Source organism: Rutidosis leptorrhynchoides, chromosome 1, assembly GCF_046630445.1.
Source record: "Rutidosis leptorrhynchoides isolate AG116_Rl617_1_P2 chromosome 1, CSIRO_AGI_Rlap_v1, whole genome shotgun sequence".
Lineage (NCBI taxonomy): Eukaryota > Viridiplantae > Streptophyta > Magnoliopsida > Asterales > Asteraceae > Rutidosis > Rutidosis leptorrhynchoides.
This window is the reverse complement of record NC_092333.1, coordinates 19,186,470-19,240,607: the sequence shown is the minus strand read 5'-3', so window position 1 is coordinate 19,240,607 and position 54,138 is coordinate 19,186,470. Positions and strand designations below refer to the sequence as shown.

At 34.0% G+C, this 54,138-nt stretch overlaps 1 protein-coding gene and 1 long non-coding RNA gene across 2 annotated transcripts; both read right to left on the bottom strand.

The window, feature by feature from the left end:
• Positions 1–25,933: 25,933 nt before the first annotated feature.
• Positions 25,934–27,658, bottom strand: LOC139857311 (uncharacterized). Its single transcript, XR_011762475.1, has 3 exons — positions 27,529–27,658; positions 26,241–26,284; positions 25,934–26,014 (listed from the first exon to the last, which is right to left on the bottom strand). It is a non-coding gene; the product is annotated as an uncharacterized lncRNA (long non-coding RNA).
• Positions 27,659–27,759: 101 nt separating this feature from the next.
• LOC139845329 (nucleosome assembly protein 1;4-like) lies at positions 27,760–29,506 on the bottom strand. The gene is made up of 7 exons (XM_071835616.1): positions 29,437–29,506; positions 29,295–29,338; positions 29,093–29,188; positions 28,754–28,864; positions 28,227–28,326; positions 28,054–28,115; positions 27,760–27,951 (listed from the first exon to the last, which is right to left on the bottom strand). Exons 1-7 carry the CDS (start codon positions 29,504–29,506, stop codon positions 27,760–27,762), a joined length of 675 nt encoding a protein of 224 aa, XP_071691717.1.
• Positions 29,507–54,138: the final 24,632 nt, after the last annotated feature.

Genomic DNA, 54,138 nt, shown 5'->3' with positions numbered 1-54,138 from the left:
TATTACACGCAAACCAACGTGTACGCTTCTCAAATAGCATACGTCCGTTAAAAGGCTAGTGCTCTAGCTCGGACGGGGATATCAAGCCCTATGGATCCATATACTACTACTCGCGCCCACCAGTTCTTATAACTGGCAGTTAACAGTTACCAAAGCTAAGGGATTTTCGGTTCAAACTCAGTGTAGAATTTAGTATGTACTTGTATCCATTGCGTTTAAAATAAAGTGCATGTATTTTCAGCCCAAAAATATAGATTGCAAAAGCAATTAAAAAGGGAGCATATGAAACTCACGCATATAAATATTGTAAATCAGTTAATAAAGCATTTGCATGTATTCTCAGCCCAAAAATGTAAAGGGTAAAAGGGATCATATGAAACTCACGCATATAAATATTGTAAATCAGTTTATAAAGCATTTGCATGTATTCTCAGCCCAAAAATGTAGAGAGTAAAAGGGATCTTATGAAACTCACCTTAGCAGCATATAAAGTTGTTCACCAAAATGTGACCAAAACTCGGATTACCAATTAATCGTAGATCTCAACGTATCAGTATTGAGATTCAATATTGTAGGAAAGTACGTAGACGTAACGGAGATGATAAACACTAGGTTTGATTCATAAATATACCCCCGAACATTACCCATAACCTCCTTGGTAATAACCCATAATTTCCTTAGCTCTATCCCGCTTGAAAACCATTTTGAAAATAACCCACTCATGACCTCGTCGTAGTATTTTATGTATAATACATAATTAATAATACTAATAATAATAAGATTAATAATAATATTAATCTTAATAATATAAATAATAATAATAAAATAAATTAAATAAATATTACGGAGTAATAATACTAGAGAAAGAGATATATATTCAATTAAGCCAAAAACTGCGCAATTTATAGAACTTTTTCTGAAAAAGTACCCCATGCGATCGCATGGGATTTGTGCTTCAAGGCCATGCGATCGCATGGAACCCTGGGACAGCTCACAAATTTTTAACTTCTTGTTTGTCGACATAATTTTATATTATATATAATATATTTAATTTATATAATTAATTATATATTATATTAAATTCACATGCATAGTTGACTTGTAATTTTTGTTCTGATAAGTCGTATGTCATCACTCGACTTATGTCCCGGTTCCAGTTTTTCGAACGCCCTTTCGTACGCTGAGAAAACTAGTACTTTTCGTTTCGTGACTCGTACCTTTGTCAAAATATAAACTTAAATTATCCCTAAATTATATCACTCAAAGTGTATCTTAAACTTTCGAGTGTTTTGGTCATTTACTTTTATAAATTATCGTCTCGTTATTTGTCAAAATACATTTTAAAATAGTGTTACTGTAGCAAAGTTACTGTAGCAAAGTTACTGTAGCAAGTCATTTTTTACTGTAGCAATTTACTGTAGCAAAGTCAATTTCACTGTAGCAAATAGTGATTTTCGCAAACACTGTAGCATTTTGGGTACTGTAGCAATTTGAAAATACTGTAGTAAATTAGTGTTTTACTAGTTCATCTTAAACGCTTTAGTTAACTTATCTGAATATCAATTGAATCAATAAACGAATGTTACTATCGTTTACTAAATAACTTTAAATCATATATATTCAATTAGATATATAAACCAATAAGTTTAATGTACGGTATCATGCAATTAAAACATTGTTACCTTTTCAAGTTATAGTATATATGTATCTATTTACATATAATTGTTCGCGAATCGTCGAAAACAATTGAAGGGTTTTTAAATATATAAAAGTAGTTCAAAAATTTTGAGATTCAGTTTTACAGACTTTGCTTATCGTGTCGGAAATGTTAATCATACAAAGATTAAGTTTAAATTTGGTCAGAAATTTCCGGGTCATCACAATAATGTACCTATTTGCATACACTTACTCACATACCGCATACATGCTAGCAACATAATTAGCAAACCATCACAAGTATCAAGCTAATAACTTCCAATATCGCAAGCTAGCATAACCAATAGCATATACTCAAACAATATAACATGCTACACTACAACACATACACAAACCATATGGTTAACCATAAACGCTATGGTGCTACCGGCTCGTGGTTCACACCATACGTAATGCTATGACGCTACCGGCTCCTTGGTTCACGCCACTACGCATTTGAGTCATAATCTTTTATAGTGCTACCGGCTCCTTGGTTCACACTTTGGCGCTACCGGCTCGTGGTTCACACCTCATTTTATAGTGCTACCGGCTCGTGGTTCACACTTTGATGCTACCGGCTCGTGGTTCACATCCCATTTTATAGTGCTACCGGCTCGTGGTTCACACTTTGATGCTACCGGCTCGTGGTTCACATCATGACACTCGTCACATACATGTTATGGTACTCGGCTCGTTGGTTCATACCATAGCATTCACAAATAAATACACTATATACATACATGCATAATTATTCCACTCACCTAGAAATGCCCGCACAAGTAGTGTATTATGATCTCCGTCCTCATATCCGAGTAAGCAACCACCTATATCACACATAGGCACAATATTGAAACAACCCAACCCGTATTACATACGATAAATTTTTTTTTTTTAAATGATAAGCCATTAGCGCCAAATTAAACGTTTAAATATAACCCATTAAACAACATCACAAGTTAAATGTTTACAAAAAGGCACAAAGGCCATTAACCAAATGTATTACAAGTTCGACCCACTAAAATGAAAAGTTTTAATCCAAACTACACCCGAGCATGGTTTGGGGCTAAACTACCCAAAACGCTAGGTCGACTTCAAAAGCTTCAACAACCATCCAACTGTAGTGACCCGAACTTTTCCATGTTTATATATATTAATTGAGATTGATATTTACATGATTAAATGTTTCCAACATGTTAAGCAATCAAACTTGTTAAGACTTGATTAATTGAAATATGTTTCATATAGACAATTGACCACCCAAGTTGATCGGTGATTCACGAACGTTAAAACTTGTAAAAACTATATGATGACATATATATGGATATATATATATATATATAGTTAACATGATACTATGATAAGAAAACATATCATAAAGTATATTAACAATGAACTACATATGTAAAAACAAGACTACTAACTTAATGATTTTTAAACGAGACATATATGTAACGATTATCGTTGTAAAGACATTTAATGTATATATATCATATTAAGAGATATTCATACATGATAATATCATGATAATATAATAATTTAAAATCTCATTTGATATTATAAACATTGGGTTAACAACATTTAACAAGATCGTTAACCTAAAGGTTTCAAAACAACACTTACATGTAACGACTAACGATGACTTAACGACTCAGTTAAAATGTATATACATGTAGTGTTTTAATATGTATTTATAAACTTTTGAAAGACTTCAATACACTTATCAAAATACTTCTACTTAACAAAAATGCTTACAATTACATCCTCGTTCAGTTTCATCAACAATTCTACTCGTATGCACCCGTATTCGTACTCGTACAATACACAGCTTTTAGATGTATGTACTATTGGTATATACACTTCAATGATCAGCTCTTAGCAGCCCATGTGAGTCACCTAACACATGTGGGAACCATCATTTGGCAACTAGCATGAAATATCTCATAAAATTACAAAAATATGAGTAAACATTCATGACTTATTTACATGAAAACAAAATTACATATCCTTTATATCTAATCCATACACCAACGACCAAAAACACCTACAAACACTTTCATTCTTCAATTTTCTTCATCTAATTGATCTCTCTCAAGTTCTATCTTCAAGTTCTAAGTGTTCTTCATAAATTCCAAAAGTTCTAGTTTCATAAAATCAAGAATACTTTCAAGTTTGCTAGCTCACTTCCAATCTTGTAAGGTGATCATCCAACCTCAAGAAATCTTTGTTTCTTACAGTAGGTTATCATTCTAATACAAGGTAATAATCATATTCAAACTTTGGTTCAATTTCTATAACTATAACAATCTTATTTCAAGTGATGATCTTACTTGAACTTGTTTTGTTTGTCAAGAAGAAAGATGGTACATTCAGGTTGTGTATCGACTACCGAGAGTTGAACAAACTTACCATCAAGAACCGCTACCCACTACCGAGAATCGACGACTTATTTGATCAACTACAAGGCTCGTCTGTTTATTCAAAGATTGACTTACGTTCCGGGTATCATCAAATGCGGGTGAAAGAAGATGATATTCCAAAGACTGCTTTCAGAACACGTTACGGTCATTACGAGTTTATGGTCATGCCGTTTGGTTTAACTAATGCACCAGCTGTGTTCATGGACCTTATGAACCGAGTGTGTGGACCATACCTTGACAAGTTTGTCATTGTTTTCATTGATGACATACTTATTTACTCAAAGAATGACCAAGAACACGGTGAACATTTGAGAAAGGTGTTAGAAGTATTGAGGAAGGAAGAATTGTACGCTAAGTTTTCAAAGTGTGCATTTTGGTTGGAAGAAGTTCAATTCCTCGGTCACATAGTGAACAAAGAAGGTATTAAGGTGGATCCGGCAAAGATAGAAACTGTTGAAAAGTGGGAAACCCCGAAAACTCCGAAACACATACGCCAGTTTTTAGGACTAGCTGGTTACTACAGAAGGTTCATCCAAGACTTTTCCAGAATAGCAAAACCCTTGACTGCATTAACGCATAAAGGGAAGAAATTTGAATGGAATGATGAACAAGAGAAAGCGTTTCAGTTATTGAAGAAAAAGCTAACTACGGCACCTATATTGTCATTGCCTGAAGGGAATGATGATTTTGTGATTTATTGTGATGCATCAAAGCAAGGTCTCGGTTGTGTATTAATGCAACGAACGAAGGTGATTGCTTATGCGTCTAGACAATTGAAGATTCACGAACAAAATTATACGACGCATGATTTGGAATTAGGCGCGGTTGTTTTTGCATTAAAGACTTGGAGGCACTACTTATATGGGGTCAAAAGTATTATATATACCGACCACAAAAGTCTTCAACACATATTTAATCAGAAACAACTGAATATGAGGCAGCGTAGGTGGATTGAATTATTGAATGATTACGACTTTGAGATTCGTTACCACCCGGGGAAGGCAAATGTGGTAGCCGATGCCTTGAGCAGGAAGGACAGAGAACCCATTCGAGTAAAATCTATGAATATAATGATTCATAATAACATTACTACTCAAATAAAGGAGGCGCAACAAGGAGTTTTAAAAGAGGGAAATTTAAAGGATGAAATACCCAAAGGATCGGAGAAGCATCTTAATATTCGGGAAGACGGAACCCGGTATAGGGCTGAAAGAATTTGGGTACCAAAATTTGGAGATATGAGAGAAATGGTACTTAGAGAAGCTCATAAAACCAGATACTCAATACATCCTGGAACGGGGAAGATGTACAAGGATCTCAAGAAACATTTTTGGTGGCCGGGTATGAAAGCCGATGTTGCTAAATACGTAGGAGAATGTTTGACGTGTTCTAAGGTCAAAGCTGAGCATCAGAAACCATCAGGTCTACTTCAACAACCCGAAATCCCGGAATGGAAATGGGAAAACATTACCATGGATTTCATCACTAAATTGCCAAGGACTGCAAGTGGTTTTGATACTATTTGGGTAATAGTTGATCGTCTCACCAAATCAGCACACTTCCTACCAATAAGAGAAGATGACAAGATGGAGAAGTTAGCACGACTGTATTTGAAGGAAGTCGTCTCCAGACATGGAATACCAATCTCTATTATCTCTGATAGGGATGGCAGATTTATTTCAAGATTCTGGCAGACATTACAGCAAGCATTAGGAACTCGTCTAGACATGAGTACTGCCTATCATCCACAAACTGATGGGCAGAGCGAAAGGACGATACAAACGCTTGAAGACATGCTACGAGCATGTGTTATTGATTTCGGAAACAGTTGGGATCGACATCTACCGTTAGCAGAATTTTCCTACAACAACAGCTACCATTCAAGCATTGAGATGGCGCCGTTTGAAGCACTTTATGGTAGAAAGTGCAGGTCTCCGATTTGTTGGAGTGAAGTGGGGGATAGACAGATTACAGGTCCGGAGATTATACAAGAAACTACCGAGAAGATCATCCAAATTCAACAACGGTTGAAAACCGCCCAAAGTCGACAAAAGAGCTACGCTGACATTAAAAGAAAAGATATAGAATTTGAAATTGGAGAGATGGTCATGCTTAAAGTTGCACCTTGGAAAGGCGTTGTTCGATTTGGTAAACGAGGGAAATTAAATCCAAGGTATATTGGACCATTCAAGATTATTGATCGTGTCGGACCAGTAGCTTACCGACTAGAGTTACCTCAACAACTCGTGGCTGTACATAACACTTTCCACGTCTCGAATTTAAAGAAATGTTTTGCTAAAGAAGATCTCACTATTCCGTTAGATGAAATCCAAATCAACGAAAAACTTCAATTCATCGAAGAACCCGTCGAAATAATGGATCGTGAGGTTAAAAGACTTAAGCAAAACAAGATACCAATTGTTAAGGTTCGATGGAATGCTCGTAGAGGACCCGAGTTCACCTGGGAGCGTGAAGATCAGATGAAGAAGAAATACCCGCATCTATTTCCAGAAGATTCGTCAACACCTTCAACAGCTTAAAATTTCGGGACGAAATTTATTTAACGGGTAGGTACTGTAGTGACCCGAACTTTTCCATGTTTATATATATTAATTGAGATTGATATTTACATGATTAAATGTTTCCAACATGTTAAGCAATCAAACTTGTTAAGACTTGATTAATTGAAATATGTTTCATATAGACAATTGACCACCCAAGTTGATCGGTGATTCACGAACGTTAAAACTTGTAAAAACTATATGATGACATATATATGGATATATATATATATATAGTTAACATGATACTATGATAAGAAAACATATCATAAAGTATATTAACAATGAACTACATATGTAAAAACAAGACTACTAACTTAATGATTTTTAAACGAGACATATATGTAACGATTATCGTTGTAAAGACATTTAATGTATATATATATCATATTAAGAGATATTCATACATGATAATATCATGATAATATAATAATTTAAAATCTCATTTGATATTATAAACATTGGGTTAACAACATTTAACAAGATCGTTAACCTAAAGGTTTCAAAACAACACTTACATGTAACGACTAACGATGACTTAACGACTCAGTTAAAATGTATATACATGTAGTGTTTTAATATGTATTTATACACTTTTGAAAGACTTCAATACACTTATCAAAATACTTCTACTTAACAAAAATGCTTACAATTACATCCTCGTTCAGTTTCATCAACAATTCTACTCGTATGCACCCGTATTCGTACTCGTACAATACACAGCTTTTAGATGTATGTACTATTGGTATATACACTTCAATGATCAGCTCTTAGCAGCCCATGTGAGTCACCTAACACATGTGGGAACCATCATTTGGCAACTAGCATGAAATATCTCATAAAATTACAAAAATATGAGTAAACATTCATGACTTATTTACATGAAAACAAAATTACATATCCTTTATATCTAATCCATACACCAACGACCAAAAACACCTACAAACACTTTCATTCTTCAATTTTCTTCATCTAATTGATCTCTCTCAAGTTCTATCTTCAAGTTCTAAGTGTTCTTCATAAATTCCAAAAGTTCTAGTTTCATAAAATCAAGAATACTTTCAAGTTTGCTAGCTCACTTCCAATCTTGTAAGGTGATCATCCAACCTCAAGAAATCTTTGTTTCTTACAGTAGGTTATCATTCTAATACAAGGTAATAATCATATTCAAACTTTGGTTCAATTTCTATAACTATAACAATCTTATTTCAAGTGATGATCTTACTTGAACTTGTTTTCGTGTCATGATTCTGCTTCAAGAACTTCGAGCCATCCAAGGATCCATTGAAGCTAGATCCAATTTTCTCTTTTCCAGTAGGTTTATCCAAGGAAATTAAGGTAGTAATGATGTTCATAACATCATTCGATTCATACATATAAAGCTATCTTATTCGAAGGTTTAAACTTGTAATCACTAGAACATAGTTTAGTTAATTCTAAACTTGTTCGCAAACAAAAGTTAATCCTTCTAACTTGACTTTTAAAATCAACTAAACACATGTTCTATATCTATATGATATGCTAACTTAATGATTTAAAACCTGGAAACACGAAAAACACCGTAAAACCGGATTTACGCCGTCGTAGTAACACCGCGGGCTGTTTTGGGTTAGTTAATTAAAAACTATGATAAACTTTGATTTAAAATTTGTTATTCTGAGAAAATGATTTTTATTATGAACATGAAACTATATCCAAAAATTATGGTTAAACTCAAAGTGGAAGTATGTTTTCTAAAATGGTCATCTAGACGTCGTTCTTTCGACTGAAATGACTACCTTTACAAAAACGACTTGTAACTTATTTTTCCGACTATAAACCTATACTTTTTCTGTTTAGATTCATAAAATAGAGTTCAATATGAAATCATAGCAATTTGATTCACTCAAAACGGATTTAAAATGAAGAAGTTATGGGTAAAACAAGATTGGATAATTTTTCTCATTTTAGCTACGTGAAAATTGGTAACAAATCTATTCCAACCATAACTTAATCAACTTGTATTGTATATTATGTAATCTTGAGATACCATAGACACGTATACAATGTTTCGACCTATCATGTCGACACATCTATATATATTTCGGAACAACCATAGACACTCTATATGTGAATGTTGGAGTTAGCTATACAGGGTTGAGGTTGATTCCAAAATATATATAGTTTGAGTTGTGATCAATACTGAGATACGTATACACTGGGTCGTGGATTGATTCAAGATAATATTTATCGATTTATTTCTGTACATCTAACTGTGGACAACTAGTTATAGGTTACTAACGAGGACAGCTGACTTAATAAACTTAAAACATCAAAATATATTAAAAGTGTTGTAAATATATTTTGAACATACTTTAATATATATGTATATATTGTTATAGGTTCGTGAATCAACAGTGGCCAAGTCTTACTTCCCGACGAAGTAAAAATCTGTGAAAGTGAGTTATAGTCCCACTTTAAAATCTAATATTTTTGGGATGAGAATACATGCAGGTTTTATAAATGATTTACAAAATAGACACAAGTACGTGAAACTACATTCTATGGTTGAATTATCGAAATCGAATATGCCCCTTTTTATTAAGTCTGGTAATCTAAGAATTAGGGAACAGACACCCTAATTGACGCGAATCCTAAAGATAGATCTATTGGGCCTAACAAACCCCATCCAAAGTACCGGATGCTTTAGTACTTCGAAATTTATATCATATCCGAAGGGTGTCCCGGAATGATGGGGATATTCTTACATATGCATCTTGTTATTGTCGGTTACCAGGTGTTCACCATATGAATGATTTTTATCTCTATGTATGGGATGTGTATTGAAATATGAAATCCTGTGGTCTATTGTTACGATTTGATATATAGGTTAAACCTATAACTCACCAACATTTTTGTTGACGTTTAAAGCATGTTTATTCTCAAGTGAATATTAAGAGCTTCCGCTGTTGCATACTAAAATAAGGACAAGATTTGGAGTCCATGTTTGTATGATATTGTGTAAAAACTGCATTCAAGAAACTGATTTCGATGTAACATATTTGTATTGTAAACCATTATGTAATGGTCGTGTGTAAACAGGATATTTTAGATTATCATTATTTGATAATCTACGTAAAGCTTTTTAAACCTTTATTTATGAAATAAAGGTTATGGTTTGTTTTAAAAATGAATGCAGTCTTTGAAAAACGTCTCATATAGAGGTCAAAACCTCGCAACGAAATCAATTAATATGGAACGTTTTTAATCAATAAGAACGGGACATTTCAGTTGGTATCCGAGCGTTGGTCTTAGAGAACCAGAAAATTTGCATTAGTGTGTCTTATCGAGTTTGTTAGGATGCATTAGTGAGTCTGGACTTCGACCGTGTTTTCTTTAAAAATGATTGCTTAACATTTTTGTTGGAAACTATATATTTTTAACATATGAATATTATGTGATATATTAATCTCTTAACGTGTTTGATATTATGTGATAGATGTCTACCTCTAGAACAAGTCCCATTGACTCACCTAATAATAATGAAGAGTCAAATGTAAATTGGAATGATTTGTGGACTGATTCACAAGTTCCCGAAGAGGAACCGGAAGAAGAGTCGGAACCGGAAGAAGAATCGGAACCGGAAGAAGAATCGGAACCGGATGAAGAAATAGAACCGGTGGGGGAAATAATAAAACGGTTAAGTAAAAGAAAATCCTCAACCAACCGACCAAAGTTAATTATGGTCAATGGTGTTTCCGCCAAGGAAGCAAAATATTGGGAGGATTACCAATTCTCCGATGAATCGGATTCCGACGAGAATTCCGATGATGTTATAGAAATTACCCCAACTGAATTTAAAAAGGCAAAAGAAAATAATAAGGGAAAGGGCATAAAAATAGAGAAATCTAATTCCAACCCCGATGAACTTTATATGTATCGTCAACCCCCGAAGTCCTTAAGTTGTAACAATGACCCGGGAACCTCTAAACCACCAGGTTTTTCTAAACCAATGTGGACAACGACGGCTCGTATTAGGGGAACATCATATATCCTTAGAAACTTGGCAAAACGAACCAAAACCGAAGAAGAAGAAACGAGCGAGTCGGAATAAGATAGTTGTATTCGTGTGGTGTAATATATGTAATATAGTGTTCTTATGCTTTATGATATATGTAAAAATTGCTTGTATTAATAAGTATTTTTTTATGAAACTAACTCTTGTCTATTTTACAGTTTAAAAACACAAAATGGATAGACAACCCAATATTTTAAGAGACCTACCCGGAGACATGATTGATGAAATCTTGTCTAGAGTCGGCCAGAATTCTTCGGCACAACTATTTAAGGCGAGATCAGTTTGTAAGACATTCGAAGAACGTTCCAAGAATGTCTTGGTTTATAAGAGACTTTCGTTTGAAAGATGGGGGATATCACATTGGGAAACCCATAAGTTACGATGTGTTTACTTTGACGCATATATTGCGGGGAACCCAAATGCTATTTTACGCAACGGGTTAAGAAATTATTTTGACTCAATATATCCGAATATTGGACTTCGTGATTTAGAAAAAGCGGCTAACATGCAACATAAAGAAGCATGTTATGCTTACGGATTAGTAATGTTCGCTTCTCACCAAAGTGAGAACAAGAACATCGGGCTACAACTATTAAACAAAACGTTTCCACAAGTGACGGAGTCGGTAATTGGGGTAAGAAATGAGGTTTTTAGATTATTACGGGACTGTTGGACATTACGTAACCCTCGTCCTTTTGATGACGTTACAACACGCTGTCTTATCAACGGCCATAACGGTTATGTTGCACAAGACCAAGGATGGGAAGTAGTCCTAGTAAAACCAGAATGCATGACTTGTTTCTGGACGTATGAATTACGTGTCTTTATTGCCTTTGCTGAACGACTTGTGTACTAGCTAGAATTGTCTTCACAACTATCTTGTATCAAAGTTATTGTGTGCTATATTTCATGCTTTATGTAAAATAAGCGGTATTGTAAGTTTGTAAAATATTGTATAAAAGTTTGAACGCGAAATATTATTACAATCAGTTTTTCATATAGAATTGTAGTAGTTGAATTGTATATTAGCTACTAAGTATGAACTTAACGGGTAGGTACTACCCGAATTTAAACTTATAAAACGCTAATATGAAGAAAAAGCTTTTATAAATGAGTTCATATTATGCTACGAAATACTATTAACTACTTTTAATATTCTGTATGATTAACTTGTTCCATTTAACTATTTTGAAGGAAATGGCACCGACTACTCGACACACCGTGAATATGAATGAAGAGGAATTCCGTACTTTTCTAGCTTCAAACATAGCCGCAATACAGGCTGCGCTACATACCAACAATAACCTTGGATCTAGCAGTACAGGAAATCGTGTAGGATGCACCTACAAAGAATTCACTGCCTGCAAACCTTTGGAATTTGATGGAACCGAAGGACCGATCGGATTGAAACGGTGGACCGAGAAGGTTGAATCGGTGTTTGCCATAAGTAAGTGTACTGAAGAGGACAAAGTGAAGTACGCTACGCATACCTTCACAGGTTCTGCGTTAACATGGTGGAATACCTATCTAGAGCAAGTGGGACAAGATGATGCGTACGCACTACCGTGGTCAGCATTCAAGCACTTGATGAACGAGAAGTACCGTCCCAGAACCGAGGTCAATAAGCTCAAGACAGAACTTAGAGGGTTACGAACCCAAGGATTTGATATTACCACGTACGAAAGACGATTCACAGAATTGTGCCTATTGTGTCCGGGAGCATTCGAAGATGAGGAAGAGAAGATCGACGCATTTGTGAAAGGATTACCGGAAAGAATCCAAGAAGATATAAGTTCACACGAGCCCTCCTCCATACAACAGGCATGTAGAATGGCTCACAAACTAGTGAACCAGATTGAAGAAAGAATTAAAGAACAGACTGCTGAAGAGGCCAATGTGAAGCAAGTCAAAAGAAAGTGGGAGGAAAACGGTGATAAGAATCACCAATACAACAACAACAGCAATTACAACAATAATCGCAACAATTATCCCAACAATCGCAACATCAATCGCAACTACAACAAACGGCCCAACAACAACAACAACAACAACAACAACAACAGCAACTACAACAATCATCCCAACAACAATAATAACCGCAACAACAACAACAATCAGAAGCAGCTATGCCAAAGGTGTGAAAAGAATCACTCGGGGTTCTGCACCAAATTTTGCAACAAGTGTAAAAGAAATGGTCATAGCGCGGCGAAGTGTGAGGTCTACGGACCAGGGGTTAATAGAACGAAAGGAACAAATGGTGTCGGAACGAGTAATGGCGGAGCAAGTAGTGTCGGAGCAAGTTATGCCAATGTAGTTTGTTATAAATGTGGAAAACCAGGCCACATTATTAGAAATTGCCCGAACCAGGAGAACACGAATGGACAAGGCCGTGGAAGAGTTTTCAATATTAATGCGGTAGAGGCACAGGAAGACCCGGAGCTTGTTACGGGTACGTTTCTTATTGACAATAAATCTGCTTACGTTTTATTTGATTCGGGTGCGGATAGAAGCTATATGAGTAGAGATTTTTGTGCTAAATTAAGTTGTCCATTGACGCCTTTGGATAGTAAATTTTTACTCGAATTAGCAAATGGTAAATTAATTTCAGCAGATAATATATGTCGAAATCGAGAAATTAAACTGGTTAGCGAAACATTTAAGATTGATTTGATACCAGTAGAGTTAGGGAGTTTTGATGTGATAATCGGTATGGACTGGTTGAAAGAAGTGAAAGCGGAGATCGTTTGTTACAAAAATGCAATTCGCATTATACGAGAAAAAGGAAAACCCTTAATGGTGTACGGAGAAAAGGGCAACACGAAGCTACATCTTATTAGTAATTTGAAGGCACAAAAACTAATAAGAAAAGGTTGCTATGCTGTTCTAGCACACGTCGAGAAAGTACAAACTGAAGAAAAGAGCATCAATGATGTTCCCATTGCAAAAGAATTTCCCGATGTATTTCCGAAAGAATTACCGGGATTACCCCCACATCGATCTGTTGAATTTCAAATAGATCTTGTACCAGGAGCTGCACCAATAGCTCGTGCTCCTTACAGACTCGCACCCAGCGAGATGAAAGAACTGCAAAGCCAATTACAAGAACTTTTAGAGCGTGGTTTCATTCGACCAAGCACATCACCGTGGGGAGCTCCTGTTTTGTTTGTCAAGAAGAAAGATGGTACATTCAGGTTGTGTATCGACTACCGAGAGTTGAACAAACTTACCATCAAGAACCGCTACCCACTACCGAGAATCGATGACTTATTTGATCAACTACAAGGCTCGTCTGTTTATTCAAAGATTGACTTACGTTCCGGGTATCATCAAATGCGGGTGAAAGAAGATGATATTCCAAAGACTGCTTTCAGAACACGTTACGGTCATTACGAGTTTATGGTCATGCCGTTTGGTTTAACTAATGCACCAGCTGTGTTCATGGACCTTATGAACCGAGTGTGTGGACCATACCTTGACAAGTTTGTCATTGTTTTCATTGATGACATACTTATTTACTCAAAGAATGACCAAGAACACGGTGAACATTTGAGAAAGGTGTTAGAAGTATTGAGGAAGGAAGAATTGTACGCTAAGTTTTCAAAGTGTGCATTTTGGTTGGAAGAAGTTCAATTCCTCGGTCACATAGTGAACAAAGAAGGTATTAAGGTGGATCCGGCAAAGATAGAAACTGTTGAAAAGTGGGAAACCCCGAAAACTCCGAAACACATACGCCAGTTTTTAGGACTAGCTGGTTACTACAGAAGGTTCATCCAAGACTTTTCCAGAATAGCAAAACCCTTGACTGCATTAACGCATAAAGGGAAGAAATTTGAATGGAATGATGAACAAGAGAAAGCGTTTCAGTTATTGAAGAAAAAGCTAACTACGGCACCTATATTGTCATTGCCTAAAGGGAATGATGATTTTGTGATTTATTGTGATGCATCAAAGCAAGGTCTCGGTTGTGTATTAATGCAACGAACGAAGGTGATTGCTTATGCGTCTAGACAATTGAAGATTCACGAACAAAATTATACGACGCATGATTTGGAATTAGGCGCGGTTGTTTTTGCATTAAAGACTTGGAGGCACTACTTATATGGGGTCAAAAGTATTATATATACCGACCACAAAAGTCTTCAACACATATTTAATCAGAAACAACTGAATATGAGGCAGCGTAGGTGGATTGAATTATTGAATGATTACGACTTTGAGATTCGTTACCACCCGGGGAAGGCAAATGTGGTAGCCGATGCCTTGAGCAGGAAGGACAGAGAACCCATTCGAGTAAAATCTATGAATATAATGATTCATAATAACATTACTACTCAAATAAAGGAGGCGCAACAAGGAGTTTTAAAAGAGGGAAATTTAAAGGATGAAATACCCAAAGGATCGGAGAAGCATCTTAATATTCGGGAAGACGGAACCCGGTATAGGGCTGAAAGAATTTGGGTACCAAAATTTGGAGATATGAGAGAAATGGTACTTAGAGAAGCTCATAAAACCAGATACTCAATACATCCTGGAACGGGGAAGATGTACAAGGATCTCAAGAAACATTTTTGGTGGCCGGGTATGAAAGCCGATGTTGCTAAATACGTAGGAGAATGTTTGACGTGTTCTAAGGTCAAAGCTGAGCATCAGAAACCATCAGGTCTACTTCAACAACCCGAAATCCCGGAATGGAAATGGGAAAACATTACCATGGATTTCATCACTAAATTGCCAAGGACTGCAAGTGGTTTTGATACTATTTGGGTAATAGTTGATCGTCTCACCAAATCAGCACACTTCCTACCAATAAGAGAAGATGACAAGATGGAGAAGTTAGCACGACTGTATTTGAAGGAAGTCGTCTCCAGACATGGAATACCAATCTCTATTATCTCTGATAGGGATGGCAGATTTATTTCAAGATTCTGGCAGACATTACAGCAAGCATTAGGAACTCGTCTAGACATGAGTACTGCCTATCATCCACAAACTGATGGGCAGAGCGAAAGGACGATACAAACGCTTGAAGACATGCTACGAGCATGTGTTATTGATTTCGGAAACAGTTGGGATCGACATCTACCGTTAGCAGAATTTTCCTACAACAACAGCTACCATTCAAGCATTAAGATGGCGCCGTTTGAAGCACTTTATGGTAGAAAGTGCAGGTCTCCGATTTGTTGGAGTGAAGTGGGGGATAGACAGATTACAGGTCCGGAGATTATACAAGAAACTACCGAGAAGATCATCCAAATTCAACAACGGTTGAAAACCGCCCAAAGTCGACAAAAGAGCTACGCTGACATTAAAAGAAAAGATATAGAATTTGAAATTGGAGAGATGGTCATGCTTAAAGTTGCACCTTGGAAAGGCGTTGTTCGATTTGGTAAACGAGGGAAATTAAATCCAAGGTATATTGGACCATTCAAGATTATTGATCGTGTCGGACCAGTAGCTTACCGACTAGAGTTACCTCAACAACTCGCGGCTGTACATAACACTTTCCACGTCTCGAATTTAAAGAAATGTTTTGCTAAAGAAGATCTCACTATTCCGTTAGATGAAATCCAAATCAACGAAAAACTTCAATTCATCGAAGAACCCGTCGAAATAATGGATCGTGAGGTTAAAAGACTTAAGCAAAACAAGATACCAATTGTTAAGGTTCGATGGAATGCTCGTAGAGGACCCGAGTTCACCTGGGAGCGTGAAGATCAGATGAAGAAGAAATACCCGCATCTATTTCCAGAAGATTCGTCAACACCTTCAACAGCTTAAAATTTCGGGACGAAATTTATTTAACGGGTAGGTACTGTAGTGACCCGAACTTTTCCATGTTTATATATATTAATTGAGATTGATATTTACATGATTAAATGTTTCCAACATGTTAAGCAATCAAACTTGTTAAGACTTGATTAATTGAAATATGTTTCATATAGACAATTGACCACCCAAGTTGATCGGTGATTCACGAACGTTAAAACTTGTAAAAACTATATGATGACATATATATGGATATATATATATATATAGTTAACATGATACTATGATAAGAAAACATATCATAAAGTATATTAACAATGAACTACATATGTAAAAACAAGACTACTAACTTAATGATTTTTAAACGAGACATATATGTAACGATTATCGTTGTAAAGACATTTAATGTATATATATATCATATTAAGAGATATTCATACATGATAATATCATGATAATATAATAATTTAAAATCTCATTTGATATTATAAACATTGGGTTAACAACATTTAACAAGATCGTTAACCTAAAGGTTTCAAAACAACACTTACATGTAACGACTAACGATGACTTAACGACTCAGTTAAAATGTATATACATGTAGTGTTTTAATATGTATTTATACACTTTTGAAAGACTTCAATACACTTATCAAAATACTTCTACTTAACAAAAATGCTTACAATTACATCCTCGTTCAGTTTCATCAACAATTCTACTCGTATGCACCCGTATTCGTACTCGTACAATACACAGCTTTTAGATGTATGTACTATTGGTATATACACTTCAATGATCAGCTCTTAGCAGCCCATGTGAGTCACCTAACACATGTGGGAACCATCATTTGGCAACTAGCATGAAATATCTCATAAAATTACAAAAATATGAGTAAACATTCATGACTTATTTACATGAAAACAAAATTACATATCCTTTATATCTAATCCATACACCAACGACCAAAAACACCTACAAACACTTTCATTCTTCAATTTTCTTCATCTAATTGATCTCTCTCAAGTTCTATCTTCAAGTTCTAAGTGTTCTTCATAAATTCCAAAAGTTCTAGTTTCATAAAATCAAGAATACTTTCAAGTTTGCTAGCTCACTTCCAATCTTGTAAGGTGATCATCCAACCTCAAGAAATCTTTGTTTCTTACAGTAGGTTATCATTCTAATACAAGGTAATAATCATATTCAAACTTTGGTTCAATTTCTATAACTATAACAATCTTATTTCAAGTGATGATCTTACTTGAACTTGTTTTCGTGTCATGATTCTGCTTCAAGAACTTCGAGCCATCCAAGGATCCATTGAAGCTAGATCCAATTTTCTCTTTTCCAGTAGGTTTATCCAAGGAAATTAAGGTAGTAATGATGTTCATAACATCATTCGATTCATACATATAAAGCTATCTTATTCGAAGGTTTAAACTTGTAATCACTAGAACATAGTTTAGTTAATTCTAAACTTGTTCGCAAACAAAAGTTAATCCTTCTAACTTGACTTTTAAAATCAACTAAACACATGTTCTATATCTATATGATATGCTAACTTAATGATTTAAAACCTGGAAACACGAAAAACACCGTAAAACCGGATTTACGCCGTCGTAGTAACACCGCGGGCTGTTTTGGGTTAGTTAATTAAAGAACTATGATAAACTTTGATTTAAAATTTGTTATTCTGAGAAAATGATTTTTATTATGAACATGAAACTATATCCAAAAATTATGGTTAAACTCAAAGTGGAAGTATGTTTTCTAAAATGGTCATCTAGACGTCGTTCTTTCGACTGAAATGACTACCTTTACAAAAACGACTTGTAACTTATTTTTCCGACTATAAACCTATACTTTTTCTGTTTAGATTCATAAAATAGAGTTCAATATGAAATCATAGCAATTTGATTCACTCAAAACGGATTTAAAATGAAGAAGTTATGGGTAAAACAAGATTGGATAATTTTTCTCATTTTAGCTACGTGAAAATTGGTAACAAATCTATTCCAACCATAACTTAATCAACTTGTATTGTATATTATGTAATCTTGAGATACCATAGACACGTATACAATGTTTCGACCTATCATGTCGACACATCTATATATATTTCGGAACAACCATAGACACTCTATATGTGAATGTTGGAGTTAGCTATACAGGGTTGAGGTTGATTCCAAAATATATATAGTTTGAGTTGTGATCAATACTGAGATACGTATACACTGGGTCGTGGATTGATTCAATATAATATTTATCGATTTATTTCTGTACATCTAACTGTGGACAACTAGTTATAGGTTACTAACGAGGACAGCTGACTTAATAAACTTAAAACATCAAAATATATTAAAAGTGTTGTAAATATATTTTGAACATACTTTAATATATATGTATATATTGTTATAGGTTCGTGAATCAACAGTGGCCAAGTCTTACTTCCCGACGAAGTAAAAATCTGTGAAAGTGAGTTATAGTCCCACTTTTAAAATCTAATATTTTTGGGATGAGAATACATGCAGGTTTTATAAATGATTTACAAAATAGACACAAGTACGTGAAACTACATTCTATGGTTGAATTATCGAAATCGAATATGCCCCTTTTTATTAAGTCTGGTAATCTAAGAATTAGGGAACAGACACCCTAATTGACGCGAATCCTAAAGATAGATCTATTGGGCCTAACAAACCCCATCCAAAGTACCGGATGCTTTAGTACTTCGAAATTTATATCATATCCGAAGGGTGTCCCGGAATGATGGGGATATTCTTACATATGCATCTTGTTATTGTCGGTTACCAGGTGTTCACCATATGAATGATTTTTATCTCTATGTATGGGATGTGTATTGAAATATGAAATCTTGTGGTCTATTGTTACGATTTGATATATATAGGTTAAACCTATAACTCACCAACATTTTTGTTGACGTTTAAAGCATGTTTATTCTCAGGTGAATATTAAGAGCTTCCGCTGTTGCATACTAAAATAAGGACAAGATTTGGAGTCCATGTTTGTATGATATTGTGTAAAAACTGCATTCAAGAAACTGATTTCGATGTAACATATTTGTATTGTAAACCATTATGTAATGGTCGTGTGTAAACAGGATATTTTAGATTATCATTATTTGATAATCTACGTAAAGCTTTTTAAACCTTTATTTATGAAATAAAGGTTATGGTTTGTTTTAAAAATGAATGCAGTCTTTGAAAAACGTCTCATATAGAGGTCAAAACCTCGCAACGAAATCAATTAATATGGAACGTTTTTAATCAATAAGAACGGGACATTTCACCAACATAGGGATCTAGTATCCAACAACCCCCTTCCCTTTATCCGCACCTGCATCTAAAAAGATAAACAACGAGAGGGGTAAGCTAATGCTTAGTGAGTGCAATAATTACACATACATATATATAACCCATCTAATTGCAATCACACCCACAAAATACCTCATACAAACTTGTGATTTATAAAGCATGTCATCGTACCCATAATATTAACAAGTTGTACACTATCACAATACCGCATTAGCATATACTCTACGCAATATATATAATATGCTAAACAATCACAAACACATTATGGTTAACCATAAAAGCTATGGTGCTACCGGCTCGTGATTCACACCATACGCATTTGAGTCACACTCTTTTATAGTGCTACTGGCTCGTAGTTCACACTTTGTTTATAGTGCTACCGGCTCGTGGTTCACACTTTGTTTTATAGTGCTACCGGCTCGTGGTTCACACTTTGTTTTATAGTGCTACCGGCTCGTGGTTCACACTCTATTTTATAGTGCTACCGGCTCGTGGTTCACACTTGATGCTACCGGCTCGTGGTTCACATCACGACACTCGTCACATACATGTTATGGCACTACCGGCTCAATGGTTCATACCATAACATTCACAAATAAATACGCCATATACACATACGTATAATTACTCCACTCACCTTAACGCCAAGATGATGATTTAAAACTCCCAAAAGCTTCAAAGCAAGGTACCTAATACAATAAGTACTCGATCAACACACAAATTAGTTGGTGAACACCAACACTTAACTCATGTGCATTTAATGGCTTAAATGCACCAAATGCCCCAAATACATCAAAACCGTCCATTTAAGGTCAAGACCGCCATTCATCACTAAAAGCTAGTGATTTAGGTCTATAAACACCAACTAACACAATTTAGGGTCTTTTCATACTCATCATGCCCAAACTAGGTCAACATTACCCATTTTGATCCATTTTAACACTTTGACTCATAATCTAGTCAAACTTAGCCCATTAACAATTTTCTCATCATTAACAAGTGTATTAGTGATTTAGCAAAACACAAATAACACTTACAACACCAAACCCATGACAAAACCCTAGATTAAAAGCCTTATGGTTTCCACACACCCATTTAACCCCATTTCACCCATTCCACCCCAAATCGGTCTCTAAAGCCTCAAATGAACAAAAACCTAGCCATCATACAATTAAAACTCAAGACATAGAGTTAGGACTTACCAAGACTATCAAAATGTAGCTAGAGACACAAGGAACAACTTTAAAGCTTGGGTTCGGGTGAGATTTGGTCTCCTTCTTCTCCAAATGGGCTCTCTCTCTCTAAAACTCACTCTCTCTCACTAAAATTGAATATGGTAGATGGAGATGTGATAAATGAGGTTGGGGATAAGATTGCACCAGTTTTAGGCTCCCCAAAACCGGCCTCATTGTGAAAAGACTCAAACACCCCCAAAAGATACCATTTAAAATGGTCAATTTTGTCAATCAGCGACAACTGTCGCGATACGCGACCCTATGTCGCGATACGCGACCCTATGTCGCGATCCGCGACGCCTGCAACGCGATAGGTATTTTTGTAACGCGATACGGTAACAGAAGTCCAGGTTTTTGAACTATCGCGTTTGAACCTCATCTGTCGCGATCCGCGACGACTCAGGTCGCGATACACTAAACCAAAACGCGACATACCTACTGTGGATTGGTGCTCAGAATACCATCGCGTTTCAACCCACTTTGTCGCGATACGCGACAATTGGCCTGATCAAGCACTTTCCCACATTTTAATTATCTAAACTATACACAAACGATCCTAGATGCAATATTAAACGTTTACGAAGTTAAATACGCACCTTAAGTCATATTCGAGGAAAACGGGATGTTACAAATATGCACATAAATAGCAATTCTCTAAAAGAGAACCCGACACTCACATCCCTTAGTCGAGGGATCTCACCTTGCTCGCCAAAACCCGCCCATTTAACACCTAATGGACACAAACCATTTACCACTTAGGGTGGTAATTCAAATCAACACCACAAAGTACAATTTAATCCAAATCATACTTTACGCCAATTAGACCAAACCTAGGTCTTAACGCTAAATTACTACTTAGGTAGTAATCATTTCAAACGTCATTTACACCAAAACCCCAACACGTGCAATATTGACCTATATTGCATTTGACCACGTTTGACTTATTGTTAAAATACCATTTTAACCCAAAATCACTTCCCCGATTACATTCATTCAAAAACGCATTTAACACTTTAACAAAAGTGTTTAACATCCATTTAACCAAAACTAGTGTCATTACCAAATTCGACCTAAATCAAAGTCAACCCATTTTGACATAAGTCCCAAAACGCCCAAAATCACTAACGACTAGTGGATATATTTTCAAAACATCAATTAACACCTAAATCAGGTATTTACATACTTGATTCACCAAAACTTAACTCGAATCTTAGTTTGACACATAAACCCTAATTTTTACCCATTTCAAAATTAGTCAACCCAAATACACCCAAAAGGGTTCCAACACTTCCAAAATCACTAAACTAAGTGATTACACCCAAAACCGAAGCCTAATCATGGCCAAAACGTCAATCAACCCAAAACCCGCCATGCATCAAAAATAACTAGTTTCCATAAACCCACTTCATCATCTAAATGGGTTTTACAACTAACAAGCTCATAACCCTAACTTGAATATCAAATCATAAAGATGAAATTCGGAGTTGAGACACACCAATACCGCCAAAATGATGCCGTTGACGAGTAGAACAACTTTAACACTTGAGCTTTTGATCGATTCAAGCTTCTTCTTCTCCGATTGAAGCTCTCTCTCTCTAAAGTGACTTCCTCTCTCTAGGGTTTGATGAGAGAGTGAAAGAGACAAGGTTGTGATGAAAATGGAGCCAAGAATCTGCTCCCATTCATTTATCCCATCCATATGTGAAACGACCATAATACCCCTCATTTAGACCCTTTAAAAATGCTGAAAAACGCATCAGACGCAATCGGAGCGCCGCTCCAACCTACATGTACTGGCAACTGAGAAAAACAGTTTTCAGTACCTTGTTTTGGCCATAACTTTTCGACCGTAACTCCTTTTTCGATGAATCAAATATCGTTGGAAACGTAATAAGATATTCTTTTCAATGGTAAGGCTTTGAAACATCAACTCAAACTTTATTCGGGGTTGAAAAATTACGTTACCCACCTTGTAACTCAAACAACATCCCGAATAACGTGTAACAGAAAAACGGGGTGTTACATTTTCATTTGGAACGGATTTGAAAACCTATTTGGCTTCAGTAATAAGATTAATTTTACTGTACATAGATATAAGTCTAGAAGGTAAGAAGATAGTTGATAAACCACCAAAATGTAAATTTGGGCGTGTATTTGTTTTGATTGTTTGTGGTTTGAACAATTTCGTTTAAAGTGATCGAAGTGATCAAAAACGTCGTTGAATTTAATTTGGGAGTAAGAAATCAGTGCCGGAAAAGTAATGCATTTGGGATGTGAAGGAGGTGCTTTGATTTTTATAAGTTTTGTTTCCTGAGATTTGTGAGGATATCACAAATCATAACTCAATCACATGCTATTTTGCGACGATTTTTCATTTATTAATATGATAGTGTATAGATTTGGACAAAAGGACACACACCTTTTTTTTAGAAACCCACCAAACTCACCCATAAAGATCGGATGTCTGGACTCTGGAAACTATTTTCATCAAGTACAGTCATGTACTCCGTAACAACTATTATCACACTTTGTCAAGGGTTGTAAATCCTTGCCAAGAGTAGGACTCGAACTTGCGCCCATTTTAGCAAAGGTGAAACTAACGAGCTTCAACTCCTAAGGTAACGAATATCGTTGAGCTATTGGCTCATTGGTATACAATATACTGTATATATCAATTGGTATACTGTATATATTTTGATAACGTGATATATGCTAGAAAATAATGATTTTTCACTCTATCAAATCCTCCTATCAATCCCAACTACATAAATTTATGACTGACATGTACGTATTTTCTCCCTTTAATGATATCTTTAGTAAAGACAGGGATGACTTTCTCTACTTTTCTGGGTGGTGAAATGACCTGTTTTTATTCTCGGGTAGGGGAAGGATTGTCTACATCTCACCTCCCCATACACCACTCAGGTGGTATTGGGTTTTGTTGTTGTTGTTGTTGTAATGATATCTTTAGTGATATGTTGGTCAAATCAGATGCCAAGTCAATGATTAATTGGATAGAATGAATGATAATGATAATTAGGTTAAATAGTTAGAGCGATGTATCCTTACTCTTTACTAAAGCCATGATACTCTTGCCTGTCGAGGGTACTAAGTAACACAAAAAACATCTAAATACGTAAACAAATAAAGTTTTTCTTGTTCATGTTACATGTGAGGTAAGAGAATTATTTTACTCAAAATATACATTATAAACATGTTATTCGGTAATCGAATCTGATCCTTACCCTTGGAATATAAGTTGATAGTTGGGTTTAAACCTGATACCAGACCTCGAAGAGTGGACATTTTTATGATGATATAAGACCAAATACATCTCTTTAGTTTTATCTGATCTATTAGCATGCTTCAACTTCAAATATCAATTGTTCATTTCCTGTGCTAAGGAGGTTTGAACTAAGAACAAACTCACGACCCGATCGATACATTGTCTTTGGAAGATTTAACACCAAATACATCTCTTTACTTTTATCTAACAGCATGCTTCAACTTCAAATATCAATTGTTTTACTTGTTATGACCAAGCAGCATAAACAGGCATACAACAAAGAACAAGCCTAAGAACCAGTTGTTTAGGTTTTGGTTAGGAGTGATGCTTACTTTTAGATCCTGAACTTTTTGCTCAATTGCAACCAGACTCAATTTTGAGATGATACATATTTTGTTATATTTATCTCTGCAGATATGGTTGCCCAGACAAACAGAGACAACAAAAAATTGTGCAAAAACTGATTCAATATTATGCTCCATATAAAACATTTTACCAAATTGGATGCACAAGTTACTTTAAGTCAAAAGAGAGAGCATGCTATTCATTCCTCTGAGTAAAAGTTCTACAAAAGAAACCCTGACTTCCTAATTGATCAAATTCTACTTCTAACAGATAGAGAGCTGGATGTGCGGTAATTACACTTCTCACAGTGAAATTATATGCTTAAATCCATTGATTAAGTTTCAACATCTCAATGTAAGGAAAAGTTTATATGTCCACATTCCAAAATAATCACTAAACATCAGTCTTTGAAATTTCATCAACAGAGTTTTACTTTGCAATCAGGTCCCTACAGTTACAAAGCAACACATTAGTAAATTAATCTTCTATTACATCACGTAAGATATTCTATACATTGCACGCACACCCCGTACGTTCTTTGATTTAGCATTTGTTCAGCTTCTTCAACTTTGTGCTTGTCCCTCCACCATCTATCAACAATCCCCAAGGAAAAAATTATAAATCTTTCAACAAAATTGGCCACACAAGTGATGGATGTGTACTCAGAATGTTTCGAATAGCATCAAATCGAATTAGTAGCCTTTTGTCTCATATTTGTACCAATTTAATTGTAAGACGATAGTAATAATGTAGAATCAAATAGTTCGCTTAAAATCGTCCTAATCACTTATGCATCTTGAGAAAGAAGAGAGATTAGAAGAGGTCTTCACTCTGTCTCATACGTGAGACACATAATAAAGACAAATATACCAATGTAGCTAACGTGTGTCCATTAGCTAACTTGTGTTTGTTCAACTTCAGTAAATCTAAATGTGCATACAACAGACAGAACAAGCAACCAGTAAAATTGTAAGTTATGTACACACAACAGACATACCGCAACTTTTGAGTCAATAGATCCTTGAACAGTGTTCGAGAGCTGCTGGCTTTTGTCAAAGAAGCTGCTCAATTCAGTAACCTTCAAAATATTCATACATATTTAAATGCATACCCATTCCCTTAAATCACCAAAATTTATAAAATAGAAACAGATAAGGATATTTTTGAAAATATATAGTTACTAATTAAGTTATTAAAACATTCAAAATCCGTACGTCATCGTCGTCTTCTTCTTCTGTACTATCAACCTCATCCTCCTTAACATCCCCACCCGTGAACCAGAAAATTGCATACGGGATAATATCGTCTCGTATGGTTAAACTGCATAGTAGGTAAAATCATCATATCAGGTGTGAGGATTCAAACGCATATGCAAGTTTATGGTGTCATAAGAGCCAGTTTCTGGCTTTCGTATTCTCTTAGTAAATAATTCTTACTGATTTTTGTTAAAAGTTAGAATAAAAGGCTCTCATGTTCTCTAAGTAAACAATATAAAAGGCTCTCATGTTCTCTAAGTAAACAATATAAATGACGATGTATTACTCACCCAATGTCATAGTGATCCTGCAGTTGTTCATGAAGTGTTGCAGCCTGGAAATTAATATATACGTGTAAGGTGTATATAACAGTAATGTTTAGCATACATGAATCCATCAATAATAGGCGTGATTGGGTCACGAGTCAAAGCAAACTATTCTTTTCTATAAATTGCAGACAGACAGGGTCCATATAAACTTTGAGCACCTTTTGCCTTAATTTTAATGAACAAATACCATGTTTATATACAAATAGAAGAAAAAAGAAGTACACTATTAAAAGGAGTAATGATTTTTTAAATAAATTTGATTTATAAGGTTTTATGCTTTAACAATACACTTTAAGCATCTTTCGACCCGTTGAAGTGCCCTCTTTCAACCTACTAGCACGGAATATGGTACTTATTGACCCATCAATAAGGAGCTTTTATTGACCGAGGACATGACTTCTGATAGAAATTTGTGGAGGAGTAGAATTAGGATTGATGACTAGGTTGTATATATATTTTATTTTATATTCTTTTTTAATTTTCTATTTAGTTTTATATATTTTTATCGTATGCCTTTTGCCTACTTGCTTTTTTGCTTCATATATGTTTTTGCTTTTTTGCTTCATATATGTTTTTTTTTTTTTTTTCCATATACTAATACTTATTGTAGCATATCCCAACATGTTGTGTGCATTACATTATACTTATTTACTTGCCTTATAGCACTATACCGTTACATGTCGCATTACATTATATCGCATTAAATTACACGTATTTACATTTACATGCTACATGTCTTTATGCTTACATTGTATACTTATATGTTTTATACTGCATTGTATAACTACATGCTCTATACCTACATGCTTACATACACATTTTATACTTACATTGCTTGTTATACTTGCATACTTGACACTTACTTTTTTCACTTATATGTTCTTTTACTTTACTTTGTTACATGCCATATTTACCTTTACATTTTCCACGGTAAGGTTCCTTTTATCTACTTTACTTGCATTTAGTTACTTCACTTAACGGATTTCATGGTTCTGCTGGCCGGAGGTCCTTGGGAAGCAGCCTCTCTGCCCTATAGTATAGGGAGGGACGACTTCTTTTACCCGCGGACCGATAGGTATCCGTGGGGGAGGAATGACTTCCCTTTTACTCTAGGGTAGAGGAAAGACTGTCTACATCTAACCTCCCCCATACTCCACTTTAGTGGAATTGGGTATTGTTGTTGTTGTTGTTGTTGTCGACATTTCATCAAAAGCTAAGAAATGAGCATTTAAAAAAAAAAATATCTTACCTCCAATGGATCAATACTATCATAATCTTCAGCGAAATGTGGAGGGTTAAAGAAATGAAAGAAACTTCTTTGCCTTCCCCTTGATCCCTTTTTTGAAATCTTGTATGTTAAGCATTTTCCCGGTAGCCATTCAATGTGTGTCCTGCAACGTACCATCATAACATATAGTGAATACAAAAGAAGTCTATAATAGTAAGACTGTAAAACAAAATATGATTACAATTCAAAGGATTACCCTATTGCATTATTGGGAAGAAAATCATAGTCATCATAAAAGGTAGCATATACTAGTGTCAAAACCGAGTTTTTAAAATATGGATTGGCATCAAAAAAGAACTCGAGCTTAAAACTGACGGGGTCGTTAATTCTGCACCACTTGATATCCTTAAGATATTTGAGAGCATCTTCATCTTGTTCATGGATCTGATGATAGTGCCAACATTGATTTCAGTGTAATTCATTAACAAACACCAAAGATATGAAATATAATATAGCAAAGAGTAATGTTTAGTAACAAGTCCCTACCATCAGTGACAATAATTTATTGTTCTTCATTGCCGTTAGCCAAAACTCATCCACACCCTTTTCTGAAATACGTTAAGATTAACAAAGAAGGTTCTTAAAAGAAGGTAACAAACGAGAGGGGGTCAAAATGCATATTTAAAAAGCCAGGTCAGATTATAAATGAGGTATGTTACCTTCTTTGTCATCTGCCTGGTCATTTGCAGCTACCAGGTCATTTGCAGCATTATTATTTACTCCATCAACTTCAACAACACCATTCACCAGATCATATCTCTGCATTTTGAACATAATTATTTAGTGTACATAACCTACAGATCTAAACATGCCCAAATAGTGAAGAAGTTTTTGCCTAAAATATAAAACACGAAATTCAAGGTTGTTACAAACTTACAACCATCATGTTTAGTAATGATATAGTATAGGGACCTGTATTATAAATCTCCACTGACCTCTCTTGATCTTACTGTATTTAATTAATACTTGTTAGTTTGAATTGGTGACCAAATTTTAAGAAGTAATAGGTCAACAGTTGACTAATTTAGTTGCTATTTTGTTGCACACGTTTTGTACTTCTAAAACACTACACATAGCCTATATTTTTATATGGATAACAACAGCGAAAGAGAGTTAGCAATGTAGTCACTATGGTTCCCCGTATTTATGCCACATATTAAAATTGTTTACTGTGGAAACATTCAACACGATTTATATCCATACCTTTTGAGTATAGTGTCTCGTACTGTTTCTGATACTTCAACTCCAATGCTGCTATCTCTTCAAAAAACTTTGCATCCATCTCATAATGTTCTATCTGAAAGCCAAACAAAAACGGTTACCATTAAACAAAGTTTTTTGTGCTGGTTCATCAATTTGAGATCCTGATGCATGATATGTACACTAAATGCAGTATAAGTACATGTATATTAAAAGTCGTATATAACTATACAAGATTCAAAATTTATTAATAACAATAATAATAATAATAGTACATTAACCTCTGTAACTATATTATAGTAATAAGCAATTAGTCTCCTATTACCTGAATGTCTCTTAAAAGCTCAATTCTTTTCCCAACTGTTGGAGTCAAATTCTCAGGTACATCCAAGTGTCGTTCAGATAAGTTTCGAAGTTTATTCTGTTAAAAACCATTCATGCATAATATAAATATATAAAAAAATCAGTAAATTATCATCGATCAACATCGTCAATAAAAAACACCGTATGTAACGAATGATTAAAACCTTTAGAGCGATTACGAGACAAGCAAGATCCTCTTCAGTATGTGCTACAAAAATGGAAAAATAATACAGTTAGTGTTACTATAATAAGATTCTTTTATTTATAAATTAGCGAAGGTGATTTAATGATGGAAAGTGAACGTACCGGCGGCGGCGGCCGGTAAGGTTACGCCGAGATCAGACACGTCTTTCTGCTCTTTCTTATTGCTTCCCATGGCGAGAATTTGAAAGGGAGGTTGAGTACTAATTACTAATCTACATATAATAAGACATTAAAAAAAATCATATATTATGTGAAGGAATCTGAAGATAGAGATACTATACATAACTTAAATTACATATACGTAATTACATACATTGAACAATTTGTGTTGCTACCAAATTTGCCTTCAATCTTCAGTCATTCATGAGATCACAAATCAATAAACAAATAAGGACATCACACGCAAGTAACGTAATAAACATGAATATAAATTGAGTACCAATAAAATGTAAACGAAAAATCATTTTTGGTGGAAATGAATCTACGTAGACAAATTAGTATATAATCAAGTTAAATGCAAGAACACAAATTAGTTTATATGATTCAAAATTCAACAGTAGTTCCAGAATGGATAATATACAATACCTGACGCTAATAATATCCTTGTTGTTGTCCGACGCGCTTTGATTTTACTTTGTATGAATTAAGGCTGTTTTTATCTGCAAGATGGGTGTTTGTGATTTTATTTAGTAGGCGATAAAGAGTGAAGGAAATAATCAAATATTGGTCAAGGATTTTATTATTATCTCGCTAAATAAAACGTTAAGGGTATGATAGTCTTTTTGACAAATAAGTAGTAGTAAGACTAAGAGAGACAGTTATGAATGTTGCATACATGCTGACCGTTAGATCTTTTGAAAATACATAATCCAGGGTTGAGGTTGTTTTTTTTTCCTTCCAAAAAACGATTACTTTATAAATAATTCGGGAACATTCACAAAAAAAATGAAGCCACGAAACAATTATAATCGACAGGCTTCAAAGGCCAATCAAAATATAACGAACTAAGGGAGACACATACAAATTAAGAAAGAGCCGCCAATACGACAAACAACAATCAAAACGAATGAGCAAAACCAAAAGAGAACCCAGGCCACAACCGAAAGCTCACGCCAACATCAAATCCCTTCGGCATTAAAATTGCTTAACTCCTCCCATGAACCTTGTGAGCCTTAGGTTTTTTCTTTTGTTTTGGAACTGGAACCGCACCGGAACCAATCCGCTTCCTTCCAACCCAACAATCTTTGAATCTACTGTAGCCCCAAAAAGCCGGCATTTTTGTTAGACAAATAAGATTTGATATTACCATCTTTGCAACCCATCGAAGAAACGACCAAACGAGAACCTGACGCACTAGCACAACCGACGAAGAGCCACCAATGCAAATACCCTTATCGTTTTCGACTAAAATAGCCGATGATGGAGGGATAACACCCATGTTCACGAGATCTTCATCGGGCCCATTCTTATTTGCAACGATCTTCCTCCCATTATCCAAAGATGCACAATCCGCAACAACCCCTTTACCTCTGTTATAAACATTAACACCCGCATCTTTAGACATCACATTTACAACGTTAACTGATTTTGGAGCACCCAAATGTGGAATAGTACAATGAGCAGCCATATCAGGGAAGCCAATAACATCACAAGTCTTATTAGCGACCTCATCATGAGGAACATAAGCATCACTTGTTGACTGGACCAATGGGGTTTAATAACTATACCTGAACAATACCCTTGCACTTTCGAAACTTTAACATATGAAGGAACGCCAATACTGATGGAAAACCGTGTATACTTTTCATTCAGATTAACGCAGCGGATAGTTAAAATAAACTTATTATTACAAAACATGCACACGATTGACGGTTCCAACAAGATCCAATTACACCACTAATAATTGTCAAAATATATAATTTCACAAAGTGAGTAAACGATATACCTTTTCTGAAGAAATGAATTGATGGAGAGAAACCTATGATCAAAGGATATGACCATCTCTTTGGATAGTCCACACTACACTTCAAACGATCGTCAATGGATGCTAGTCCAAAACCCGAGTAACGTATTATAATAATAATCAAATTATTATAATAAGAGTATGAACAAATAAAAATACTCAATATGTGAATTCCTTTTCTATTCAAAAGGAACCAAAATTAAAGCGTAATGTATCTCAGTAGCTTGAAAGAAATATGAAGAGAATTAAAGTGTGAAGATTTTAATTTTCAGAAAAACGAGTCTTGCTAGTTCTCTCACCTTTGTCTTTTTTTATATCATACTTCAAAAATAAAAAGAATAGCTATATCTATATTAAATTAGAAATCACAACCGACACATGTATTGGTTATGATTACTCTTTATCTTTTTTTTTTTTTTTTAATCTTGCCATTTTCTTTTGTCTTGTAAGTGAACACCAACTAATCCACATGTATTTGGCAACAAGCATTTAATTTAATATACTAGTAGATCAACTTATTAAAGTTATAATCATATGTAAATTAATTAATCACACTTAATTAATTTAATTCAAAACAAACATTTTAATTTGTTCTATTAGTCGAGTAGTAAATATACATCATATGTATATATATTTAATTTGAAGTCTAAGTGTATATGTGTGTGACCCCGAACGCTAAAAAGAAATTCCCGGGTCGTCACAAGGAATGTCATTTTCAATAAGTAGTATGTCATCAACATACAAGATCAAGAAGACAACTTTGTTCCCACTAGCTCTAATGTAAACACAAGGCTCATCTTGGTTTTGAGAAAAACCAAACTCTTTGATTTTCTGATCAAACTTAAGATTCCAGCTCCTGGATGCTTGCTTTAATCCATAAATGGATTTTAGAAGCTTGCATAATTTAGTAGGATGTTTAGGATTCACAAACCCTTCCGGCTGAACCATATATACGTCCTCGCTTAGGTCGACATTTAGGAAAGCAGTTTTGACATCTATTTGCCATATTTCATAATCATGAAAAGCAGCTATGGCAATAAGTATCCTAATTGATTTAATGCTCGCGACTGGTGAAAAAGTTTCCTCATAATCAATTCCTTGAGTTTGAGTATAACCTTTGCCACCAATCGAGCCTTAAAAGTGTTTACATTACCATCCATGTCAGTCTTCTTCTTAAAGACCCATTTACACCCCACTGGTTTACAATTGGGTGGAAGATCAATCAAGTCCCATACTTGATTATCTTTCATGGACTGCATCTCTGTATTCATAGCATCTCGCCATTTGTCAGATTCTGGATCTGATATAGCCTCACGGTAGCTAGAGGGTTCATCATAGTCCCCTATATGAGGTTCATCAGATTTAATCAGAAGATTTAACTTCTCCGGTCGATGAGGAGTTCTACTAGATCTACGAATTATAGGTGCAACACGTTCTGGCTTATCAACAATGTGCTCAGCTTCAATGTGTGGATGACTAGTGCCTTCAGAAGGTATCTTACCTTGTGATTCTTGAATTTCTTCAAGATCTACTTTACTCCAACTAACTTCTTGTAAGAGGAGATCTCTTTCCAAGAATTCAGCAAATCGAGCAATAAACACTTTGTTTTCAGCTTGGTAGTATAAGTAGTAACCCATTATTTCCTATGGGTATCCCACAAAGTGACATTTGATACTAATGGGTTCTAATTTGTTTGAAGTGTCATGTTTCACATACGCTTCACAACCCCAGACTTTCAAATAAGACAACTTGGGAGTCTTCCCATGCCATAGCTCATATGGTGTCTTTTCTACCTTCTTGGTTGGAACCATATTGAGTATGCGTGCAGCAAACTCTAATGCATATCCCCAAAAAGACGGTGGTAGAGTAGTCAGACTCATCATAGATCGAACCATATCAAGTAAAGTTCGATTCCTCCGCTCAGACACGTCATTGTGTTGTCGTGTGTAGGGTGGAGTGAACTGTGAGACAATCCCACGATTCTTCAAGTGGTCCAAAAACTCTTGACTCATATACTCCCCTCCTCGATCAGAGTGAAGGGCTTTAATGGTCTTTCCAAGTTGATTCTCTACTTCATTTTGAAAGATTTTGAATAATTCAAAAACTTCATGTTTATGTTTCAGCAAGTAAACATAACCATATCTACTATAATCATCAGTAAATGTAACGAAGTATGATTCACCATTTTTAGACATAGTTCTAAAAGGGCCACATACATCAGTATGTATTAGTACTAAAAGATCTTCAGCTTTCTTACCTAAACTGGAGAAAGGAGCCTTTGTCATCTTTCCACATAAACATGACTCGTATAAATCAAATGACTCAGAGCCAGTTGATTCCAAAAGCCCATCCGATTGGAGTTTTGAAATTCGTTGTTTATTTATATGACCAAGATGACAATGCCATAGATAGGTCTTGTTCAAGTCTTGCTTGAATCGTTTGGCAGTACAGGTATATATAGAATTATTATTTGAAATCACACCATGCATATCAATTTCAAAAATACCATTGATGTTTCGCGAGGTGTATATAAAATACTATTAAATTTTACAAGAAAATACTATTAAATACGATACAATTTTACACAAGATATTTATTTATTTATAGAATGGATATACTTAAATCTTGCTACAACACTTATAGGCAGTGTACCTAATCGTACAGTAGTGTAGTTTTTAGTAAGTCCGGTTCGTTCCACAGGGAATCTTTTTAAACAAAGCTTAATGCTATATTAGTTTACTTTTATAAAAATACAAATATATATATATAAGTAATATTATTATTATAAAGGGGGGTTTTTACCGTTTAATGACCGGTTTGTCGATTTTAAAACTTTAGTCGCAGTTAAAACCAAATGTAAAATAATAAATATAAATACAAGACTTAAATTAAAGCGTAAAGTAAATAACGATAATGAAATTGCGAATAATAAAAGTGCGATAAAATAAACTTGCGATAATTAAAAAGTACGATAATTAAAAGTGCAATTAAATACAATAACAATAAAAATGCGATAATTAGAAGTGCAATTAAATATAAAATAAAGGAAATTAAATATGAAATAAAAGAATTATGCTTATTTAAACTTCCGTAATCATGATGTTTGACGTGTTGATTTTAGTTTTATGCCCATGGGTTAATTGTCCTTTGTCCTGGATTATTTAATATGTCCGTCTGGTTTTTGTCCATAACAGTCCATCAGTCATAAATATAAAGTGCGAGTGTCCTCGTCAAATTATCCTTATACCCGAAGTTAAATATTCCAACTAATTGGGGACTTAAACTGTAACAAGATTTTAATACTTTGTTTAATAATTACACCAGGATGTCGACTGAGTGTAACCCAAGGTTTTAATATTTTGTTATCAATTATACCAAGTGTCCTTGTACATAATTTCACCCCTGTTTTAATTATTTTAGTGGCTATTAATCCATTCCCGTGTCCGGTTAAATGAACGATTATTCGTACATATAAATACCCCGCCCATCGTGTCCGATCGAGTGTATATGGTAATTTATAGGGACGCCCAATTGTAAATCTTTATATTAACATTAACAAACTATCATTTAGTTAAACAAATATAAAGCCCATTAATAGCTCATAGTCTAATTTCCACAAGTGTCGTTCTTTTGTCCAAACCCCAATTATGGTATAAAGCCCAATTACCCAATTTTAGTAATTAGCCCAACATCATGATTACTTCATTTTAAATAAGCATAATAATAACTTAGCTACGAGACATTAATGTAAAAAGGTTGAACATAACTTACAATGATTAAAAATAGCGTAGCGTTACACGGACAGAATTTCGACTTACACCCTTATAATATTCTGATGATGTAGCGTGAGGGTACGAAATAGTATTATTTTTAATACAAAATACTACAAAATATGACACAAGTTTTATTAATTTACGGATGGGATATACCTAAACCTTGCTACAACACTATAGGCAGTGTACCTAATCGTAGAGTAGTGTAGTTTTTAGTAAGTCCGGTTCGTTCCACAGGGAGCTGGTGATACTTACTATATTTTTAACTATATTTATATAAAATATATATAATTATATAAGTAGTAATATTATTATAAAAGGGGGGTTTTACCATTTAATGACCGGTTTGTCGATTCTATATTTTAAGCGTAAAGATAAATGACGATAATTAAAGTGCGTAAAATAATGACAATAAATAAAATGACAGTAAATAAAATTGCGAGTAATAAAATGACAGTAAATAAAGATACGATGAGAAATATAATAAAAGAATTATGCTTATTTAAACTTCCGTAATCATGATGTTTGACGTGTTGATTTTAATTTATTACCATGGGTTAATTGTCCTTTGTCCTGGTTTATTTGATACGTCTATCTGGTTTTTGTCCATAATAGTCCATCGGTCATAAAAATAAAGTGCGAGTATCCTCGTCAAATTACCCTTATACCCGAAGTCAAATATTCCAACTGATTAAGGATTTAAACTGTGACGCAGTTATCACTTCTGTCAACAATTACACCAGTTATCACTGTATGTAATCCACCCCTGTTTTAATTAGTTTATGAATATTAATTCATCCACTTGATCAGAATGAATAATCAATTACCCAACCCAATTGATTAATTAAATGATTATAACAGATTCCATATGAACATCACTAAATAGGACAACCATAATCATTATTAATTATTAGGTTAATTAATTTGAAGATAGGTTCGACAGACTCCAATGAGTTGTCACTCAATTAGACAATACCCCCCATCTATTAATAGTCAATAGTTCAATTTCCACAAGTGTCGGTCTTTTGCCCAAACCTTAATTATGGTCCAAAGTTCAATAACCCCTTCTTAATATTTTAGCCCAACATCACGATTACTTCGGCTCAAATAAGCATAATAATAACTTAGTTACGATACATTAATGTAAAAAGGTTGAACATAACTTACAATGATTAAAAATAGCGTAGCGTTACACGGACAGAATTTCGACTTACACACTCAAACGATCTCTATCATAAATCTTATTATTATCATAATTTAAAATTAAAATTAAGATTATTGTTATATCTTATTAAGTTAACATTATGATAGAGATATAGAATATAGATATTGATAATTGATATTGATAAATAAGAAAAAGATAGAAAAATGTGTGTTTTTACATTACGATTACAAAGCCTTTTATAGGCGAATTTAGAAATTGAATTTTCACTTATGACCCCTGAACTATGCTCAATTAACAACTTTTTATTATTTAATATTATTCTTATTATGAATTATTTAAATATTATATTTTATTCTTGTGCATAGTTGACTCGTAATTTTTACACCGTTGCGTCGAGCGTTGAGAGTTGACTCTGGTCCCGGTTCCGGATTTTCGAACGTCCTTGCGTACAATTTTATATTTTGTACTTTGCGTTTTGTAACTTGTACTCTTGTCATTTTTAGACGTTCTTCATCAATAATTTGAACCTTTTTAATTGTATCTTGTACATTTGAGCTTTTTGGACGTTTTGGTCTTTCAAATCTTCGTTTTTGTCTTTAAATCTTCATTTTCGAGCGATTTGCGTCTTTCGTCTTCGCACTTATTTATTTAACTATTACAACTAAAAATAAGGAAATTACATTTAAAAACTTTACATATTGGAACGATATTGCTACTAAATATATGTTCATTTGGAACACTATCAAATATCCCCACACTTGAGCGTTGCTTGTCCTCAAGCAATACAGAACTTGAAATAAAAACATACATGAATCACTTTTTTATTCATCACATTTTGTACATCAGTGATTTTGATATAGCGGTATAAACAATGACAGTAATGATGGTTAAAGTTGGGTGTGTCATCCACAGTTGCCTTGGGTTTAGGTCAACGACACTTGCAATCAAATAGCCGATTTACTTTCGGTTTCCAAAGCAAAGTGCACATTTGAAAGGTGGTTTACAGTCCCACATGACTATGAAAATGTAGATCCTTAAGGAAATTGGATCTTTATGAAAACATTTGATCTTTTTGAAAATTTAATCTAGCTTTTACCCTAGATAAGTTTTCCGGAATAACCCTTCACCGGTGTTTGCAAAATATTTTTTTGTGGGTTGTGTGGGTTTCAGATTTGAAAATTTTAGCTCAACACTTGTGGTTTTGTGTTACCCACTTGCTAACCTTGTATTAGGAAAGCAACACGTCCAGTTTACTTGTCCCGTATATTACCTTTCGGCAAACTACCGTCCGGTTGTAAAGGAAAGCGATGAACAAGAAACTGTTAAGGCAATGTCCCGTGACAGGCTTTTAATTATGGTCCAAAAACGTGTCGGATGCTTTTACTATCCTTTGTAGGAGCAATAGTAAAGCTCATCCTTTGATTTTTCGGTCTGGCACAAGGTCCTGTCTCCGACCATGCTATGCAACCACCGTTCTTACGGTTGACACCCGATTTGGTTCAGGTGACCTAATGAATTCCAATGAATTCTCAGGATTTTACGTTCAATGGTAATGAACGCATTGAAAATAGGTTTTCAGAAAACAAATCGGTTTTATTTTTGATCAAAATATTTTCTCGTTCAAGCTCGAGTTTAGATATCATTGAATTCCATGAGTTTGTAATTCTCAATCTTTAAGGTCAATCTCTAGGATTGAGTAATATCAGTCTTAAAAGCTGATTTTTAATCTTTAAGGAGATTATCCTTTCTGGGGATCTGATTCATTAGTCTTATCAAGCTAATTTGCACGGTGCCCCCCCATTGTACGAGATAAATCCTTCTCATGGTTAGGATAAATCTGACCACATGGCGACCCTGTTTGATGCTGAGGTCCGTGGATTTCCTGCTGATTTTAGTGATGACTTTTCTACATTTTTCGTCAACCTACAGCTGGTCTGGACGACAACTTCATGACCTAAATCAAGAAGCGCGTGTCTTTTTCGGAAGACTTTACTTCCTTTTAATGATGGAATTGATTCATCGTGTAGATCCATCTTTCTTTCAAATGTATTACAGTAAACCGGGTAAAACTGATTAGTATCGTCCAAAGCAAAAGTACCTGCAATAATCTTGTACAAAAATATGTGATATATAATTTTTAATTGAATAACTTGGTACATTCTCCCCACACTTAGTTTCTTTCTTTGCCTTTTTATTCTCCTTTATTCCATTTTAAATGAATTCAAGCATTTTAGGTTGTTTCTCAATTTATGTCCTTTCCGAGGTAACGATAATTTCGGTATTAACACCTAGTTTTCATCGTTCATAAATATGTATAAACATGATTTTGAGTTCATTTAGTTGAAAATTTTTCAAATTTTCACAAAATTTGGCAAATAAACCAAGTATAAACCTGAGAGAATTTATAACCCTTCCCCACACTTAAGATCATGCAATGCCCTCATTTGCATGAAATCAGACTATAATTTAAATTCATGAGGGTGATTAGCGTAGAAAAGTGATTAAAAATACCGAGTTTGCAAACATATTGTTATTTCACATTTGATTTTTTGCGTCTTGTCAAAATCAGTAGCTTTTGCTGAACTTCATGACAGTCTTTGAAAGTGCGCTGTTTTACCCTGTTTTGTACATAAGATAAAATACAAACATATATATATATATATATATTTTTGAAGTTTGGTTTATAACCCCACTTTTCAAAAATTTATAAAGTATAATATTTTTGGCATACTTTAAATCAATAAAATTAAAAATAATGATAACAAAATTTGTCGCCCCGCCCTCGGGTAAAGTAATTTCGGCTCAACGACCTAGTCTTCAACTCACGACGAATTTTAAAAATCATATTTTTAACTTAATGAAATAAAGTAAATTTTGTTTTTTAAAATCACAATAAAACATAAATTAAAATGCATATTAATTTCAAATAAAACCTAAAAAAAATAAAAATTCAGAATGGAGGGAGAAAACTAGTTCTTTAGTGTCTGCTAGCGGAAAAGACCAATCGGATTCCATTCTCGGAACTACACGAGAACAGAACAAATAACTTTAGACAGCATTATCTTTTTAGAACATTCGAATCTCCCCACACTTAGGTAGCTGTGGTGTTGAAATTGTGATTAACTTCATTGTCAATTTCTCTTGGTCCATAATCAACTTGCCTATCTGTGACTTTTTCTTTAAGCCAGTGCCCGGCTTCTTCCGTAATATCCCATAATTCAACTAGCTTCGCCCTTTCTTTAGGCGACAGATTGGATACTAACCGGTTACATAACTTAAAGTTCCCCTTACTTCTAGCATCAATAGCCCGTTTAAAAAGTTTCTTCATTGAACTGTTAATAACGGGGTCATCTAATTTCGTATCAACAACGGGGTCCTTTGTTATTGGGTTATCATTAGGTGTTACTTCATTTTTCCCACACTTAGGCGTTTCATTATTGCTAAGCACTGCCGTTGGAGTTGGTAAAACAACATGGTTATTACCAATCGTTTTTATTGGTTCAATGGTTTTGGTTGGTGGAGGTTTAGATTTTCGAATCATAAAGGTGATCAATTTGTCACCACTTTTAAGTGTCATTCTTCCATTTCCTACATCAAATAACGCCCCGGTGAACGCAAAGAATGGCCGACCTAAAATTAGAGGAATGTTTGGGTCCTCTTCTATGTCAATGACAATAAATTCGACTAGAAAGGTTAAATTGCCTACTTGAACGGGTAGGTTGTCAGCAATTCCAACTGGGTGCTTAATGGTTTGATCAAAGAGTCGAACACTCATATCCGTTGGACTTAACTTACCTACACCTAATCTCTTATATAAGGAAAGAGGCATAACACTTACACTTGCACCTAAATCTGCTAGTGCATCATACATGACACAATCACTAAGTAGACAAGGAACAATAAATTCACCCGGATCACCTACCCTAGGTGGAGGTTTTGGTGGAACTGTCTTCACCGGGTTTACTTCTACGGCTTTTGTTTCTTGTACTTTCTTATTCTTTTTCTTCTTCTTCTTTCCAGAAGTATCACAATCTTTATTACTTATTACTTGCTCATACTCAACTCCTTTTCTTGGAAACGGGATGGGTGGTTTGTATGGTGTCACCACTGGCTTTACATACTCGGATGGTGGTGGTGGTGTAACTTCTTCATTGTTACTCACATCTAAAACCTTCCCATCTTCTGGAGCTGGTTTTTCAGAATTTGTTGACACCATATTAACATTCTCTTTCCGAGGATTTACTTCAGTATTACTCGGTAGCTTTCCTTGTTCCCTCTCACTCATCATGCTAGCAAGAGTACCTACGTGTTTTTCTAGATTCAAAATGGAAGCTTGTTGAGTTCTTAATGACTGATCAGTCTCTTACTTCTTCTCATTCCCTGCATATTGTTACAGATGTGAGTACCACAACCAGTATCAAAAATCCAGGAATTACTAGAAAAAGTGTATAACTGTATATGAAATATACCTGATTTGCTGGTCTCACCAGCTTTGCCTTTTCTCAACTCAGATAGGTAGGAAGGACAGTTCCTCCTCCAGTGGCCAACCTTTCCATAGTGGAAACATTCGGCGTCTTTAGCTGAGTTTTCTTTCTTGGGAGGTGGTGGAATTTTCTTCTTAGCAATTGACTTGCCTTTTCCCTTTTCCCAAGTTTTTGACTTATTCTTTTTCACCCTACCTTCCCTAATCATAAGGACACCTAGATTGGAAACCGTGGATGGAATATTTTGTTCAGCAGTTTTAAGCATCAAGTGCAACTCTGCCAGAGATTTCTCCCAACCTTGCATATTGTAATTCATCACAAATTGGTGATACGATTTTGGTAGTGATGCCAAAACCGTGTTCACGGCCAAGTTAGGTGGCAAGGTAGTTCCAAGTTTTTCCAAACGGTCAATGTAACTTTTCATTTTCAAGACATGAGAGCTCACTGATTGACCCTCCTCCATTTTGCATGTTTGAAGAAGCTTATAAGTTTCATATAACTCTTGACTAGCATGTTTCTGAAACATATTTTTCAGCTCAGTCATCATATCATATGCTGTACGATCTTCCATTTCCTTTTGGAGGTCAGAAGTCATACTAGCAAGCATGATTAAAGTTATCTTCTCTTGCTCATCAAATAACTTCTGATAAGCATTCTTTTGAGCAGCGGTAGCTGTCTCAGGAGGAGCTTCGGGTAAGGGTTCTTCAATTTTGTTCAACTTCCCTTCAAATTTGAGAACAATTCTCAGGTTGCGGTACCAATCGAGGAAGTTTAAACCATTGAGTTTCTCCTTCTCCAACAAAGAACATAGGTCGTTTTGGTTTACGTTTTGATTGTTTGACATCTACAAAAGAACAAGATTCAATTTTAGTATTTTCGATATTGTACTTTAATAAATTAGCTACCCAAGTTTTAATATATTTAAAAACAATTAATTTATGAAAGCCTAAGATCCACATAGAGGTTCCATAACTACATCTGTTGATCAGCTAGCAGTTATAGAGTCTATTGGTAGGTAGTGGTTACCAATTGCATCACAAGTGCAACTCTTAGATCTTTATGGAACCTATAAATATGTGTAGTTCAACAAACCACTATTATCTACTGGCATGTTTGTCCCATCCTTGCCTCGAATTCGGGTCTCACAGTGAATATGATTAAGTCGTCCAATTTGAAAACAGTGGAAATTCAGCCTAGTCTCACTCGTAACTGAAAATTCACCTCGTGGCTATAATTCAATTAGGTCTCACCGTAACCAAAAAATAACGAGGAGTATTTGCAAGCTCATTGGATGGCATGACTTAAATTTGACGGGTATTTTAAAAATGTTTGTGTTAACGAATAATGCATGCACACAAGATTCGCTACACTATTTGTTAAAAATTATTTTAACCAATTGTGTATATGTCGATCGTGTTTATGTGTCTAGTTTGTTATTTTATTTTATATATAAAAATAACAAATACACAAAATTGTATCGTTTAAAAATAATTTTAAAAGATTTCGGTCATATATAATTTGTGTTTCAAAAATCATTTAACTTTAAACTCGTTAGAGTTTAACTTTTAAAATCATCAATTTTAATCTTTGAAATTGTTACCGGTTTTATTTGATGTTTTCATCAAAAACATTTAGCATATGTTCTAATCAACAATTATGTATAATGCAAAAATATAACACAACCATATCATGCATCACACACACACATAGCCTAGCCCGAAAATCCTATTCTCGATCCCATGAGCCGACATGAGATCAAGAGGTCAAACTAAGGGTAATATCGTAGCTCCCACTTGATTCAAGAATCAAGTGAAAACTTGACAAACGCTATCATTGTCAACTTGACCTGTTCGCCATCTTCTAATCCAAAAGCATGTTTTTTTTATCTTCAATCTTCATCTTGTTACATTTATTTAAATTTGAAAATACAACTAAACTAGTACTTTTACAAATTGAAATAAACTTAAATACAATACTATGAAAATAAAACATAAATATAATACAACTTTGGCTTGAAAAATGGCCTTTCTAATAATACAAATAATCGATCATGACATAATATTGCCGTAATCAACAATCACAGCAATCATACATAGGTCGGGGCATTATGGGCTATGTGTGCAATCACAATTCTAATAACTACATTATTAAAAACTACATATGATTTGTCCATAGTTACAATGCATGTGTACAATCATGGAATGAAATAAGCAACAATTATTCAAGCCATAATAAATTTAAAATTTATACCAGTGATATTTTTTAGATCTTATTTGTGCCTCACGAGGTTTAATTTAAAACAAACATGTTGAAATTATAAAAAAAAAGTTTTTACTTTTTACCAATTCACCACAAAACTAGATCTGAGAAAATCACGTGACAATTAAAATGGTGTAAAAGCGGCTCTGATACCACTGATGGAAAACCGTGTATACTTTTCATTCAGATTAACGCAGCGGATAGTTAAAATAAACTTATTATTACAAAACATGCACACGATTGACGGTTCCAACAAGATCCAATTACACCACTACTAATTGTCAAAATATATAATTTCATAAAGTGAGTAAACGATATACCTTTCCTGAAAAAATGAATTGATGGAGAGAAACCTACGATCAAAGGATATGACCGTCTCTTTGGATAGTCAACACTACACTTCAAACGATCGTCAATGGATGCTAGTCTAAAACCCGAGTAATGTATTATAATAATCAAATTATTATAATAAGAGTATGAACAAATAAAAATACTCAATATGTGAATTCCTTTTCTATTCAAAAGGAACCAAAATTAAAGCGTAATGTATCTCAGTAGCTTGAAAGAAATATGAAGAGAATTAAAGTGTGAAGATTTTAATTTTCAGAAAAACGAGTCTTGCTAGTTCTCTCACCTTTGTCTTCTTTTATATCATACTTCAAAAATAAAAAGAATAGCTATATCTATATTAAATTAGAAATCACAACCGACACATGTATTGGTTATGATTACTCTTTATCTTTTTTTTTTATTTTAATCTTGCCATTTTCTTTTGTCTTGTAAGTGAACACCAACTAATCCACATGTATTTGGCAACAAGCATTTAATTTAATGTACTAGTTGATCAACTTGTTAAAGTTATAATCATCTGTAAATTAATTAATCACACTTTAATTAATTTAATTCAAAACAAACATTTTAATTTGTTCCATTAGTCAGGTAGTAAATATACATCATATGTATATATATTTAATTTGATGTCTAGGTGTATATGTGTGTGACCCCGAAGGCTCAAAAGAATTTAGCCGTATAATTTTATTTGTACCTTGCACATTAATCTTACAAATACTACTACCAACATTATCAACGATAACCGAACCAAACTGAATGCTACTAACAAGAGAAAACTCATCCAACCACGGTCGAATTCCGTATAGTTTTTACGGTGTGTTTTCAAATGTTAATAAGGTTGATAAGTGTGACGACCTGGAAATTTCCGATCAAATTTAAACTTAATCTTTATATGGTTTCGACACGATAAGAAAAGTCTGTTATCCCGAGTCTCAAAATTTTTGAACTATTTTCATGAACGCATTTGACCTTCGAATGTTCCCGACGATTCACGAGCAACTATTTGTAAATAGATACATATATATATTTAAATGTATGAATGTATATATTAAATTGAAATAAAATTTATAATATAATATGAGTTAATTAATTATGTAAAGAAAATAATATATGATATTAGTAAAATAAATCTATATATATGTAAGATATATATTGAATGTTTATTTATATGGTTTCGAATTTATTTTGTAAACAATAATAGCACGCGTTGTCAGTCGATTGATATTAGACATGTTAAATACGAACTTATGGGATTTTAAAATAAACGGTGATCCGAAATTGAGTTAAATAAATTATAGGCTTAGTAAAAATGTATTTAGGAGTTATTTCTTAAATTTTAAAACTTTTTGTATTTTACTTGGGATTGGGAGTGCATAATTAATGTAATTTTTATTTAATAATTAATGAATAAATTTTATACCATAATGACCAAAATAAATAAATATTGTTAATTTAAAAATATGGAATTTTTCTGAATACTTTATTCCGCCACTAATCATCAACGGAGCACGATATACTACCCAAATTAAAAGTGTCATTAAAAGTGTCGGTGGATACACTATATTTCTGCTTTCCTGTTAATAATGCAAGTTGTGAAATAATTGTAGATTTATGTTTTCCTTTTTCATTAGTCAAACATTATGACATCTATCTTTATTCTATATAGTATTACTCCGTATTTCTTTCTCAATCTCACTAATTCTTGTTGGTTTTACTTGAGCCAAGAGATCACCTGAATTAACATCTATCATTCTCTCTTCCTCTATTTATTATTTCTTTCTTGTTTCTTTTGAGAACCCCAAAAACCGTACACCTTATCACCACCCAATAACTCCACAAAACACCTACGATCACCATGCTAGATCACCACTCTACAACCCCCTTCAACCCACCACCAAACCTCACCATAATCTGCTGTTTTGTCGCGAGGAAAACGCCATCAAAACACCACCTTTAATCACATCCATGAACCATCTTGTTTACTACTACCATAACCAACATAGTAAACTATATCATTCTTTCTAAATCTCCTTCATGTGAACCGCCAACACCATGAGCACCACTACCGCCGACTACCACCCCAAAACCACCACCATGAATCTTAGTTCCACCCTCTCTCTTTTTCTCTCTCTCTCCTCTCTCTTTCTCTTCTTCTTAATTGTGAACCCAAACCAACATTACAATCTGCTATTTGTTTTCGTTATTCTGTCTAAACCGCCCAACCCAAACCCACCTCAGAATACCGTCACAACTACCTGATTGTTCGAATTCTGCTGTTGTTAACAACGAAAAAGTTGATGAATTTTACGTGTTACGCGTAATCTTAAAACACCTCCTTCGTTACTGTTTTACCACTTGTTGTACGTTTCCATTTTTATTCAAACCACACCAAACCAGCTTGATTAGCTGATATCTTACTTTGTTTCCTGTTACAAGCGATAACTGTGATGATGGAAGTTGGATGACTATGTAATGAACGATGATTGTGTATGAAGATGATGATGAGGTTAAACACGATAATGATGATAGAGAGGTGATGAAGATGAAAAATTAACGGAATGATGATGATGGATGAAAGTGACGATGAATAGTTACGACACATGATGAGGATCGTGACATTTTTGCTACGTTTTTTTTTTAAGGTATGATGATGGTTCTATGATAATGATGATGATCAAGGAAGATAATAATGATATGATGATGATGATGAAGGATTAGTGATGATGATGATTATGTTTAAATAACGATGATCGGATGATGTTGATAATAATAATACATGATGAATCGATGAAGATGGGAATGAGATAATGATTTTGATGTTAATAAAGATGATAATCTGGATTTTAAGTTCAAGCTAGAAGAGAAACAAACAGTTCAATACATGTTATATCATTTAAACCGTGAGATATTTCAAGAAAGTATCAAGCGGTTCAAAGGTTTACAATGTTTGTGATAGTTAAGAGGTCCTAAGTTCGAAACCAGGCCACGGCGTTTTATTTTTTTAACAAAAGAAACTGTTGGGCCAGAATACTTGCTGATGGGCCGTGCAATGGACTGTTCTTGGGAAAGCTTGAGCCAAGGTTTAATTCAACTGTTGGGCCGTGTGGTTTAGTATAGTTGGGCCGTGAACTTTGATTTGGTATTGGGCCGTAGGTTTTGCTGTTGGACCAAAATAATAAGAGTTATATATAATGGATACCAATACAAATCAGAAAAGTAGAAATGGACGTATGGTTTAGAAGGTGTTTCGGGTGAGCGAGAGGTCGAGGGTTTGAATCTTGTCTGGAGCACTTCTTTTTAGAAAAAGCTTGGAGAGTGTATACACTTTTATTTTATTTCTATCCTTATCATTATTAGTAACTATTAATTATTATTATTATTATTATTATTATTATTATTATTATTATTATTATTATTATTATTATTATTATTATTATTATTATTATTATTATTATTATTATTATGTTTATTGATATCATGATTTTTATTATTATCATCAATATAGTTACATTATTATCATTGGTATAAGTATTATAAGTAGTATCATTATTATTAACATTATAATTAGTATTAAATTATCATGTTGTATAAAACTTATCATTTCTAGTGTTATTATAATTATTATTACTATTATTATTATAAGTATTAATATTATCAATATTATTAACATTATTAAGTAAAAGTATTATTAATATAGATATTATAGTCATTATTATTATTATCATGCTTATTGTTAAAAGTATTAAAATTATCATTTGTAATAAGATTGCCGTTATTATTAAAACTATCATTTTTATTATCATTAAGAGAATCATTAATATTTTTATCATTATTATTATAAGTATTATTAACATATCACATAAAAATCTTTTATACAAAAATATATTTATAACATAAAACATAACTGTAGCAATATTTTTGTAATAAATATTAATTTTCTATTTAAAGTATATAAAAATAATTATATCTAATTAAGTTATTAATGAAATATATAATTAAAATAACAATTAAATCGCTAATAATAATATATATAATTATTCGATTACGCGTATATGTATTAATACATATATGAATGATATAGGTTCGTGAATCCGAGGCCAACCTTACACTTGTTCAATGTCGTCATATGTATTTTTACTACAAAATACAGTATGGTGAGTTTCATTTGCCTTTTTACCCTTTATATTTTTGGGCTGAGAATACATGCGTAACTTTTATAAATGTTTTACGAAATAGACACAAGTGATCGAAACTACATTCTATGGTTGGATTATCGAATTGAATATGCCCCTTTTTAGCTTGGTAGCCTAAGAATTAGGGAAATGGCCCCTAATTGACGCGAATCCTAAAGATAGATCTATGGACTTTGACACGTCCCATTCGGGTTACGAATGCTTTAGTACTTCGATTATCATGTCCGATGAGAGTCCCGGAATGATGGGGATATTCTATATGCATCCTGTTAGTTCGGTTATCAAGCGTTCACCATATGAATGATTTTTATCTATATGCAGTTTGCGAAATGCCTGATATGAGATGATGTTTATGAAAAATGAAATGAAAATCTTGTGGTCTATTAAATTAATGGAAATGATTGTTATGATAAACTAATGAACTCACCAACCTTTTGGTTGACACTTGAAAGCATGTTTATTCTCAGGTACGAAAGAAATCTTCCGCTGTGCATTTGCTCATTTTAGAGATATTACTTGGAGTCATTCATGACATATTTCAAAAGACGTTGCATTCGAGTCGTTGAGTTCAACAAGATTATTATTAAGTTATTGATAGTTTGGATATATTATGAAATGGTATGCATGCATGTCAAATTTTGATGTAATGAAAGTTTGTCTTTTAAAAACGAATGCAATGTTTGTAAAATGTATCATTTAGAGGTTAAATACCTCGCGATGTAACCAAATGTAATGTATTCGTCCAGATGGATTAGGACGGGGCATCACAGGTGGTATCAGAGTGGTGGTCTTAGCGAACCAGGTCTTGCATTAGTGTGTCTAACTGATAGTTGTTTAGATGCATTAGTGAGTCTGGACTTCGACCGTGTCTGCATGTCAAAAGTTTTACTTATCATTTCGTGTTGAAAATCATCTACTTATCATCCTTAGGAAATTACCTGCTTATCATTCCTAGTCTAGACACATCTTACTGCATCGATTTCCTGAATAGTGGATAGACAAATCCATATCTTAGCGTATCTGTTACTATAGACTTTATCTGACACTTTTCCTTAATTTTCTCCGTAATCTACGGGATCTTCTGTACTATATTAGATATTCTATATAATTAGAATATTATCTGATAACCGAAAATCATTTCATATCGAAAATCCTCTAACTGATCATAAGAGATGGATCCTACACCTAGCTTGGATTCCATTAGTTCCGGAAGCAATTTCGAGATGTGTATTGAAGTAGACTCTGAAGTCAATGAACCCGAAGTGTCTCCACCGTTTAGCTATTTTTCTTTCTAGGGGAGATGGGGGTGGGTCCGAGATTTACTCACTCGATGGAGAAATGAAGAAGGCGAGCCCTACCGCGAACCAAACTTACCTCCTAACATCGGAGAAAACGATGTACTCACCGGTGAACCTATGCGCAACACTGTATTCACCCTTCTTGCTAAAGTTTTCCACCTCGAAGGTCGCATTACTGCAATCTCAGAAAATATTCAACCTCTACTTCCGAATACCAATCGAAGGGGAATATTAGAAGAAGTTAGGGAACTTCGAATTGATAATCAAGATCTATCGAATCAGATGAGTGGATGGATAGAAATGATAGAGGGTAGGATAGAAACCCTGACAAGAATGGTGCGTGATTTACAAGCTATACTTACTACACCAACATCATCACCAACCTCAGCACCAACAACACTTGTAGCACCAACAACAACAGTACCACCATCAGCAGCACCAGCAGCATAACCAGTACCAACAACAACAACATCATCACACGTCTCAACCTCGCAATCTATACCTCAAGCATAATCATCGTTCTACGAATCGTTCTACATAAACTATCTTCGTCCTTCATGGCGATTATGAAATCTCTAATGTTTTAGAGATTATGTACTCTAGTTCTAGCCGTAAATCTGATGAGTTTAATATCACATTGACTCATTAAATCCATGATTACATCGAAAGAAAATGTATATGTATATATATTTTCATAAAGATTGTAATTAAAAATTCTTTTGTACAAACTATTAATGGTGAAAATATTTTAACGGGTAGGTAATACCCGAAGAATATTCAGATTTCACATTAATAAGTTACACTGTACATCCTTCGAATCTGATTCAACGGTCATTTACTATCCTACTTACAACCACCGATATACGTATCCGTTCACCGCAGAGTAACCATTTTCATTCAATTTTGGATTTTGACCTATCAGAATTCAACAAGTGGCATAATGAAGAAAACATTGGACAAAAATAAAATTTGTTAGAAACAAACAAATTAACTATGAGAAATTTTGTTAAGAATCCACGCTAACAAAATCCTAGCTAACTGTTCCTAGCTAACTGTTAATTCCTTATTACATTTATTTATCGCAATTTAATTATCGCAATTTTAATTCTCGCAATTCTATTTATCGTCATTTAATTTATGTTATTTAATTTACGCACTTTAAATATCGGGACACGTATACAAGGTTTTGACATATCATATCGACGCATCTATATATATTATTTGGAATAACCATAGACACTCTATATGCAGTAATGATAGAGTTATCTATATAGGGTTGAGGTTGATTCTTAAATAATATATATACTTTGAGTTGTGATCGAGTCTGAGACATGTACACGGGTCACGATACGTATTAATTAATTCAAATATTATATATTAAACTATATATGAATTATTGGACTGTTAACTGTGGACTATTGACTGTGGACTAATAACATTGGACAATTAAAATGAATTAAAATATTGAATATAACATATGAAACTAAACATTTCTTCAAGTTTGCCACTTGATTTCATCTTAAACTTCATTTGTATTTTGACGATTACAATCTGCGTTCCAATCTTTCATGATTCTTGAAAACACCTCAATCGAGAGGATAAACCAACCGCACTTCATCTACGGAAGAAAAGATTTATGCATATAGTTATGCACCTGAAAACACTCGGAACCTGAGTAAACGTTTAACATGTATCTGTGCTAGCTCCTTTGGCGTTGTTATTACCGAAAATAACTCTGCAATCCCTTTCTAAATTAGACAATTTTGTCACAACTCCAGCAAGTCAACTTCGACTTTTCAATCGTACCAGTCTTATTATAACCCTGATGTATATGCGTTCTCTTTAATTGTTACCGGAAAACCTTTTATATTCCACCATATTACCATCAGCGTTTAATCATTTAAAAACATAATTCTCTTGAAAGCACCTCAGATTGATAACCAATAATTCAGGTATGGTAGCATTAAATGCAGAGGAAACAGAAAAATTGTAGATGGTCTAAACGGCCAAAAGTTTGATGATAAAGAAGGGAGTGTTTGGAACGCTCGATAGAAAATTTGGTACTGAAAAACAGATTGGGCAAACCATAAAGGAGACCAAGGCCAAATACAAGGACCATACCATATATTCAAAGAATCCAGGTAATTCTGGATCCGATGAAACCTTCAACGAATATCTTGCTCCGTACTCATGTTAAAATCTTGCGGAAAATCTTTCTTCATTAACCATCGAACTTAGAAATTCCAAAATATCATCATAAATATCTTCGATATTTCTGAAGATATTTTCATAAATATTTTCGTCCGAAATTATTTATCTCTTCGTGCTATCTATATTACATCATAAAGGAAACTACTTTAGTTTCTAAATTTCTTTAAAATTCGAGTTTGAATTATGAATGATTTTGAAGTAGTGTTGGAAATTGATGCATGAGTTAGTATATTTAACAACCCGTCTTAATCCATCCGGACGATGTCATCAACAGTTGGTCCCATTGTGATGATCGATTCCAAGTAATATCTTTAACATGAGCAAACGCACAGCGGAAGACTTAATTCGTACCTGAGAATAACATGCTTTAAAATGTCAACATAAAGTTGGTGAGATATATAGGTTTGATGCTAGCAGCGTTATAACAATGGACCACAAGATTTCATATTTATACATAATACACTCCTCGTGTATGGAAAAGACGTTGAGCACTTGGTAACCATACTTAACTATAAGTCACAGCAGCATACTCTTAAATAAACCCTACACCGTACCAAAGTGTAGTAACGAAACGAAGTACTGTGCAACCGTTAAATGCTGGTCGTCCAGCCCGGTTGGGGATGTCAGCCCGATAGATCTATCAACAGGATTCGCGTTTACGCTCCTCACGTAATTAGCAGTTACCAAGTATAAAGAGATATGCCATGGTACAACTCAACGTAGAATTTAGTTTTATCACTTGTGTCCATAACGTAAATCATTTATAAAAACAGCGCATGTATTCTCAGCCCAAAAAATATTTAGAGTTTAAAAGGGACTATATACTCACCTAATGTATTTTGTAGTAAAAATACATATAACATCATTGATCAAGTATAAGGTTGGCCCTGGATTCACGAACCTATATTAATTATATATATAAATAATATTAACACATATAATAATAATGAACAGTATATTTTTTTATAATGTATTAAGATTTATATTTTTATAGTATATTTATAATAATATTTTTCATATATATAGTATATATATATATATATATATATATATATATATATATATATATATATTGTACGTACAGTGATAGAGTTAATAATAATAAAAGAGTCATATTTTATAATGGTAATGACAATAATAATACTTATAGTATAATAATCTTAATAACAATAAAATTGATCAAAGTGATAATATTATTAATGATAATTATAGTTTTCAACATTAATTAAAATATTAATTAATAATAATGAAAATTTTTATTAATTTTAGTAATGATAATAATATAATAATAATGATATTAATATTAATAATAATAACATTAAGTAATAGAAAAACTACCTTTGATGGAAAGTATCAAGAAAACAATTAGACTGCCCCTCACAGGGTTCGACCCTGTGACCTCCAGTTACCCAACCAAACACCCAACCAACTGCTCTGATTCTCATTTCTGTTTTAATTTACAGTTTAAATGCATATAGCCATTACATGTCTGTTTATCATTTTCATCCATCATCACCATCTTATTATCTTTACGGCCCATTGAAATCTCGGCCCAATATGAACTGAAATGTTGAAGTCCATTTTCTAGTCCGTTAATGACCCGCTTGTTATTGTTTTTAAAAGGCCCGATTATTAGTAAACCTAGAAAATCATTCTAGTTTATAGTTTATATATCCTTTCCTTGTCGGTTAGATCAAAAAGAAAAGAAACAAAAAAAAAAAAAAAAAATTGTCCTCCACTATGTAACCGACACACACCATCATTCTTCATTCTTCATCATTATAGCAGTATCATAAATAGATTAGAAAAAGAAATAACGAGGTAGCAGTATCTTTCTCATCCTTTTGGGATCTCTTCATCTTAGCATCACGTCATCTTTATTAATCTCCTGGGTTCTTCGAACGATGACAGAAACAGTAACAAGCGAATAGCAGTGGGGGTTTGTTTGGACTGAAACAAAAATCAAGTTACGCAGCGGTAGCAGGTAACAATTGGAAATTGGTTTTGGTTTAGTTTATTGAGTCAAACAGCCATAGTTGTAGCAGTTAACAGGAATAGGAGGGCTTGTAGCAGGAGATCGATTTAAACAATAATATATGGTTGTAGCTTTAGTAGACTGTATCAGTTAATTAAGGGTATTAAGGTGACGGTTTTGTGGCTGTAAAACAGAAAGGAAATAGTAGTAATATGTTGAGCATGATTATTTGGTAGCAGAAAAATGAAACAAATGTTTAAGCAGGTCACGAGGGTTTATAGTCTATATCGAAGAGAGAGATAGACGAGAAAGAAAGGAAGAGAGAGATGATGGTTGTCGGGTGGCGAATGGTGGTGTATGGTAATGGTTTAATATGGTTGCCGATGGTGTTTAAGAGAAAGAAGGAAGGTGGGTTGCAACGTGAGAAAGATAAAATAGAAAGGTGGTGCGATGGTGGCTAGGGTGGCGGACATGGTGACTCGTTGGTGGTAGCCGAAAGTGTACGGTTGAGGAGGTGAGCGTGGCGTGTGGTAGTCTCGTGGTGGATCGTTATGAAATCATGGTGTGTTTCGTTGAATGATTGGAGGAAGATGACAATGATGATGATCATCGATGATGATGAAGATGGTGTTGTGTTCATGGTGGTTTGAAGTATTGTTATTGATACATAAAGATGATATGGTTGAATAAAGAAAAGGGAAAAAAAAAAATATAAATGAAAATGGTTACAGGTTATGGGTGAAAGATTATATCTATGTACATATATATATTTATAGACAGATTGACATAGATATATTCGATCCATATACGTTATTCCAAACACAGTATTTGATAGTAATAATTAAAGAATAATAAAGTAATCAATCCTAAACGTGAAAGTACTATATAGAATTGAAAAATCCGCCGACAGTCAGATATTTTATCTTCGCGGAGTGATATATCGTGTCCATTGCTAAACAGTTAACGTCTAAAAGTGTTCCTAAAAATCCCAGATTTTTAGATTAATTATATTTAATAATTTCACTCATAAATTGTTTGAAACCTGATCCAAAAAGGTTCAAAAATGTTCATTATACATATATTTATATATACACATATTTATATATATCCACACATTTACAAGCAATGGTTC

What these genes read in the sequence shown, in the direction of transcription:
- LOC139845329 (XM_071835616.1), bottom strand. Translation starts at nt 29,506, where the DNA reads ATGGGAAGCAATAAGAAAGAGCAGAAAGACGTGTCTGATCTCGGCGTA. An exon ending in CTTACCGGCCGCCGCCGCCG is followed by an intron (nt 29,339 to 29,436) that starts GTACGTTCACTT and finishes CCATTTTTGTAG; the next exon opens with CACATACTGAAGAGGATCTT. An exon ending in ATAAATTATTGTCACTGATG is followed by an intron (nt 27,952 to 28,053) that starts GTAGGGACTTGT and finishes CACTATCATCAG; the next exon opens with ATCCATGAACAAGATGAAGA.